Below are 72,089 nucleotides of genomic sequence, written 5' to 3' on the forward strand. Positions count from 1 at the left end.
GGGATAGAGTCGAGAGGGTGAGTAGGTTGAAGGGTAATAGCCCTATGCATATGGATGATGTCATTAACCATGTTTCTTCTGAGGTTGGTGAGGGGAGTACTCATTCTACCCCTTACCACAGTGCCGAGTGATACCATTTTAGCTACCCTCCCTTTTATGCTTGTTTGCTTTTCTTTTGTTTCTATGCCAACTTGTTGCTTGGTTTTAGCTTGGGGGGTAGCTCATTTTAATCTTGGAGGAATATTCTTATGTCTGATGTGATTCTTTTGTTTCCCCTTTGCTTTTATGGTTCACTATGGCTTTGTCTTCAACTTGGTGTCTTTCTCTGATGATGATTTATTATGATGTCTGTTTCCTGCGATTTTTTTCTACTGATGATTCATGATGATGTTCTTTGTCTGATGATTTCTGATGATGATGATATGTTGTTGGTCTAGTTCTTGACAATTGTTTTCGTGATGGTTGATTGTTTCCTGATTGGACGATATTTCTCGTTGCTCTATGATTCTCTTTCTCTACTTCTCTGATCATTTTTTCCACCTCTGATATTGTTTGATTTTGTTTGGAAGTTTCTAACATTTTCCTTTTTGTATATAGCCTTCTTTTTCTCTCTTGGTATGTTATCTTTACTTTTGCTTTTGGAACATCTTGAAGGTTTGCATTTCCTTTCATTTATACTCATTAGCATTGCTTGGAGTACCCGGTGAGATCTTTCTTTTTCTTTTCTTTCTTCTTCTTTATTGATTTCATAGAATAGGTTTAGTTTAGGATGAGTTGATTGTTCGAGGATGTTTGCCTTGTAACACCAAGTGTGCTTGGGGTCATTGGCGTTGTTGTCGAATGACCACTTGTTTGACGATTGGGTTTTACTTGTGTTGCTCACATTCTTGTGCTTTTCTCTCTAAGTTTCCTTTTCTTTCTTTGATAAAACCAAAAACAAAAAAAAAGATTTTGAGGCAATATTTTTCTTTTTGCTTGTTTAGCTCTTATCTTTGGACATTCTACAATTCGGGATTTTGCCTTTGAATGTGTGCTTTCATATGCTTTATCGGTGTGCATGTTATGAGAGTATTCACGATTGACTCTAGGATAGGGTATGATAAGGTAGCGGTTTAGACCTTTTGGGCCTTGAAGCCAAATTCTTTTGGTTCGTGGTAAGACGGAGTTGCTTCCTTTGATGGATTTCATAACTTTAGTAAGTTTTTGCTACAACCGTGTGAGGATTCTTCTTTTTCAAGCCTTCATCATATTTTGATTGTGCGGCGTGGATCCTTGACCTTTGCATACCTAATCTTGAAGCTTGACTCATAATTCTCAAACACGAGACCGAACCATCTAGGAAGGACACAAAGGCATCTTTTTGGGGTGGTAATTTTTCTTTTCAAGGATAACTTCTTCATTTTTAGTTTTTGGGTTTACATTTGCCTACTTACTAACCATTTGGACCTTTTCCCTTCTTTTCAAGCCACGTTTTTAGAACTTTGTGCCTTTTGTTTCTTTTTGTTCCATTCTTGGTTTTTGTGAAGCAATTGGTCATGATGTTGGAGATTGTGTTTTATGAGTTTGGAATTTGGTTCTTATTTGAAAGCAAGCTTGTGAATAATGGCAAATGAATAAATGCAAAAGTCGTCCAAAGTTAAAAAAGGCAAGGACATTAATTAAAGTGAAAACTTGAAATGTTGTAATTAAAAAAAATAAAATAAAAAAAGCCTAACAATGATAAAGTTCAAAAACGTTTTGTTGTAAACGTTTCTCCCTATTTTAAGCATTGGGGACAATGCTATTTTCTAGCTAAGGGGGAAAGCGTCTTACGCTTTTTGTATATATGATTGTGGATATAGCTTTGAATAAGCTTGAGGGTGTTAGTTTGTTTTTGTTTGGTGACTTCTTGGTTTTGGTGTCGAGGTTTGGCCAATCTTTGCTTCACAACCTAGGTGTACCACCAAATTCTAAATTTTAGGCCTACCCCTAACCTTTTTCCCTTACGTTACAACCTTTGGGAAAGTCCTTTCGACCTAGTGGTTGAGTCACATACCGAGGGAGGGCATTATGAATTAAAGCCTAAGGAGAAGGGATGCAAGGTCAAGATGTCCAAAACCCTCAAACTTTTTTCTATTCCGGTTACTTCGAGGAACCATAGAGACGCTTACTAAGAGAAGATTTGAAGCCATTAGGAGAACGCAGTTAGATTGGTTGGGATGAAAGTGGACTGCGCCTCATTAGTTCTCTACGCTTATCATACCTTATGTTTCAATCAATCCTGGATATCTTGGAGCATGCATACCCCTATCATATAGAAAATTGTTCAATCACTTGCATTTTACCGTTTGCGAAAATCCTTGTCAAGAGCTATTTGTTTGAATTTTTTATTTACCTTCTTTTCTTTTAATGATTTTGCCTCGTTTTATTTCAAAGAGCTATGGGTTAAGCTCTTAGGAAACCTTTACGAGACCTCACTCGTTCTCATAGGCGACTTTAGGGTTTAAAGCTCTTGTTGTAGCTAAAAACAACCATGATTCCTACGTTAGTGAGTCTTAATTAGTGTATATTCCCATCTCATGTCTTTCTTTTTCTTTTTTTGAATAAGTCTTTCATCCTTATTCTTTCTTGCTTTGTTTTGCTCGAGCACGAGCAAAAGTTTAGCTTGGGATAATTTGATGAGTGTCATTTATGGCACTCATTTGGATCTCTTTAGGGTGAAATTCATGCTATTTTATAGCTCTTTTCTTTAGTTTTCCCTTAGTTTTACTCTTTATTTCCTTAGTTTGCATTTTCTTAGTTGAATTTCTATTTTTATGCATTTCTTGGTTTATTTTGTTATTTTCTCTTTTATTTACTTGTTTTCGTTCATTTTTCAGGTTGTGATCGTAATCCGAAGATTCTTGAGTCTCCTTCCCAAGTTTTACATCGTTTGAGATGCCTCTTGACTACCATTTGAAGTTCAAGATTGAAGGAGTGTATAGGCCAAGTCTTCTAGCTCGTGCATGCAAGCAGTGGGTACACCAATCTTGGTGTTGAACCCACTGTGGGGGCTATTTGGAGACTTCCTCCTTCCGTGTTCATCAACATCATCAAATGGAGTGCACGAGGAAGAGCAAGTCAAAGGTGAAGGAGACTGCCCTGCTCTTAGACGCGGGGCGCGGGCGCGTGCGTCCTAGTGGCGCGGGCTCTCTGTTTCGTACCCAGTTTTGCGCGGCCGCGCTCCCCCTTAAAGATGGTCGCGCTTGTACGGGTCTATTTTGGGCGATCTAACTACCTGACGAGGGGTGGAACTAGGTCGTTGAAACTAATCCTCCCTCGATCAAACTAAATTTATAAACACTTAATAAACCTATATACTAGTATAGAGGCAAGTCAAGGATCAAACCCAAAGGAACGGTAATGTTCAAGCGCTCTCAATTATACGCCTAAGCTAGGTCGAAGTCTAGGGATAAAAGTTAACACTAACCAACAAACAAAATGAAGAATCAAACAAATAAACACTAGGAACGGGATCAACAAGCAATCATGACAATTGTAGCAACTCAAAAATACATGCAAGTCAATAGTTGTGAAGACTAATGGCAAGCTCAATCAAAAGAGTCAGCAAGCTATCTCCTAGAGGTCAAACTAGCGCCAATTACGAGAGACTCTAACTAGGAGCATCACTAATCAAGCTCAATAGACAAATGTAAGCTACAAATCAATGGTCCATATCAATGTAGACTTACAATGCAATCTAGCATAATTCTCAAGGCCTAATCGAATTACACACATGCAAACTTCCATTAATCACTTTAATTTCAACAATTAATCAACATAATTCCCAAATTAAGCACAATCAATCAATCATATAAGTTTCACCCAATTCCTAGCAAACAACTACACTAACATCATCATCTAGTCACAAACAACTAAAGAAATCAAGAATCATCAAAATATAGAGAACAATTACACTAATCAACAATCAAACATCAAAATCAAATCAAACAAACTTGAATATTAAACAAATCAATAAAATGAGATAGAGTTAAAAATTCTCATTGATAATAGAGAAGATCTCAAACACAATTGTCACCATTGAATCTTCAATCTCTCAATCATCATTGAAATTCCTCACTTTCTCTCTCTAAAATCTACTCCTAAACTAACCCTAAAACTAGAGAGAGAAGCTTTCAACAAAGCTAAAAAAAATGATCTAATTCTAATTCTAATTCTACTTCTTTCTCTCTCTAACCCAAAAATGGGTATTTATAATTACAAAGATTAAAAGAAAATAAAAGAGAAAAGAAAACAAAAGAAAAATAAAAGAAAAGGAAATGAAAACAAAATAAATAATAAAAGAAAAAAAAAAAGTAAAAAGGAAAACTAAAAATAAAAGGGAAATAAAAGAAAGTTTCGGTTTTGGCTGCTTCATAAGAGTGGGATTTTATCCCCTGTTTTGCACATCACCCCAAATCATCATCATCATGGTTCGATCAACGTCCGAGAGTTAAGTTCCCTGCCACGCTCCTCCTTCAAACCCAGATACGCGCGGCCGCGATGAATGCAAGCGCAGCCGCATTAAGTGAGGTTCAAATTGAAGTAGTGCGCCTGCGTGAGAAGCGTATGAAGCCGCTTGGTGTTGCGTGGTGGTTACAGGATAGGAGATGAGTGGAGGCGATGGTGGCTGATTAGGTGTTAATTGCGGTTGTTGTTGGTGAATTGGGGAAATAAGGGAGTTGCGTGAATGGTGGAGTGAATTGGTGGCAGGTATGGTGGTGTGAATTGTTGCGGGACTAGGGAGCTGAACTGGTGGCTGGTGGTTGCGGCAGTTGGAGGTGAAGGCAGTGGGTTATGCGGCTTGCGGAGGGAAACAGGGGAAGGTAAGGTGTGAGGGGAGTTGGTGGTTGTGGCTGGTCGGGAGAACGGTAGCTGATTAATGGCTGTTTTGGGTTATGTCGGGGCTGCCAAGAGTTGTTGTATTTTGTTGGTGTTTCGATGCTAGAGGTGGTGGTGTGAAGAGGGTAGGGACAACAGTTGCGGGCTTGCTGATGTTTGGTTGTTGTTGAAGCAGGGGAAGTGCACGATTGGCTGAGTAGTCGGTGGGCACGAGCATCACCCTCATAGCATGGTCATGATAAACACTAAAGTAGGCAGTCCCTAAACACCATGATTTTGGGTTCAATACTACCCCGGCTTGAGAGCGCGGCTTTGCAAGCGCAAGTAGTTGAACTTTGAATATCCACCTGCAAAATACAAAATGAAACCAAGGATAAAATGAAGTAAAATAAAATCAAAATTAACAAACAAAACTAAGAGAAATAAAATGAAAATGAAAGAGTAAAAGAAAGAAAACTATGTAAAATGAAAAGAAAATAAAGGAAAGAAAATGAAATGAAAAAGAAAATGAAAATAAAATAAAATGAAAACTAAAATATAAATGAAAACTAAATCTAAATCTAAAAAAAATCTAAAATAAAGGAAAAGCAACTAAAATAACGAAAATAGAACAAAAAAAGGAGAAAAGACTAAAAAAACCATCAAAATGCACAAAAGCCATAAAACAAGAGAGGAAAGGTAAAATAGAGAGAAAAAGCATAAAACTAAACATTTATTGAGAAAGAAAGCTATGAAAAGAAGGTAAAAACGACTTAAATGCTCATCAAATGGGTGTCATTTATGACACCCATCACTACCTTCTATTTGTTAGTTTTACTATATAAATATTTTCTTTCTATTTTTAGGGGAGAGTTAGTTCTTTTAGAATTAGAATAGAATTAGGTTAGATTTTTTAGAGAGAGAAACTCTAGTTTGTAGAGAGAGAAGTTCTTGATTGATGATTGAAGAATGAAGATTGATGATTCTAAGTATTTTCTCCATTGATTTGAAGCAAGTTTGTAAGGATTTCTTTTACTTTTATGCAATCTTTAGCCTTTGATTTCAATTGCTTTGTTAATTGTTCAAGTTTGATTGATTTTTTTATTGATTTTAGCTTGATTAATATGATGATGATGAATTTGTTGTTTAGATTAGTTTTGATTTTTATTTCCATGGATTGTGAGTAGTCTACTTGCTAGGGTGATGGTGAAGCATATATGAGTAATGGATTGATGCTAATTGGGTGAAATTGATGGAGTTGATGTTGTGATTAAATTGGCTGATTGATTATGTGCATGTGTGTGTTTAATTTAGGAGGATCAACCTAGTTACTCGCACTAGATTGCATTGTAAGTTCACATTGATACGGACAATTGATTTGTGGCTTGCATTTGTTGATTAATTTGGTTTGTGAAGTTCCTAGCTAGAGTCTCTTGTAGTTGGCGCTAGTTTGACCTCTAGGAGAATAGCTTATCAAACTCTTTTGGTTGCATTATTGATTTTCCCTCGCAACACTCTACTTAGTCAAATCCAATCCCAATTACTTGTATCCACAACAAGTATATGTGGATCCTAAACCCTAGTATTTGATATACTTGATTTCATTTTGATTGTTTGATTGTCTTAGAATATACACACCTTACTTCATTACTTCGAAATAGCTTAGCTTTAGCATTAACATTCACCTCCCATTCCTAGTGGTTCGACCATCGATTTACTCCTATGCTAGGTATAAGGGTGTGTTGAGTGATTACAAATTTGTTTGGCCTAGGGAAGATTATTCCAACGACCTAGTCTAATTCGTTGTTCAGATATATTTACACCAATAAAGGATACAATGTCCAACAATAAATGAAATCATAAGGTAATATAGAATATCAACAACAAACATAAAATGAACTCATTAAAAAGTAAAACAATAGTAAAGCAAAACAAGATATTATACACATAATAAATATAAGACATCAACAAAAGCAATAAAGGATATTATTGAACAATTAGAAGATATAATTTAAAACAAAACATATATTACAGCAACGACAAAACAAACCTAGTTTTGGCAATTAACTTTCTCTTCGTCGATTTCTTCGGCGATTTTCTGCAAATCAACGATGAAATTTTTTACGCGGGATAATAGATGAAGTTGTAATTGAGCTAAAAACCTAAAAAAAATTAAAAACAAACACAAAATAAATTCAACAACAATTATAAACAATCGAAGAAGTAAATTCCAATAAAACAAAAAATAAAATCATCAAAATTAACATAATCATCAATGATAAGCAAATATAACAAGATCAACAGTAAATTCATCAGAAGCAGAATTCGACTGGAAACCTAAATCAAAACGAAAACAATCAACAAAAAAAACGATCAAATGTATACCTAGAGGCAGAATTCGACTTTGAAGAACTAATATCTTTAGCAGTTAACGGAGGTTTATTAGGATTCTTCGACCTCATTGTTGATTTACGATGGTAATAAGTACGGCTAAAATCTTTCATACAACAACGATGAAAACGAAAAAAAAAATGAAGAACAATGAGAAAACAACGATGATAAAATGCAGAGAATATAAATCGAAGAAGACTGAAGAGAAAACGAAGAAGAAGGAAAATAGAGAAACTTCAAACACAAACTATTCACAACTTCAAATTAATGGCGGTTTATTTTGGAAAAAGAGAAGAAAGAGGAAATATAAACGTTGAGAGATATTGGACTGGACAAACAAAACATTGAAAGAAATTGGACTGAACATCATTAATAAAGTTGATGGGCTGAACAAAACAAAGCCGGGCCAACAAGCCCGCGCGACTGACACAACTATTGGTCAGGCAGGACTAACCCAATAGTTTGTGAAATAAATTTATGAATAATGTACAAGTTAAAATATTGCGATAATTATAAAATGGAGGAAGTAAATTGAGAATACATTTTTTTTAATAGAAAAAGTATTTCATTAATTAAAAGTCATACGACATTTACAATAGAGATTCGATGGTAACAAATACATCAGATATTGAATCAAATAAAATTTTCCTTCATAAAATCTACAATCCTCGAGTACATCTTGCATTGTTGAACATCTCCCGCTTATATCGCTAGAAAAAATAAACTTGTTGGAGAGACAATCTAACGATCCATTGTAGTCGTGATGATGTTTTCTTCTGATTCATCTGTCTGCATTCGAAAACTTGATAACTTTTTCACCAACAAAATAATTTCACGACAATATATTAGATCTAAAATTATGGATTCAAAACTAAGAAATTTCTCCACCGAAAAGAGAAGATAAACCTTGTCTTTCGAAGGAGGTCGAAAAACCCTTGTCTTTCGAAGGAGGTAAAACCCTCATCTTCCAAATGAGATTGGAAACCCTTTCTTTCGAGGGAGAAAAGATCCTCCCAAAAGAAGAAAGTATTATTATAAAACCTAAATAAACTTTAAAGAAACAAGGATTGGAGCATTCTACCTGTAGACTACCATTTGTGTCTCCCCAAAACCAAACCTAGTGATGAGTACCTTTCGCGTCGAATCATAATCGAATGAAGTGAAAGTGTGGAAAGTCTAGTGTTGCAGATAGTTTTAATTTCTTTTCTCTTCTTTCTGTTTTTGAAAACTTATTTTTAAGAAAACAGTCAATCCAGTTTGGTTGGTCCATGATATGGGTCCAATAGTAGTGTAGTTGGATGGGGCTTGACAAGAGCTTTCCAACGATATATTATAAGCCCAATTCCGATGAATATTGAGGAAGTTATGGCCAAATTTACTAAACTGGGGCAGGTTTGAGCCTTATATGCGGCCCAATGATTTAGAGGAGGGCCTAATATAGATTTATCATTCCTAATGCAATTAGGAATGGTTTTAGTCTTCTAGATTCTTCTAAAAGGTTCTTTTCATTCCTAATTCAATTAGCATTGATAAATTGACTTTTGTTGACTTTTTAGAGTTTTAATTAAGATCAAAGAGCATTTTTTAAGGAAAAATACGACTTTATCCTCCTGTACGGCAATTTCTATCTGATTTTAAGAAAACGCGTGAATTTCCATATCAGCGCCAAACGCCAACTGTAGCGCCTGACGCTACGATTGGCTCCCGGCGCTAATGTTGGCGTCTGGCGCCAATGTTGGCGTCTGGCGCCAATGTTGGCGTCTGGCGCCAATAGCTAGTGTTGGCGCTAATCAGGTTTTATCTGCGCCAGAACTCTGTTTTGATATTTTATCTTTTTGGGTGATTTTCTTTATAAATAACGTCGTAAAAACTCCGTTTTCATTCACGAATTCTCATCAACAGTCATCAATTTTCACCAATTTTCATTCATCTACAATCTACCAACTCTCATCAAGATTTTCTTGAATATTCTCTCTTTTCTAAACTAGCCTTTTACATACAAAATTCCGCATTCATTAGATCTAGAAACACCTAGCCATATTCGAAGTTGCCTTCGCCCTAGACGTGAAAGGTTTAATTTCTGAGGGTTTGGTCCCAAATCTTTATTTCAATTATTTAATTTAGTTGTTTTGATTTTTATTATTTTCCTTGAAGTTACTAACTGTAGACACCCATTTGTGTCTCCCCAAAACCAAACCCAGTGATGAGTACCTTTCACGTCGAATCATAATCGAATGAAGTGAAAGTGTGGAAAGTTTAGTGTTGCGGATAGTTTTAATTTCTTTTCTCTTCTCTCTGTTTTTGAAAACTTATTTTAAGAAAACAGTCAATCCAGTTTGGTTGGTCCATGATATGGGTCCAATAGTAGTGTAGTTGGATGGGGCTTGACAAGAGCTTTCCAACGATATATTATAAGCCCAATTCCGATGAATATTGAGGAAATTATGGCCAATTTACTAAATTGGGCCTAGTTTGAGCCTTATATGCGGCCCAATGATCTAGGGGAGGGCCTAATATAGATTTATCATTCCTAATGCAATTAGGAATGGTTTTAGTCTTCTAGATTCTTCTAGAAGGTTCTTTTCATTCCTAATTCAATTAGCATTGATAAATTGACTTTTGTTGACTTTTTAGAGTTTTAATTAAAATCAAAGAGCATTTTTGAAGGAAATACGATTTTATCCTCCTGTACGGCAATTTTTATCTTATTTTTGGAAAACGCGTGAATTTCCAGGTCAGCGCCAAACGCTAGCTGTAGCGTCTGGCGCTAGCCTTGGCGCCTAGCGCCAGGATTAGCGTCTGGCGCCAACAGCCAGCGTTGGCGCCAGCCTTGTTTCACGTGCGCCAGACTCTGTTTTGATATTTTTATCTTTTTGGCTGATTTTCTCTATAAATAACGTCGTAAAAACTCCGTTTTCATTCACCAGTTTTCATCAATATTCACCTACGACCAGTTTCATTCATCAATTCTCTCTCATTCTCTTATCATTCACCATCTCTCTCTCTCTCTCTTTTTCTAAACTAGCTTTTTACATACAAAATTCCGCATTCATTAGATCTAGAAACACCTAGCCATATTCGAAGTTGCCTTCGCCCTAGACGTGAAAGGTTTAATTTTTGAGGGTTTGGTCCCAAATCTCTATTTCAATTATTTAATTTAATTGTTTTGATTATTATTTTCCTTGAAGTTACTAACGTGTGTATTTTGTTATTAGAAAGAGATACGAGGCATCAAAGTAAGTTTTTAATGGTTTTTATTGATGTTATGATTTAGAAATCATGATTAGACTATTATTATGATTCCTAGTATCATGTCTAGGGTAAATTTAATATCAAATATGATTGTTACGATGCCTTTTATGTTCTTCCTAAGATTTATGATTGTTAGTATCATGTTAGGGTTAAAGATTTGATTTTGATTGTTTAGTGACATGCTAGGGTTTGTTATTAATCTTGTTAGTATCATGCCTAGGATCTTGCTATGCCTTAACATGATTATTATTATTATTAATTATGATTGTTATTATGATGATTATTATAATGATTATCCTTTATGATTTATGATTATAATTATTATAATTATTGTGATGATGATTATTTTTATTATTGTTATGATTATTATGTTGCTTGATATATATTGTTATTGCTTGATCACGCCTTTTATGCATGTTTAAAGGGAATTGGTATTTGTAATCACGCTTAATAAGATAATTAATAATCTTGTTTAGGGTTAATTTGATTATAATTCAAGTGATCGCCAATAATAGTTTTATTTGTGCATTATATTCAACCAACATAGATAAACAGGTTTAGGTTAATCCTATTGATTGCATGTTAGTCAGAAAGCGCATATGAATACGATCAGAATAAAGTAGAGGCCTATTATTTGGGCAGGTTCAATCTCTTTTAGGTTGGATTTGTACCTTCATCCCCGAACCCTATTTGGTTCAAGACCTTATGGAGTTGACGATCTCTTGGATCGTTAAGGGGTGTAACCTTCACCTCGTGAACGGTTTACAAGTTCCTAAAAAAACTTGTTGGCGACTCTTTTGCTCTATCTTCTTCCCTTTTGGACGCCACCGTACTTTAGTGTATGATCACAGTAGGGTTCAAGCTAGGGGATTAACGCTTGAAATATTCCCTACACTACCGGTTAAAATTAGTGGAAGACACTTTAAAAGTCAACAATGGAGGATAGGGTTTTGGAGAGAGGAAGGATGAGAGAGGAGAGTTTTTTTTTTTTTTTTTTACTAAATTGAGAATATATAATAAGTGTTAAAGTCAACATAAAACATTTATTTTGATGATAGGGGAGTAAATAGTAGTACTCCCTTCGTGTTTTAATAAGTGTTGTACTTTGACTTTTTTCATTATTCACACAATGGTTTTGACTTGATTAATTTACCAATATATAAAAAACAAATTTTATTGTATAATATATTGTTAGATTCGGTATAATGAATACTTTTATATTATAAAATTTCCTATGATTTTACTCCCTCCGTCTTTATATTAGAGTCTACTATTCTTTTTTTGACAAATCAAAATTAAAGTCTCATTGTTAGAATCTTTTCCTTTTTAGTAATTTATTTATTTATTTATTTATTTTTACAATTTTAACCTCATTCTCCTAATTTAGTCCCCAAATTATCCTCAGTTTTTACTTATTTTTTGTGCCAAATATTTTTGGCATTTGTTAATCCACCAACATTTGTTCTCTATCCTCATTCTCACTTTTTCTTCTTTTTGGCATTTATTAATCTCTTTTTTCTTTTTCTCTCACTTGTTATTTAATCCACTTAACTAGTGTTCGACCTGGCATTGCTCCGGGTGGTACTTTGAGTATTTTTATCATTATTATTATTATTAAAGAGCTTGTAAGAATTTTTTTATTGTCGAAAATTATAATATTACAATAACAATAATAAATAGTTTTGAATAATTTTTGCTTTTATTTCTAATATGTATTTATATATTTATGTGCATAGATAAAACAACATTAGCTTATAGCTTGGATGGTAATAAGTTGGTATTCATTCAATGAAGTCTTGTGTTCAAACCTTATTGTATGCATTTTTGGTTAACCATGACATAAAACAAAAATATGCTAGAAATACACGTGGCATATTGAATGATGATGTGGCATTATGCTGGTGTAAGAATGAGATACAAGTGGCACATTGACATTTTTAGGAATACTTTTTAATATATAAGTATAGATGTACTTTGATACTTCTAATCACATGGTTTAAGGAAACTATAAAAACCTTAATTCCAGTGAAAAATGAGAAATGAGACTCTAATAAAAGAACGGAGGAAGTAGTAATATATTATTAGATAAGTTAATGGTCAAAATAATGTCTCGATATACGTGTTTGGTCAAAGTGTAACACTAGTTAAACACGAAGGGAGTAATCCATAATTAATTCCCTCACCAAACCACGTCTACTGCAGGTCCATGTTATTGCAAGATTTTCGCATCTCAATCTACAATCTCTATACTCTTCACCACAAAATCATTGGAAATATTAAAGACTGATCCATTCTTATTATAAAAGAAAAAAAAAACATAATTTTAATTTTTAATTCAGGTGAAGTTTGGATCTAAGTCGAATAATCTAGGTACCCCTAACAATTCATACTAGTCAACTACATTAAAAAAAAATGATAATATAAGTAAATATACTTTCCCTATGTTTTTATACTCTGTCCGTTTTATAATATTAGTCTCATTTACGTATTTCGATATAAATTTTTTATTGCAATTCTTTTTTAATTTTTAATTTTTTTGTGTTTAGAGAACCACAAGGATGGGGTGAGAATTGATCCCATGATTACCTGAAATCGGGAGGAAAACTGTAACCACTTGAGCTATCCCTCACTCTCTTTAATTACAAATATTTTTAATTTCATGATAGCAAAATTTACAAAAACTAGATATTAATATTGTACTAATCAAAATGAATAAAACTAGACCTCATATGACTATGTTATATATATATATATATATATATATATATATATATATATATATATATATATATATATATATATATATATATATATATATATATATATATATATGAAATTTCTCTTTAATAGTACAAAGAATCTAAATGGAATTAACAAATAGAAACAAAGAAAATATAATTTAATACACTTAAAATGAAGTGAAATATTTTTAATAGTACGAAGTATAATTTAGTGGGTTATGAGATTAAAATAAGGATATTCATATTAGTTTAGCTTTGAAAAAAAAAAATCTAATCTATAATATTATTAAAACTCAAAGGGATAACATGCTAATACCATGTGTTACTGTTCCTTTCATATGACTTGGCGTCAGAGCACTATGTGTCACTTTATATGTCATCATTTATTACCCTAAAACTCTTTATATGTGTAACCTTTGTACTTAATTTTCCTATAGAATAGTGTAAATTCTAAATAATTGCACAATAAAGTACAATTAAATTTGTAAGAAACTAATCACACACTAATGTTTGTTGATTTGTTAGATACTAATTTTCTAAATTCAATACCAATCAAGCAAGTACACAAAGTATTCCGTAATACTTACATAAGTTATTATTTTATTCTTTTTTTTTTTGACAAAAATGTATAAAATTTTTGGAAATTTTGACTTTTTGTATCTCGAAAATGGCCTTATCTTGCTTTTGATACCCATTTAAAATTTTATTTTATTTTATTTTGGTACGCATCAAATTCTAAAAGAGCATTTGATACCTCTGCCTAACTTCTGTTACGGTTTTCGTTAGTGGTGCCCATCCATCATCATGCCTCCTTCCATCCACCCCTTCCTCCTCAGTTAGCTTCATTGCCAGCCCCCCTTTCCGTCGGCGACAAGCTGACAACCCCTTCCGGTTCCCAATTTTTAAGAACCAGTTCAACAGGTTCTGGTTCCGGTTCCTATTTTTAGAAACCTATTGCAACAGGTTCCGATTCCGGGTCCTGAGATTTTACAGGATACCCTACTACGCTCACCCCTACACGTTACTAACTGAAGTTATATGTGTTAGTGTCACGTAAGCTTGCAACTTCATTTAACAAATTAAATTATGCTTTGAGCTAGATTCAAGCTTATAACCCCCATCACATAAAGGTGATACATTTGCCGTCTTAACAAACTTTTATTAATGTTATCAATTTCCCATAACATTATATATTTCTTTTGTTTATTAATAATATTTTTTTTTGACAAATATTCATTAATTAAATTAGAGGTTATTCCCTCCGTTTTTAAGTATTTGCTCCACTTTCCTTTTCCGGCCGTTTTTAAATACTTGCTCCATTTCCTCATTTGGAAAGCTTTTACAATATCAATATCAATCAATATATATTATTAAAACCCATGGCAAGACATGCTATTTTGCCATGTGTCATCAATTTTGCCAATTGGCATATGATGTGCCATCATCCATCAATGTTAAAAACTCCATGCATTAATTTCCATATATTAATTTTAGTTTCATTGAAAAACTCTTCATATACATAACACCCTATTTTTAAATTTCCCTTAGAATGTAACTCCTTAATAATTGCACAATAATAAAATTTGTAAGAAATTATCTTGACTCCATTTTTTTTGGTATATTAATTCATAAAATTGTAATTATAGAGTGAAGATAACTTCAATTTATAATAATAATAATATTATTAAATATTAAATATTTATTATTATTAAATATTACTCCCTCCGTCCCCGAATGATAGTCACTTTTAGGTGAAAATCACGGGAATTAAAGAGAAATAAATAAAGTACATGGGAACTAAAATTCAATCATGTGCAAAATAAAAAGAAGAGAGAGAAACTGATTGTCATTAAAAAGGGAGACAACTCATTCAATTAAGGCACAAGTACAAAGGCAAATATGAGGGTATTTTGGGAAGCACAGATAATACAACAAAAAAAATGAGGGTATATAGGTCATTTTGTGTTATTGTATGGGATCTAAAATTGTGAAATGTGACTAACATTTTGGGTGTCCAAAAATGGAAATAGTGACTATCATTCGGGGACGGAGGGAGTAATTTTTAATAATATTATTATTATTAAATATTATTTATTATTATTATTATTATTAAATATTAATTATTGTTATAATAATTCAATATTATATATTATTATGATTATTATAATAATTCAATATTAAATATTATTTTTAAGCAAAGCAGAGCAGACTCGAGCAGATTTTAAAGCAGAGCAACTCTAAAGAACTGAGCCGAAATATTTCCATATCCAAGTGACCAAGTGTTACATTTTGAATTGGAAGCCTGTCACATCAAACGACATTTTCATACCAAGAAAATTCAACAAAATAATTTAATAGTACGGTATAATATAATAGAATATTCTTATTCAATAAAACAAATCTCGTACGGGATAAAATAAGTAAATAACCAACCTTTGTTTTTAGTGTTCCCACTTTTCCCAAATATATTTTTTTTTCAAATCTCCTTTGTCAACTGTAATTCTACAATTTCCATCAATCAGCTTTTTCCTGCTGATCTGAATTGGATAAACAATGAATACGCCATTTCTGAAAGGAGAAAGTAGCAGTCGCACGACCGTGTTGAATCGGAGATCTGCAATTACTCGTGGCTCTGTTTATGAAAGGGCTGCTGCTCTTGTTGATCTGGTACTTCTTTTTCCTTATTTATTCATTTTTGATTGTTCTTGATTTAAATTAATTGCTTGGATTTTAGATTTGAGTAGTTCAACGAGCAGTATTGTTTCCAATTGTAGAGATGATTTGCACAGTAACAATGTAGGTCTGTTGTTTCATTGTTTGATGGGGGTGATTAACTTCTCTCCGGGGTTTATTCGGATGATGATTTCTCTGAGATTGAATTGAATTGAATTATATTTTTGATTTATAAAGTTCCACAAAGCCTCAAAGGTAGTTATGTAGCTGAGTAGTCGCGGTAAACCCTTACCAACTAAGCTAGTTAGCAATTAGCATCAAATCGAAGTATATTTTTGATCTATGAAGTGACACAAAGGTAGTTATGTTGCTGAGTAGTCGCGGAAAAACTTTACCTACTAAGCTATTTAGCAATTAGCATCACTTTTTCCGATAGTGAATTGAAGACTTTAAGTATATTTATGATCTATAGTGACACAAAGGTAGTTATGTAGCTGATTAGTCATGGTAAAACTTTACCAACTAAACTAGTTAGCATCACTTTCTCCGTGTTTATAAAAAGGCCAAGTGTTAGATTATGATTTTTGACTATCTAAGGCCCAATTTTATTTATGTGGTATGGTCTTTTAAGTTGAGATAAGATCTGGCTAACGAATCGAGATGGATTAAGATGATGTTTAGTTTGAGGTGTGATAAGATAACTTGAATTCAGTTGGAAAAAAAGCCTAGTGTAGGACTGAATTACATCACGATTAAAGTTGCTTCACTTAAGTTTGGATCACAATTAATAAGTTCATACTTGTTCCGTTTATACTTGCAATAGTTTGACTTTTTACACTATTCAATTGCTTCTCTTTGACTAGCATTGATGATTTATAGCTAAGACAAAATATAATCATATGAGATCTTGTTAGTTTCGTCTCGATTAATACTACTATTTTAATATCAAATGTTTATAATTTTGGCATACTGGTAAAACGATTAAATTAATACATCGGCAAGCGTGAAAATTTAAGTGTTGCAAGTAAAAAAAAGAAGCATAAGTTATGATTTTTAAGCCAAGAGAATGGGCCTAAAGGGTAGATTATGCTAAGATGCTCTGCATGTGCGGGTAAGTATTTGATATAGTGAAGTTAGTTTGTGAATTTATTTTAGTCTAATTCGACCTGGCAAGAAGGGAATCAAGCTCCGTAGGAGCTTTAGACTCGAAACTGAAGGTCGAGGAAAGTGGAAATCGGACAAGTTGGTTACGAATCTACTTTCAAAATTAAAATAATAAGCCACTGTGCCTATGTCTAATTCCCCCTTTGATCCTAAATTCTTCCTATTTTGACCGTACACTTCACATTAGTTTGACTACATATTTGTAAAAAAGTAATAGTTGGATATTAATAAACTACTCATTAAGACGAATCAAGTAAAATCCTACATGATTATGTTATGTTTTATAAATTAGTAGTAATAGTAGGATATTATAAATATTGCTAAGATTTCAAATATGAAGAACAAAATTGATAGGTGTGATTAGTTGACTTTCATATTTTTTGTTTAATAAGGAAAAATTGTTGTGAAATGTAGTTGCATATTGTTTTTTAAAAAAATTGTTTGGGAATCAAATCAATAGCTCAAAACAATGCAATTTCTACAAAGAATTTGGGGTATTAATACAAGATGTCTATAATGCTAACTTGTTTAATATAAATGTTGGGAGGTTAGCTATTTGTGTAAATTATTCACAAAAATACATGTATAACCATTATTATGGAGTTTATTCTATTTTGAAATGCTAAGCATAGATATTATATTGGATTGTGACTAGGTTATCACTTTTCAATTCAAAGATCACTAGGCTAACAATGTTCATATACTTGTAGAATTATAGTGTATTAAGACACAATATTTTAAGATTCGACTTTAAACATATTTTTTGATGGTGTCTTTTCATTAAGTTCCATGCATTATTGTACAACTTATTGTCCAATTTTTCTAGAAAAGTTAATTGCATCTTATTATTTTCAAATAAAGCTGTATTTTCTATTACAACACTTATTATTATTATTATTTTTTTTGGGAATGGTTTATTAAATTATTTACTTCCTTTTATTTTAGTTTTTATTTTTTTTATACTTAACACAAATGTTTCATGCTTGCTGAGAAATACTTGTATTTCCTATCAACAATGTGTAAAAATTTGAAATATGAAACTTAATGAAAAGACAAATCTCCGTTTTAAAAATATTTGTATAATTGTATCACTTTCATCGACACATTTGCTGATACATAACTTTGACCATTAATATTTTTAATTTGTCTATTAGTAAAATTTGTAAGAAAAAATTAATTTATGAAGATAGACATTTTAACTAATCTAATGATATATTACGTAATAACATTTTTTCATTCTATGATAGTAAAAAAATTAAAAGGACAGTGTGTGTATTGTAATAGTCAAAGGCATGCAAATATCAAAAAATAGAGTGAGTAAATTATCAAAGATAATTAAAGTAGCATATGTGAATAGTACTAAAGTCAAAAGTGTTGTAAGTATAACAAAAAAGTAAGAAGTATGAAGTTACAAATTCGAAATGTCTGGCTTGATCAAATGAAGAGCGGTGATTGGGTTATTTTGTAATTAAAGTGTGCTTTAAGTTTGAGGGAAATTTTTATAGGATGGCAATAAGACACTGTTGTGATACAGGCTTAGAATATTAGGCATTTGAGAAAGGGCATATTAAGAAGATGGGCTGAATAGGGATGCATCATGCATCGAGATGGATGTGTGGCAACATTATAATGGATAAAATTAGGAATTTAATATTTGGAGGAATTTGTAGAATAAGAGTTATGAAGGATGAGATAGGGGAGAAGTCATCATCTTAATTTGGGTGATTAGAGGACGCACTGTAAAGGAGGGTAAATGAAATGGATGGTGAGAATTTTATAAGAAGTCAAGGGACGTCTAAGAGGCTAAAATGACTTAGATGGAGGGAATTTTAAACAACTTAACCTTGCTAGAGACTAAGTGTAAGTCACAAAAGAAAGGAGGAAATACATCTTTCTAGATAACCAGAATATATACACTCTTAGTTCATGCAACTTATCCCAACCTTATTGGAGTAAGACATTGTTGTAGTTATACTTTAACATCAAAATACTTCTTCATTAGTACCTACAAATTCAGTTCACTCTAGCATCCCAAAATGATGGAATTGTAACGATCTATTGTTTATTAAAAAAAAAAAAAAAACCAATTTGCTTCTTGGAGAACCAAAAAAAGTCGGATAACATGAGTAATTGATACTTAATAATTGTAGTGCAGAGTGATGGGTTTTTTTTTAGCTTTAATACTTCTCATAGATCTATTTATGAGATAATTTTTTTTTTGTTCATTCTTGTTCTCCCATCTTAGGTAGAAGGATTTATCATCCTCAGTAGATATATGTGTACCGTTTCTGTTTTCCATGGGATTTTCCTGTCTTAAAATTGGGCTTTGGATATGGTTTCCATTTCACATATCAATTAAATATTCTGTCTATTAACGAATTGTGACAAATTCTGCAGTTTAAATTCTCATCTGATAATGCTAAATTTGCAGGCAGAAGATGGTGTTGGTCTACCAGAGGAGATTCTAGATGATTCAAACTTTGAAAATTTAGCAAAGTTGTATTTTGTTTATACTCGTTTCGATTTTCTTTGGACGCTCAATTATTTCGCATTGATAGTCTTAAATTTTATTGAGGTGACTAGTTATTTACTTTAATCTCATCTATGTTGTTTTCAGTGTTTTTAATATAGGATCGCTAGGGAATAATTTAATAAATAAAAATGCTGTGACTGGTGAGGATTTTCAGTTCTGAAATCTGGCTTTTCCTGTGCTCAAAACCTTTACAGAGACCTTTATGGTGCGGGAGATATAGTGAACATTCTTGTAATGATAGGGATTATTTTTTCCTTGGTCAACTGCCTTACTTAACCGGCGTTGAATCTCTTGTAATTGAGGTATGAATCTCATTTTGACCCATGTTGCTTAAATTGAGAACTTTAACATCTCAATATTTTTGCAAATTTTTGGAACTTCTATCATTTTGCAGGTTATAACTTCAGTATTACTACTAGTCCACATATTATTTCCAATTGCATATGAAGGTCCACTTATCTATTGGAAGAAGTCTCTAAATAAATTACAGGTATTTGTGCTTCACTTTCATATGCAGTCTCTTCTTGTTGATTTTGCTTCTCTACTCTTTCAGTTTTTCTCAAGTAAGATTGAGTCCTACTTATGACTAGTCAATATTGTCATTTAGAGATTGTAGGTTCCCTTTTTTTTTTTTTTTTTTTTTTTTTTTTCCCAATTAATACTTACGTTTATTTTTTTGTTTCAACAAACGGAGCTCCTATTACAGCATCAATTACATCAACACACAATGGTTAACAACATACGATAAGCGAACTTACCAAAATCCTTATTTATCAAAACGTCATCGAGAAATACCTACCTCATCCTGTCTTTTATATATTACCAACACAGTTGTAAGGAGATAGATTCGGCAGTAATCCCTTACTTTGACAGATCAATTTTAGGTACAAGGACAATAAAATTTGAACTCAAATTTGACCAATAACTGAAAATCATGAAACTCCACCAGAAAAGCCAGCAATTTAATGGCTAAAATCCATTTGTAGCTGAACATGATTGTTCAGCTGCTTAAGTAGTATCTATGTCGCAAGTCTCCTATCAGCGGAATCACCTTTCTTATTTATTAGCTTAATACTTTGGGACTGATACACTATGGGTTTTAGTATCTATGTTATGTGCACCTCAAATTCCATATTTTTTTCTATGGAGTTCAAAAACATGTTTGTGTCCTTCTCCAAGCTTATATGGTATCCTCCACAGATAAAGGATATCATCAACATCTACCCTAATTTGGCTTTGGCTTTGGCTTAGTTTAAAAGAACGTTTTACGACTTCATGAACTGAGACTGCATTCTTTTATTTTATTTTTTAAATCTTCTATAATTCTTTTCAGGTCATATTCCTTATTGTATTGGCGGCTGATGTGCTGATATTTGGGCTCTATCTATCACCTTTGGCTTTCAACTCTCTTCCTTTCAGGGTTGCTCCTTATATACGAGTCTTTTTTTTCATTCTTTATATCAGGTATTACTTGTTTTGCTTATTCTAATTACCTTAAATTATCATTACAACATAATTGTGTAACACTGCTGTGCTCACAAATGTAATGCACTTAAAACTGGCTGTTGTAGCTTCTTCTTATGGTGTGTACGAATTTCATTGGTTACCTTTGTTTGAAATTGCTATACTGTGTGATAATTGTAACATCTTGCTGGCCATAATTTGATACTACCTCCGTTAACATTTACTTGCCACTTTTACTATTTTTGGTTGCTTCCTATTAGTTACAACCTTTCCAAAAAATCCACTTATAGTAAGTATTTTAAGTTAAAATGTCAATATTACCCTCACTTACAAAATTAAACATTCACTTAGTGAATTAGTTAAATCACATTAGAATCCTAATATGATTCCACTAATTTAACAGCTCCCACCAAAAATTAAATCATTCTCCCACCTACCAAATTAAATGCCTTTGATTAAATCAACAAATCATCAGATCTTTTTGCAAATTTATTTACTTTCAAACAGGCATAGTAAGGGGTAAACGAGTGCTTTCCTTTTTACACTTGTCGTAGGATGTTTGGTCGTTTTCTCAATCCCAAGTCCTATATATATTTTGTGTTCACACCGTGTTTGGGCCGCGTTGACACAAGTACGGCTAGATTAAGTGACAAGTCAGAGGCGATCTTTTTCTTTACGATAACGTTTCTTGCCGATTCACAGCTGCCTGCTGGTGTTCACACCGTGTTTGGGCCGCGTTGACACAAGTAAGTCAGAAGAAGTGGTGCACTCCCCCTGTAGGTACTATTAAAATTAATGTGGATGTGTCCTGCTGGTGGAAGGATGGGTGGGTCTTGGGATCGTAGCTAGAAATCATGAGGGGAATGTTCTGGTCACAGCCATGAGGAGGAACAGGGCCTTCTGGTCCTCTGAAATTGCCGAGGCTAAAGCTGTCTCCATGGCTTTGCGTCTTGGTAAAAGGTTTGGTTTGGGGAATGTGATTATTGAGTTGGACTGCTAAGAGTGCCAACTGCTAATTAATTGTTTCTTTAAGGGCAATGTATTCCTTTTGGAGGAGATATCCTAGCTTTGAATTATTGCTTTAATTATGTTTGTTGATCTCATGTAAAAGGGAGGACATTTTTGTAGCCCACCATGTCACTAATCTAGGTCCGTTTGGAGTCGAACAAATTTGGGAGAATCATTGTCCCAAACCAATCGCTCCTTACGTTCTTATGGACTCCCTATCTATATAATGCTAGCTTCGGCTTTTCTAATACTACCTCCGGTTCAATTTACTCGCAACAAAGGGGTATTATTTGTGAGACATAAAATATTCTTTGTTGCGAGTAAATTGAACCAGAGGTAGTAATAAAAAAAGTGATAAGTCCCAGCATAACATAAGAAAATGATAAAGGACACGTAGGAGACCTCTATATCTTTTGTCCAAGCGTTGTCACTTTCTTGGAGTCACTTGGTCCTTGAAAAAGGAGTAGTAAATATGAAGAGTAAACTTTACATTGGGACATATTGTACACAACTGCCTATTTATTTAATTTTGAATAAAAAACCTTTAAGATTAGGGAATAGTGGTAGAGTTAGAGATTACCAACTTCTTAAATCTTATATTTGGTTGTGAATTTTCAAAACCATTTTTAATATGGGTTCACATTACTTTCTTACTAGAGCTTGATATGTTCTAGATTTAAATCAAAATTCTTGAAACATGGATTACCTACGTTTTTCTTTATTATTTATTTGTAATAGTGCATGAACACAAACCTTGTTTTTGGTTTAGGTGATGAAGCAAAATTTTATAATTTGTGTAAAACACACTTAAATCATTTTACATTTTGATAACGATTATATACTACTTCTATTTCATAATGTTCTTAACATATCTACTTTATTTTATATTTGGCAACTCCCTTTACCATTTTACCCCTTACCCCAAAATATTTATACCTTTCTACTCACTTGCTTTAACTTTTTTTTTTTTTTTTCTTACACCCACCCACTTTATTACTCCTTTACTTCAATGTTCCTTTTTCTTGCACTCAACCACCTTTTTACTCTCTCCCTCCCAAGTCTTATTTCTTGTGCAAATTGTAAATGTTAAGAACATTACGAAACATAAGTAGTACTAAACTACTAATTATAAAAAAGTTTCTTGTTACATAATTACTCTGTTTCATATTATTTGACATATTTTCCAATGCATAACTTCAAACATTAATGTCTTCAATTATTTATATTCAAAATTTTAAAAAAATTGATATTAGAATAATAGACGTCGAGACGTATCTAACAAGATCTTACATGAGTATGTTTTTCAAGGATAAATCATAGAAAGAAGTCAATGTAACTTATGTGAATAATGTCGAATGTCAAAAATGTGCCGGTAAAAGAGAAGTGGAGGAAGTAATTTAATTAATAGTTTGTTTAGTAGTGGTGTCCTTGCAAGTAAACCAAAGGATAAATAATGTGCTTCGTTGTAACTGCAATGTTACAGTGACGTTTTGTTATAATGAGAGTCAAAATTCTATTCTCTAAATTCTGATTTTTTTGTTTGTAGGGAATTAAGAAGAAGTGTTGTTGTTCTAGTTGGGATGCTTCCTACGTATCTCAATGTCTGGGTTAGTAATCCAACATCTGGCATTGCTGCTTGTTTTATTAACCAATTGTTTTTATATGATCCTAAATCATGTATGCCTAAAAGTACTATTGCAGGTATCTTCTAGGTTATCCATCTGCTAATTCTTTTGAATCCCTTGTATTAAATCCTCATCACCTCTATATTTGAAAACCTTTCATTTAATGTAATTTCAATAAATGCAGGCACTCACACTTGTGTTTCTCTTGTTCTCAAGCTGGATAGCTTATGTTATGTTTGAAGATACTCAACAGGGAGCCGAAGTTTTTACGTCATATGGCACTACATTGTATCAAATGTTCATTCTATTCACAACTTCCAACAGTCCTGATGTATGGATTCCTGCATACAAGTGAGATTGACTTCTCAGAATGGTTTACTTCTTTAAAATCTGATATCTTTTAAAAACTAGTAACTCTCTAGATGCTACTCTTTTGCTGGTGTAGTGTGCATAAGTTCATTAAGCACTCATCGTGTAGTATACAACCTAACTTGTTTAAACAAAGTATTAGTTTGTAAACATTAGATCTTGTTTTTTGGGTTTCTGACCAGCAAGTAGTAACATTTTGTGAAATGCTAGGGCTTTTAATCCTATTTTAATGGTGATGTTCTTTGTATGCAAATGTCTTAAGATGAGAAAAAAACAATTTAAAGTATTGTAATAAATGGGTGCCTCGTATCTAGTAGGTGTGTGGTTTGCCTTTGTCATTGGTTTTAATTTTGTGCCTAAGCCGCTGTAGGGATCTTTTGTGTCTTGGTGCATCTCACACCTTTTGAATCTAAGGCTCCAATAGCAATAAGAAAAAAAAAAGAGGGAGTTTGAAAGACCATGATGGTTTGAGGGGCTTTTAACTTCTTCATTCTGTTTTTGTTTGAACTTTATCTTTAATATAGAATATTTTCAGTATCTGTTTAAACAACATTGCATTTAGATGAGATTCTAATTTTTTAATTCTGGAGCGAGCCCTTAAAATGTGTAGTTAATCCATGAATTTTAACTAATTTGATAAGGGAAAAGAAGAACAAGGAATTGTCATGAAAAAAATAAATGTTCCTCCAAGGCTCAGATATCTTTTTCAGCTTTAGAATTAGCTTATTGTTTTTAGAAATATATGAATTTATCTCTGCTTCACTCATCCATGGTTCCCAATGAGTCCTCCAGCTTAATGTTATTAGTTTTTCGAGAAAAACATACCTTTGTGCAAAGGATTATATTGATGATGTCAACAGGTAATTTAAAATTTTAACTAAAAATTAATTGAATTGGTAAAGAAAAATGACAAAGGGAAAAGCGTATGAGCATTAGTGTAGTTTCTTATATTATTGAGTTTTTAAAAGTTGGTTATGTAATATTTTCATGTTGGTTTGTGGTGATTGGTTTGTTTTCTTCCTGTTTCTAGCCTTGCAGTAAGGTCTTCAAGAATTTTGATTACATTTTATTCTCTTTTTGTATTTTTATTTCAATTTTTTTTTTGTATTTACCGTCTATGATCACATCTCTTTTGTTGCATTTTATTGTGTTTTCTACCTCAGGGCTTCACGTTGGTATTCCCTGTTTTTTGTTCTGTACATCTTACTGGGTGTGTACTTCGTCACAAACTTGATTCTTGCCGTTGTGTATGACAGCTTTAAAAGTGAGGTGTGTTAACCTGCTTTAAAAGTGATTATCTTATTTATTTATTTGATTATCATATCATGTTTCACAATGTCGTGAAATTATTGGTTTTGCAGCTTGCCAAACAAGTTTCTGAGATGGACAGTATGAGGAAAAATATACTGCTTAAAGCCTTTCGTTTGATGGATAGATATGTAAGTGTAATGCCTGTATTTTTCTCCATTATAATGTGCTAGAAGACTTGAGAAATATAATTTTCAATTTTTGATGGGAGTGGGGGATTCATTTCATGGATAGATCCGTTTTTCTACAATTCTACTCTAGATCCAGATTTGACCCAGATATGGAAAATGGAGATCCAGTTTCAGATCTCACGGGGTCCACCTGATCCGGGTCTTAAATGGGTCTTGCACATTTTGCCTAATTTTTTTACAACTAAAATAATGTTCAAGTCAACGAAATGCATTTCAAGCTTTCGTCAGGGACAATTATGTTCAATACTTAAATTAAAGTTATACAACTAATCCAAAAGTATTAAACAACCAACTTATACACTTGTTCTACAAAATAACATAACATAATAAACAATGAAACAAGTACATGTGAGCAAACAAAAAAAATGTTGACAGTTATAGTTAGACCCATTACAAACAATAATGTTCGAGTCAAACTTATTTTTTTTGGGGAAATTAAAAAATGGGTTAACAAATCTGTGTCCAGATATTATTGTTACACCTGACCCGGATCTGTTTTTTTCAATGGACCCGGATCCGACCGTTCAATTTTTGAAGGCCCATACCTATCTGTAAAAAAGGGATCTACAGATCCGGGTCGGGTCCAGATTCACTTTCATCCCTCTCCTCTCCATTACATGTATAAAGGCTGGTAAGTAGGCCAACCAGCCGACCTAAATCTATTAGATCATGTCTTTGTTCAGTGTTCATGCATCCTTCTCATTTTGTAGTATGTCATAAACTTATGATATCATTTCCATTTTAGGTGCTCATGTTACTTATCAGCAGAGCAGTGAGGGATCATTAATGATTTAAAATAAAGAACAAATATTAGGATGTGCTTCATGAAACTCTGGCTAATCCTGTTTATAAAATATATGATGCTTGCCTTCTTTAACGTGTTATTGATCCACTTTTGGATGTTTCCATCATGGGCGAAGCTAGCCTTGGTTGTTAAGGGCCTAAGAGGGCCAAATGATTATAGCAAAGGTCAGACCAATAGAAAACTTTAAAAGAAGAAAAAAAAATGATTACTTCTCTGCCTTTCAAGTGGGTGGAAGGGGGGGGGGGGGGTATGCTTTTGCTCCAACTATGTCTCGCCTCTGGCAGTCTGGCTTTCCATCTTTCTTTATAGTCCAGACATCACTTTACCAATCTCATGGTCTTGCTCTTTTAATTATATAACAATATACTATATGTCAAATAAAGCAAGCATAGATAGATGTAACTTCCTGATTTACAAAGGCGTTACCTGTTAGGTGCTGCTTTTTCAGTGAGAAATTGCCTGAAAAATAAATTAGAGTACAATGGTAGATTCAGCATGAGTAATGTTACTGCATTATTCCTTTCAAATACACAAAGGGGTGGATTGCATGATAAAGTGTTGGGGCTGATCTACCTCTTTTAAATTACTCTGCAATTGCTAGAAGCCTAGAAGTTATGTGTATCTCTCTCATAACCTTTCGTCAGCGATTTTACATCTTTCATGTTACTATTTTTCCCGTAAATCATTAGCTTATTATTGACGTGTAATTCCAAAGCATCTTCTCTAATCTTTGCAGAATCTTGGATTTCTTAATCAAGAGCAATGTCTTTGTCTATTTGAAGAATTGAATAAATATAGGTATATATTTTAACCCTTTAGAATGATTTTTTTACTTCTTTCCTTTGTGATTTGTACCTTGGTTGGTGGACTGGTGGTTATGCTTGGGAATATCACTAGCTGATTCCAATTTGCATAATTCTATTTTTTAAATGTATTTTGTAGGACAATTTGACAAAAGAGACCTTTTTAAGTAGATCTTTTGTGAGAATGTTCCTTTCATATGTAAAAAAAAGTGGCAAATTAGGGCTTTAAATGGTTATTTTTTTGTTTAAATTGTGAAAGGGGACCTTTAGCCAGATTTTGAGCATTAACATGGTATTTCTGGTGTTGACCCTCACTTGTGCAGCACATGATTTGAATTTTTCCTGAATTCTTGCCGTTTTTCCTCCCTAACTATCATGCCAAGCAATCCACCACCATCTTACCACCATTCCATCAACATCACACCACTTTCCCTCCACCATCACCATATGTATCCTCTTTCAACGTTATCTCTTCCAATTTCTTCCATTGCACCATTGAACCTCACCTGAACCAAATAAAATCTATTGAATAAATTAAACCCTTCTTTTCTATCATGAGCTACATGAATAATTGTAATGGATTCAATAATCGACAGAAAGTTGATAAAGAATTCCGAAGTAAGATAGCAGGAAGCTTAATTCATTTTAATTGAAAATGTAATGGTTACAACTTACAGAAGTAATAGCTTCAGGCTATTGATCTCCAAATAGCCACTTTAGGAAGCTACTCTCTCAAGTGTTCTCCTCACAAATTTCACATACCCTCCTCCCGCCATTCCCATTCATTATATATTACAAACACTGCTCAAAAAGCATCCTAGTCTTAATTGCTACTTCCTTCGTTTCTATTTAGTTGACACGTTCAATTTAGGCACACATATTAAGGAGAGGAGAGATTGTGAGAAAGAATGATAAAGCAAGAGGGGTACACTTAAAAAGCAAGGTATAAAACTTACCCAAAAAGGAAACGTGTCAACTAAAAAAAAACTTCCTAAAAAGGAATACGTGTCAACTAATAAAAAACTGAGGTAAGTATATCTCTTCTATTGAAATCAGAAAATCAGTCTGCTCTTGTGTGTAGCCACTGCACCAAGTGATTCATTAAACTTCCTTGTCTCCTTCCTCTAACGGCCTTTCACCCTGCTGCTGACTGTTCTGCTGTTTGTCTCCTTTGCCATATTGTTTCCCCTTTGTATACACTTGAGTAGGTTGCTGTTGACTTGGCGGATCAAGTAGGTTCATCACAAATATGTGAATAAGATTAAATCCACAATCAGTTGGGGATAAAGGGGTGAGAGAATGAGAGAGTAGTGTGGGTGGAAGCTGGGTAGGAGCGGGTCGCTAGTAGATAGCACAATGTGGCTACAATTGTGGGTTTGAAGAGAGGATAGAGGTAGAGTTGAAAGAGATTAGAAAAAATACGTGAGAGAAGAGAGGAGTCTATGGGCAGTATCTAGCGGGGATGGTGATGGCTTGTAGTAGGTTGGATGGGGCGATTAGCAGTTGTTTCCGGTGATAAAGTAAAGAATGAGATTTGGGGTGTGAGAGTTAAGGTGAGGGAGAGGAAGTAGGGGATTTGGTGTGGCGGGGTAGGATAGGTAGCGGTGGGCTAGTTGGCGTGGTGGTTGAGGAGGAGAAAGGGCAGAAAACAAAGTAAAAATATGTAAAACAAGTCAACACTAGAGATTTGTCATATCCCACTTTACAATAATTTTTTTTTAATTTAAGGTCCTAATTTTCACCCTTTTTTATGGAAGGACATTTTTCACTAGAGAGCTACTTAAAAGATTTGTTCTAACAAAATTTTCTATTTATAAACACTATCACTCCTATGTTACTCAGACTCAAGTACCGACACGACACGGATACGTGTCCAAGTGTTCGACTCAGCTATTTTGTGAGAAAATTATGTGATTTTGATCTAAACTTAATTTCATACTCATGTCTAAATGTTGAGGATCCGACATAGGTACTTGAGGTAAAATGAAGAGTTAAATTACATAGCTCTTTCCTATCAGTGTTGAATTTTACAAAAAATGGGTGTCAAAGGGAGTATGGTAAAAATTCCCAAAGTGAAAAGATTTGCCCAAAAAAAAAAATATTGGGAACACCCTGATAAGGAAGTAAGAATAAAAGTATACAAGTAAAACAGAGATTAATATAGGGCCATTCAAACTTTTAGGCGCCATGTGCTAGATTAAATAAAAAGTTGTTGTTCAAATGCTAAATGATCAAAGAGGGACAGAAATTAAGGATGGATTAAGTGCTTGAGTTTATATATAAAACCCAATAATAGTTTTGGCCATCTACAGGGAAGAATAACGATCTAAGGGATTGGAAGCTTTTGTGGAGCGGATGCATTGTCCCTGGAATGAAAATAGTGAGTCAGAGATAATTGAGATTAGTTATCATCAAATGACTTGGAATTTTATTCTATGACTAAATTACTCCTCAGAATATAAAAAATGTTGGTCTTTTTCCTTTTCTTTCTTTTTGTTTTGCATTTAATGCTATAGATTATTCAAAGATATGTTCATGTTGATGGTTGAAAAAGGATGTAATTCTGTACTAAAGCACCGTGTTGGAGATTCTGCATCGCGTCTAGTTGTTATCAATCTCAACTTTGCTTATTTCTCTTTCTTCTTGATTTCGTCAGTTTAAGAATTTGGTCCTACTTTTCAGCACTTTTTTTGGTCATGCTGTGTTCTTATTGATCTGGAGTCAACATACTGTATCTAAGGAATCAATACACATTACTTTGGCATACATCTTATGAGTCATAACCCGTTTTCTTGATTCTGCTGTGATAAATCCTGTGTAAATTTGTGCTGTTTTCAGGTCGCTGCCAAAAATATCAAAAGAAGACTTTGAACTGATATTTGACGAGCTGGATGATAGTCATGATTTTAAGGTTGTTTTTTATGGTACTAAATTATCATTTTAAGTTGCTCTACATGCTATAATAGATTTCCTTAATAACAGTTGTGATGGAAATTTGTTCTTTACAGTAACTTGTTTACTTTATTCCTATTCTTGAGCAGATTAATGAAGAAGAATTTGACGACCTATGTCATGCCATTGCAACAAAGTTTGCAAAGGAAGATTGTGTAAGTTTGTTCGACCTTTGGCCAAATTATATGAGCAACTCACTATTTTTCTTATATGAGCAAATTAATGAAGAAGAATTTGACGACCTATGTCATGCCATTGGATTCTTATATGAGCAACTCACTATTTTTCTGGTCATATGCTATATTACCTTTTCATGCAGCCATCGTGTTTTGAGGCAATGCCGTCAATTTACTACTCTCCTTTCTCTGAAAAGTTGAAGACCTTTATTCGGAGTGATACTTTTGCAAACATTGTTGTTATCATCCTTGTGATAAATTTGATAGCAGTTATCATTGAAACCACGGTAAAAATAATTCCTGAAGCTGAAGCACTTTCATGCCTTTATGATTTCTTTTCAACTTTGATTTTTATTGGTGATGCTTTGAGTTTATAATGCATTTATGATGGTAACTGTGCAGCTTGACATAGCTGATAGTTCAGCTCAGCAACTCTGGCAAGTGGTAGAATTTGTGTTTGGTATGGACTTAGAACATCCTAAACAAATTACGTTTAATTTGGATCCTATGTGAAATTATTGTGCCAAATGTCTAAGTAAATTTTTGCAGTGTAGCTTCTGTTGAACATGTCATTTTATATTATGAATTACGGGATTATTGCATTGGAAATCAGTGAAGTTAGAGATCGATAAGTAGACATAGGAGTATCATTCCTTACTAAACTTTTACTAAAACCTAAAATCTGTCAATAGGATTACAAATATGTTAAGAATTTTTGCACCAATATGCTTTCAAGCTGTCACCAGGCAGTATGGATGGAGGTACAAATGTATGCAATGTTATTTCAGTAGAGAGACTGCTTCAACACACAAGGTAGTCTTCTAAATAAATTGAAAGAATAAGTCCTCCAAAAGATTCTTGATACTTCTATTATGAGTTGAAGACACTAATGTAGACTATTTTTTTTCCTCACTATTTCTCTTATACCACATTAAGGCTCTGCTCTCCTCACCTTATTTTCACTAAGTTAGCCCACCCACTTCAAGGAAAACGGTAGCTACATAGATTTGTTTTAAGCCTAATAAATCCAGGTAAGATAAGGGCTATTAAATTCATATAAGTTTAGATTAGATAAATAAGGTCTGATAATTACAAGTAAGATAAGGGTAGATATATTCACAAAAGAAAAGAGCTAAAATAAATACCATTAAGATCTAATAAGAAGGTCCAAATAGGTCAAGTAAGGGTTAATAAGTTCATTTCAAACAAGATTAGACAAGTTCAATGCCAATTTGATAAGTGAGATTCAAGTGAAAAGAACACTATCTAAGTCTCATCCTCTCTTTAACCTAGTATTTTATCATACATCTTGCTCTTGTTTTCTGTGCTCATAAGTTTTGTTATTCTACTCTTAAAAGGCTGTAATTAAGGGATAAATGACAACTGTAAACTATGCACATATTATATAGCTCACTTATACATATACAGATATACTATTGCTTAATTGATCATCTATCATAACTGTTTTTATTCATCCATATTATGTTTATCTAAACTGCAAACTGTCTACCTTTATGATGGTTTCCTAAATAATTGGTAAAACCCCCTTTTTTTGGTAACAGGCTGGATATATGTGCTTGAAATGGGTTTGAAGATATATGCACATGGTTTTGTGAATTATTGGAGGGATGGACAAAACCGCTTTGATTTTGTCATAACTTGTGTAATAGGTAATCTTCTGATGATCAAACTTGTTTTGCTTCACATTTAATTTATTTCTTTATCTATCATGATTTATCTGTCACTGCATTTGGGCACCTTCCACCCTGACCCTTAGTAGGAGAATCTGCCAAAGTTTTAATTGCATATCTCAAGGTCACTTCTGCACTAGTGGTATGGTTATCAAATAAGCTGTAGAACTTCAGTGACTTGATGGCTGTTGATGCCTAAAATGTATTCTGACAGATAGATTCGGAAATTTGGCATGCTGAACAAACATGCTTTACATTCCTGACTTGTACAACTGAACACAGCTGAAGCATCTATATTGTATTTTGGGCAGTCTAAAGAGAAATATTGTGCTGTGACATTTTTCTTCTGAATCAAAGTTACTTAAAGATATGATCTTTTAATCGATCAACTTATTCAAGCACTCTGCTTCCCTTCACCTGAATCTTTTCAAAATGTTTGCAGTTGTTGGGGAAACAGTGACCCTTGCTACACCAGAAGGCCAAAGCTTTCTATCCAATGGAGAATGGTAACATTAAAAGTTTCCAGATTGTGAATGCATTTTCTGCATAATATTAGCCCTAGTACATTGGACTTTGGAACATAGTAGTTTCACTATGCTTATCTTTCATTAAAATATTTTTTCCAAATCTATGTGTTATACTTTTCATATTATCTAATCAGGCTGGATGCTCTATATATCTTGTTTTAAGGTCATTGGTTCAATGTGTTGGGATTTTTATAATAAATATACGATTTTGCGGGGAAATAACATCAAAGGATCTACACGTATTGATTGTGGATTTAAAAAAATTGATTATACCTTTGTTGTGTATTCTTCTTTGCCGATCCAATCAATTGCAGTGTGAGGACGTCAAATGTTGTCCTTCTATTGATATTTACACGACACATATTGAATCGTTGTCGAGTTTGCTAGCTTAGAATGACGAAGAAACAATATACAATCTACTTGTGGAGTTTAGCTTTAGGGTTCTTGCCTTGATAGGAAATTGAATGCAAATGTATGTTTTCACTTTGTAGGAAGCCTCAGGTTCGATTCAAAACCCTAGATAACCACCTTAGGGAAATCATGCACACAGCCACACAAGTTTCAAGATCATAAGTGGCGGTTCTAGAAATTGTTCGTTATGGGTTTGGAGTCACTAAACACATCTACAGTAGTAAAATCTACTACAAGGGCATAATCCAAACTACAACCTATAAATAATAATTTGGGTGTGCACATGTAAAAAAAAAAAATACAACTTACGAAAGAAATACAATTGAACCCGATGTGACATGGACTAGAAGTTAAAATTTTTAAGAATAAATTAGAGACGGGGAATTAGGAATGGAATCTGTTTGAATGTGGTTGATCTTCAAAGGATTAACATTTTTGAGGTAATAGGTGATTGGGTATACGGGTAAGCAAAAGAAAAAAAGAAAATAGACACGTTAAAAAAAAAAATACAACTTACGAAAGAACTACAATTGAACCCAATGTGACATGGACTAGAAGTTATAATTTTTAAGAATAAATTAGAGACGGGGAATTAGGAATGGAATCTGTTTGAATGTGGTTGATCTTCAAAGGATTAACATTTTTGGGGTAAGCAAAAGAAAATAGTCACGTTAAAAAAAAAAAAAAAAACCAAAAACAGAGCTTGGCATATTCGAACCCACGACCTATGAGTTAGGTAAGTCAAGCTCCTACTGCTGTGCTGCTGCAATAGCTAACATATTTTACTTAAATAGTTTCATTGTTTTAATAATTAAAGAAACTAATCAGTTTTTTTTCTAGATCCGATATGGGTTTAGCTGAACCAACTGAATCCATTCTAGATCTGCCACCGAAGACCATGCACATTTCCCTAGTTCTCTTTATTTTGGTGTGTGACTATTGGGCTTCTAATCCACCTCTACACTTGATTCGTTCTTTGCTATTGTGTGTGACCCAATAGATTCAGCTAGGAGTGTGTCGTAAAGTACTTGCTAAATGGTTTACAACTAAATATTTCAGTCACTTGACATAAATTAACTGTCTGTGATTGAACCTTCAAACTATTTATCACCTTGATTGAAGGACATTATTCTAACACAATAATCTCTGTAATCTTCGTATGCTATGCTCTACCAGGAGACACTTGGGTTTCTTTTATTTTAGAATTTAATGTACTAGTACCACTTTCTTTTTATTTCTTTTTCATATTCATCACTGTTTATTTTACACAGTAAGTGCTTAAGATGTGGGGCTGATCTTTTGACCTTTAGATGACTAGATGAGTGCGGTTTAACTATAATTATGAGTATCTGATGGGGCAGTATATATGTTACATACCAGTATGTATGGTTTTATTCAATTTGATGCTTATTTTAGATGTAATAGATGTATGTGTGGTGAACTGGGTAGTCCATTTCTAGCTGAAAGAAGTTTAGGATCCCTTTCCTCTGTGAAGTTATTGTTATCTTCCTTGCTATAAAGTTTTTTCACAATATTGATTTTTGATGGATCATTGTTTTCGTCCCAATATAAAACAGGATTCGTTATCTTATCCTTGCTAGAGTTTTACGTTTAGTAAGATTGTCAATGCGAGTCAAACGTTATCGGGCCTTTGTAGCAACATTTTTGACTTTGATTCCAAGCTTGATGCCATATCTGGGGACTGTTTTTTGCGTCATGTGCATCTATAGCTCTCTTGGTGTTCAGGTGTGTAATTCTGTCTACTGAAATTTCATGTCTTCTGATACATCTAATGTTTGTAATTTCCATCTCCCTACAATATCAGTTTTGTAGTATTTTTTTTATTATTTTGATTTATATTTAAATGGGCTATTAGATTCTGAAATGTAAAAGATACGTTAGAGAGTGTGAGTTATTATTGCACAAAGTATTATTCTATTATCCACGAATGGTATTTTAGAATCTTTGCCAATACAGGTATTCCTCGTTCTTTATAAGAAATATTTTTATAGCTTCTTAAATAACCTTTTCCTTACAAGTGCTATATAAAAGCTACCCTTTTTTTTTTTTTTTGTTTTTTTTTTTTTTGTTTTTTTTGTACTGGTAATCAGCAAATTCTGCATGTCCTGTAAAATATTGTTTTGTCCTTTTTTTCCTGCTGTTTTCTTCCTACGGTTTTCCTTTTTTTTTTTTTGCTAAATTTGCCTCAGTATATCCCAGTGCAGCATCTTCTGTTGGTTCCCTTAAATAATCTCATACTCTTGTTTGACAGGTTTTTGGCGGGATTGTTAACGCAGGGAATGCTTTACTAGAAGGATCTGATCTTGCTGAAAACGAGTATCCTTTTCCCATAATTTGTGCAAAACTTTGGTCACCTGTTTGAAAGTTGTGTGATTCTCAATATTAATGGGACAGGAACTAGTCAGCTTCTATTTTCCTTGCCTAAGTCTTTATTCAGACTTTTTATGTATTGATTTTCTTAACTACAACAGTTATTTGCTCTTCAACTTTAATGACTATCCAAATGCTATGGTGACAACGTTCAATTTAGTAGTAATGGGGAACTGGCAAGCCTGGATGCAGGTATCACTTCTTTTGTCTTCCATGTTTTGTTAAAGAATTAAGGCTTACCTGAGTTCCTTAATTCTCAATTTTCAATAGTGTAGCGTAACCGTTCCATTTTGTGGTGCATTTATATGTCTTCTGGATGATCCTTGACTGTCATGGTGATAGACTTAAACTGAGATAGCGCTCTAGATCTATTTCAATAAAGAATCTGATATTTATCTGCAACTTTTGGAAGTATGCTAAATGCTTTTCTTCTCCACCCCCACCCCCTTTCCCGAATTTAGAATTCTTGTCACTTGCAGAAGACTTGCCATGATATTAATTTGTTGTCAACAGGGTAAATTGTGAATCAAATTACCAGTGTTTCCTAGGACCCCACCAAATCTGGTGTCATATTCTAGTAGCCTAAAGTTCATATAATGTTATTGCAGTAGTTAAAGCAAGAAATAGATAAGGTGATTATTCTTTGCTCTTGTTGGAAAGTGATAAATTTATTGATATATAGCCAGATTGCACCTAAACTCCAATACTCACCGAATATATTGCCATTAACTTTCCCAAAAAGCTGATTTCAGCGTTCAGACAAACAACTCCAAACTTATAGCTTCAATCTTGCCTTAATGCCTCTCTCCTTGGAAAAATCCTCTGACACGAATTATTTGAATGATATTATATTCTAATTATGATCGTGAATGATATGCTGTACCTATAAACTGAAAACCCACTTCACTTGAGCGGGTTTTTCTTGTTTCAAGCACATGTATGACTATTTGTGTTAAGATTAATTTTATTTATTATAGGAAACTTAATTGTTTTCTTATGTAATAATTTGTTTGAATGATAACAAAAAAATTGTTGCAGCTCGTGATCATCTTTTAGTTGCGACTAGGAAGAGACCCTTTATTCTTGCGGAAATTACAGTTTTATTCTTTAAACTTTAGTCACAAAGCTCATTGAATTCATCAATATAATTCATAGAGTTGCTTGCTAATTCTGATTAAAATCCGCATCATAAACTCCATATTTAAGGCCATCGAGCCAATCAACGCAACAATGAAAAAAGTAAATGCCTATTGATTTTCCATGAAGAAAAAGCCCTTAGGGAATCAGGGTACCTTAAACTTTCACATATTCTAGTTTGAATGAACAAACACTTATCAAGGGCATTATAAAGATAATTTTTCATATAACAACTGCCCATGGCCTCGTGGACCAATAGCAAGTGAGTTTTCTCCCACATGGATCGCCCAACTGAAATTGGGATTAAATGGGTGTGCTGCAATATTTCTTACAGTTTAGTACAAAAAGAAATACTATCAAAACACTTTAATTGTGCACTTATGTAAAGTTGCATTGTTGATGCAATAAATGAGGTTATGTACTCAGCATGTATTGTTGTAAGTTGTCACCCGCACTAGGCTACTTAAATATGTTGCTGCTGCTGTAGCTTAATTATGTTCCCCTTAGCTCTATCATAAGAATGACAGGATTTTTTAATGAGCTATGTTTGTTATGTAATTTTTTTTGTCTTCTACAGATAATACTGAAATACTGATTAGATGTTGGTTAGCCCTATGACACTTTTATACTTTGTCTTTCAAAGTGTTGGAACTTGGAAGGTTATATGGTAGATTACGATAACTCTAGGATACTCATTCATTGATGTACCATGCATAATAACATTGCATGAGCAACAAAAACTGCAACATACTTATTAAAGGGAATTGTTTTTTTTTTTTCTTAGACATACTGGGACTTGACAAGAACTTCATGGAGCCTGATGTACTTTGTTAGTTTTTACCTCATCACGGTGATGCTTATCTTGAACTTGGTAAGTCGTCTTTTTTTTGTTCTTTTGGTTAGTTTTTACCTCTCTCCACAGTGTTGCTTATTTTACATTTAGTAAACACTAGCCTCAGCTCTTTTTTGAAGTATACTTAGCATCTCCTTTGATTTAAGAACATTGATCAACATGTGCAATTCGGTACAAACTTATTTATTACACCTGAAATATTTTGTGGATAACTATACGGAAAATCACTTTTGGTTCATGAAGCCGACCCCCTTATGGGATTTTTTTTATTTTTTTTGACACAAACCCCCTTATGGGATTAAGGCTTTGGTTGATTGATTATTTATTACACCTCTAGTTTTATCTCAGCCTCTCAAGAATAACTCATATGGAGTATATTACACCTCTGGTTTATCTCAGCCTTTCAAGAATAACTCATGGAGTTTTTGTAGCCTTTTTTTCACGTTTCATAACATCTTGCAGTAATTTCTTCTGATGCCCTACGTCACCCTGCCCCATTACTTTTCACTCTCTACAGTTGTGTTATTTACGCTATTACTAATTGTTTACAATGAACTGAAGTCGTCAATCCCCGTCTTTCCCGTGCAACACATGCTTCTCTCCAACGAAACTAAGTTCAGCTTCCTCTTACTCTTGTTTTTAACATTGATGTTCTACATTAGCTTTCACAAACTAGTGAACAAGGAAAAATTAGTCGATTTATTAGTGAACAAGTAAAATTTTTTCTAGGCGGGTGAATAGATTGACCTTGAAACAACAATGATTAATTACTAGTGCTATAAAACAAGCTCGTATTTTATCTTTGTTACCTTTTCTTAATAATGAAAAATAGTGATATCAAAAAAAAAAAAAAAAAAAAAAAAAAAAAAGAAAAATAGTTTGAAAGAACCGAGTCGACTACTAGAACTGCGAGTTTTAGAACCAAAAATAAATAAAAAATAGACCTATTCCTTATTTGATTGATAATGGAATTGAATCAAAATTTGAATCTGAACTCAAGCACAGATTGGGGTTTTATTCTAAAACAATCGAAATTTTATTGTCACGTCGTAAGATAATATAAAAATTGTGAACTTTTTTTGAATGGATTTATTGATTTTTATTTATTTATCGTACTTTATCAGACTAATTCCTACTTTAATAATCCTGGATAATAAACTCCGGAGAACTTCATTTAAATCATTTCGAGGTATTTTTTTGTAATTTTCTTTTTTTATGATCTCATTGTATTGGAAATAGTTTTACTTGAGTGGCAGAGAATTTATGAGAAATTGACTTTACAAGAATTGAAGGATGTTGGATTTTTATTTGGCTCTAAGAAAGAAGATAACAAGTGTAGGAAACTAGGAAGGGGATTTATTTCGAGAGAAAATTATCAATAACAATATAAAATGAAGGCCTGTGTTCTAAATTACTTGAGCATTCCAAGCCTTTTGAGTCCATGTTTTAAAAACACAGGTTGGTTGTTGTCAAAAGACCTCCATTCCTTGATGTTTTTTATATTTTCCATATATGCCTGTTCTTTTTTGTTCTCTACGCTGTTACTTTATTCCATTGGTTACGACTTTGTTACATTTTAACCCAATTACCCCTTACCCTGAACAGAAGGTTCAAATTTTGGCCAACTTACTTTGCCCACATGCCCCCCCCCCCCCCCCCCAAAAAAAAAAAAAAAAAAAAGTCTCTCTATCTTTGGATTGTGTGCAAATTATAACCTTATAGAGCCTAGACCTTGATTTTAATTTTCTTAGAACATAAAAAGTTAAGTCCAATGTTTATTTTATGAACTAAATATTACTCAGTGTCCTAGAATTTTATTCTTTCCTATCATTGGTAACGTTTCTCGGTGTTTTATATTGTGACTAAACTAATGAAAAATGTTATCTGATTATGGTTTCAGATCATTGCTTTTGTGTTGGAAGCATTCTTCTCAGAATTGGAGCTTGAGGAGTCAGAAGAAGAACCTGAAGCAAGAAAGGTCAGTGTCATTCACAAACTAATTTATCCTTTGAACTTCTTTCTTATTGTGACACATTCTACTATTTGTGTCTATATAACATGGATAAGAAGCTAATAATTGATTAGAATTTATATTTGTTGAAGTACATCACTATATGAGCTGGTTAAATATACTCGTTTTTGTTATAATAGTTACACATCATGTTGTGAATAATTAGGAGAAATAATTAGAATGTATGAGAAAAGTATAGGCTTTGGTGATAATTGAATGTTGTACGAAAAGAAGTGTTAAAATAGATTTAGTGGAATGTTAAAGAAAAAGAACAATTAAAAAATTTAAAATAGGTTTAGTGGAATGTTGCAAGTAATTTGAGAAATATAAGAATATAAATGCATTTGAAAAGGTCGGTCATCCACCCAAAAGTAGAATGAAATAAAGAAAAGTGTAACCATTAATTTTAAACACCCATATAGAAAGTGTTACCATTATCATGAAACAGAGGCAGTACTTGTTAAAGGATACCTCAAAGTTCCTTATTGTTGTTGCCCTTGTCTAAGTCTAAATTCTGCTGTCAAAGGTAGTGCTTTAGCCACTTTAGTGGTGTCTTATTTTTGATGTAGCAACAACTTTAAGAGGTAGGGCTGCACATTGTTTTTACGACTTGTGTTCAAATGAAATATTCAATTTAAGTATCGGTTTTCTATCTATTTTCATTTTGTTGGTGAAAAACTGAATTTTGAATTTGAACTTTGAAGTGCTCCAGGGTTTTGGCATGTCAAATTTTGTTTCTAGGATGGTTGTAATGTTGAAAATTACATAGAGCATAAATCTTTATTTTCGAACTGAAATATTCTTCTGGAATCTGGACTATAAACAAGAAATATTTTTAGTTATAATGATTAGGATTATGTACTAACTTAGAGCATGGGATCCAAGTTTAGGAAAATCATAGCAGAAAAGATAGGGATATACTACGTATTGTAGAATCAACTTGATCAAGCAACTATAATCTTCCATATTGAAAAGGTTACTTTACTCTCAACAATAGTTCTCAATTTTGGACTCTTGACGAAGGCTTAACTCAAAACTTTATTACACCATACATGCAAACTTCATTATTGGGATCTTACCAAAGTCCTTTGTAACTAGCTTTTAAGTATAGTTCCAGACTTGCCCTTATATCGCCATGCCTTGCATGTGTAATCAAAAGTTGGCGATTATGTTGATCTCTTGCTGATCTTTGTCCTTTAGTTGATTGCATAGTGACCACTAATTTGCAACTACATCGGATGAAAGTGTTACCTTGCTCTTTTAGCTGGTAACTGTTGATAACATCTGTAAAATTACTGAATTTGTTGTACATTATACATATTCTTAACTTTGGTTGGTGATTTCGGGTGGTAAATTTGAAGGCAATTCCCATTTCCTAGCTGTTCTTATTGCCTAAATGATTACTTATATGCTGTACAGAACCATGGTACTATTAACTTATTAAGCTGCTGCTTGATTTAACCTTGAGTTTGCACCTTGCTCTAGAATGGTATTTATTAGTTGACGCTAACTATCATTGTTTTATTATTGTTTCAGGACAATAGAAAAAAATATCATCGTCGATATACTGGGTATGTATCTACGAATAGCCTATTGAAAACTCTTCTATTTCAGAAGTAGACATAGTGCATAATTATAAAACAATTTTATTTGTTTGATTTGGTACAGTCATAAATCACGAAGCCAAAGAGTTGATATACTACTCCACCGTATTCTGAGTTCAGAACTGGACAAATCAGAGACATGTGAGGCTTCGGGGGCTTCTGAGGCATAGGTGTTTCCTTTACTCCCTTAAGCTTCCTTTTGATTTTCTTATTTCTTATGAAAGGATCAGGGAAATGAATGTGGGATTTTTCAGTTTATCTCAGATCTCATTGCCTAAAATTGTGATTTGTGATATATCCCTGTAAAATTGACATTTGTCCTAAATTTTAATGCAGAAGAGCCTGCAGACTGTCTTTGCTGTTAATTGAACAACCAACCTTTAATGCCAAGGCAACATCTTACCATTGCATAGTGAATAATCTGGAAACATGTGATGTATGTAGTTCCGACGATGCTTCTAGATTCGTCTATTGATTTATCAGCGTCAATTTCTGCTAGACATGATGAAATGCTATGATTCTCCCTGCTTTTCCCTCTTGTGCCCTGAACTACAGGCAGTGCTCTATTTCTTTTATACTATCATAATCTTGATGCCACTTAAATGGACTTTGTCTTGACAATGGAAATGAGCACCATCTCGCCAAAGTAATATATGAGCAATCTTTAAATGGTTCACCTAGGGATGGCAACAGGTCGGATCTGGACCGGATCCAACAGGATCTAGATCCAGATCCGTTTTTATAAATGGGATCCAGATCCGATCCGGATCTGTCGGGTATGAAAAAGAAGGATCCATATCCATATCCGTTGGATCTTACGGATCCGGGTCCAAAACGGGTTCAAAACGGATCTAGCACATTTTACTTATTTTACACATCAATTTACAATTTTCTGTAGAAAATCTTAAGTTCTAAACCAAGCACGAATTTCATCCAAATCTCCAGCAAAGCAGATAACCCAACGTCCAACAATCACATGCACAGATATTTAGAACCAACTACCACCATCACAAGCAAACCAACTAGCCACATTTCTAATGTATACAGAAATAACATCCGAAACATGAGCATTTCATTTCAACCATAAATAAAATTACCAAAACACAAGACAAATTCGTTAAACCAGATGGACATGTACTAATTTATTTTTTTTAAAAAAAAAAGAAATTGTAAATGAAAGGGACTGCTAAAGTAATACAGAGATCGAAAAATAGAGAGAAGAAGGACGGGCTTCGATTGTTACGGCGGTCATCGGAGAGAAAGTGGACCGATGTCGAACTCGCAGTCGCCGCAGAGTAGGCTTGACTCCCAGTCGTCGACTTGCTGGTTTGAATTTGGGGAATAAGGGGGAGAGAGAAGAGTGTTAGCCTATTAGGGTTTGCTGTTTGGGAATTAGGAAACTACGAATGTTAGAAACTTAGAATCAGTAACTTCTTGTGGGCTTGGTTTTTAGGCCTGCTACATAAAATTAAAAAAAAAAAAAACGGGTAAACGGATCTGGATACGGATATATTGGTTGGACCCGTATCCAGATCCGTTTTTCAGGATAGGATCCATATCCGACCCTGATCCGTCGGGTCCAAATTTTAAGGATCCATATCCGTAAAAACGGATACGGATCCACGGATCCGGGTCGGATACGAATCCATTGCCATCCCTAGGTTCACCTCTAATTGGCTCAATAAATTCATATAGCAAAGAAGAAATCATCCCATTAATTCAATTTAAAAAAAAAAAAAAAAACCCCATTTTATAAACTCAATAATGTCTTTTGACTAAGGTAATTCAATGATAATATGTATCTGATTAACCATGTTTAGTTGATTTTCAAAGTCAATCATCAAGGTTTCATAACTTTTGTACCAATAATTCAGGACAAATGAAGCGAAACAATATGTATTTATATGATTGCATGTTAGTGAGAGTGAGGGATAGCTTAAGTGGTTAGAGTTCCCCTCCTGATTCTAATAGATATTGGGATCGATTCTCATCATCCGCCCTTGTGGCTCTCTAAACACAAAAAAAAAAAAAAAAAAAAAAAAGTCAATAAGGAAGCAATAATATTAGTAGTAAAAACATAAAGTGTATTGATAAATCTAGACCTAATATAGCAGATTAATAAGTATTATGTTTTGGGTGTTTTTGTCCCTCGGGAGAGTTACAGCTCGAAGACTGGTCTGACTACGCTTGTACCTGCAAAATAACGAAGACTCCAAGTGGTTGGAGTTCCGTCTCCAATGATCAAGTTAGAACATGTCCGAAGAACGTAAAAAGGTGCGGAAAGTAAAGGAGTTCGTCTCGGAATCTGAGATCAAGTGTTTTCTCTAATGGAAGAGAATGTAGGGTATCATGTAATAAATTTTAGATGTCCCCAAAATGGGGTGAATCTCCCTATTTATAGGGTCATCGGGAAATGTGCCCCTGATTAGGTCACTCTGACCTAATTATGTTGGGCTGCACCGAATTACGACTTTCTTGGGATTTGGGCCCTTGAAGGTAGTCTTTTCTCCCATATTCTGGGAATGTCACATGTCAAATAAAGATTGGTCCGATTTGGACTAATCTAACACGTGTCACAACCTGGTTGGCCAACGTGGCATGGGTAAAATTACCCAAAACATTTGCCCTTCACAGATGTGACGTGGCTCGCCACGTGGCATCTGTGACACGTCACTCAGTTATTTTTTATTTATTTTCTTACTGCGAAAGTTTAACCTTTCATATTCCGGGGAAATTACAAGAATGCCCCTGTATTTACCCCTTTATAAATACGAGTTTTACCCTCCTTATTTTGGACGTTTCCAAAACTTTTTAGAGAGAGAAAGTTAAATGAAATCTAGAGAGAGACTCTGACTTCCGTCTGTGTAAACACAAACTTCGCTTCTTTTTCGCTTGCCCTAGTCGGTCTAGTAACCGCTTGTGCCATACACAAGCAAGGTCACGTTCAACCAGCATACAACAGCTAGTCAACGCCGCTTGTCTCCCTCCAGAGTCAGATTCTAAGGTACCGTCTCTACCCCCTTCAGCTCTTCTTTTTCATTTGTGTACTTTCATTCAATACATGGACTCATCACCAACACACACGGCACAACCTAGGTCGGTAGTCAGCCGGTCTCTTGGTACAGCTGAGTCTAGGACTAGGAGTGTCGGCTTTGGGTGCATGGAGCAATTTTGTACATCCCCCCAACCGACCGTCTATGTATGGCTAAAACTAAACAAACATCCACTACACGGCGTAGAAGAGACAATACATTGGAAGTGCCGTCCGATGAAGTGACCCCGGTTGAGGGGGAGGAGATGCATGAGGATTCGGGAGAATATTCCCCGTCTGGGATCCCTAAGATCCCTAGTGATACCATTTTGGATGATGCTGAGGATAGAGACGACGAAGAAGCCATCTCCCAAATGGAACTTGATGAGGTTGGCCCCTAAGACAGATACGGGGAAGAGTCTTCGTCCGGCTCGGGGTCAGCCGATGAAGAGGTCTCTCAAGAGAGAGACGGGGGGGGGGGGGGAACTCCCCCTCTAGTTCTAGCCCTGAGGATGACAGTGATGCTCCTCTTTCCCCGCTTGAGGATAGCGAGGTTGAGGAAAGGAAGAAATGGGATGATAAGGACGACCCCTTTAAAATCCATGTCTCTACTAAAGATAGAGCGATCATGGTGAAGGGGATTGAAAACTTTGTACTCAAGTGGCCCTTGGGGGAAGGATATACGATCCGGGTGCCGCCTGAGGATGATCAGGAGAACGCCAAGTTTTACTTTGGCTGTTATGAGGCGGCGTTTCTTTCTGGCCTCCGGTTCCCCCCTTCATGACGCTGTGAAGGCCATCCTTGGAGGTTATGGTCTAGGCGTCTGGCAATTGACCCTAAACTCATGAGCTAACATCCTTCGGTATGTCGCCGCCTGCGAGATGCAGAATCTGAACCCCGGCTGGGAGGCTTTTGCACATATGCACTATCATAGCCGCAACCCAAGCGGTTGGAGAGCGTGGTACACTTTGACCACCTATCCCCAATACCAAATGACTTAAAACAAAGTGTCCAAGTATGACAACAAGAAACACCATTTCTATCTGTCATCTGCCCCCCCTCGGCGGGAAAACCGTCATCTGCGTTGGTATAATAAGAAACCCGATCTTCTTGGTCAGAAATGCGCTCTTTCCCGGATCCCAGGGGACGACTATGACAAAATCATAGATACGGGGTTCTTTGAGCTCAAACCCGAGACTTTCTCACGCGGAACATAATAAAAGTTCCAAAAAATTTGATACCCATGTGCGCGTGGTTTAGAGACGAGGCGTTCAAGTCCGCCTGTGGGTTGAGCAAAATGTTCAAAAAGCGTATGTTTGCTGCACATCCGGCAAAATGCCATTTGTTCTATTGCTCTGTCAACCAATTATGCTATTTTACAGAGTATTTGTTTGTTTTTGCAGAAGAAGCTTTGAGGATGCTTCCTGACGAGAAGACCCCCAAACGGTCCTCCTCTCAAATCCGCAAGGATCTGGCGGAGGCTAGAGCCGCTAAGTTAAAAGCTGAGGTAAGAACCCGTCTGACCCTTGACCTCGACATTCATTAACGGATTGACGGTTGCATGCCTGATAAATAATTTTATTTTGCAGGGTGGAGAGGTCCCCAAGTCCTTCACCAAGAATCTGTTCAAGCGGGGACGAGACGACACCGCCTCCATCCCTGGTAAGTTTGTCAAATTTGCTTCCGGGAAGACGACCTTAGAGGGTTCTTCTGGGAAAAACCGTCTGCGCATCGGGGGGGAAAAAGTTACCTTAGGAGGCTTTAGACTCGGCCTGAACCTGGCCAGAGGTTCTCTGGTTCCATCCGGCCTCTTTGCGCCTGTGGGTGATGTTAGCCTACAGGCTTCTGAAGGTACATATAATCCTTTCGAATCTCTGCCTAAGCTTGGCTGGCCCTTGCGAGTGAAATCTCACTCTCAATAGACCTCTTCGTCAGACAGCCGACAACAAGCTAGTGCTGCCTATATAGCTCACTCAACCACTTTAATATATGGTGTATATCAATCCCCCTGATGGCCGGACGTGCAGGCGCATGTTAAGGCCATGCTTGCAGTTGTCTCCAGGAAGGAGAGGACGCCATTCCATGCATAAAGATGTTCAACCTGGAACGCATCCTGAGCCTCATGTCTGAGGTATGACTGTTTCTTTTTGAGTAATAAGTATAGCCTCGCCTGTATTTTTTCACACCATTTGCGTCTGCAGGCTATGCTCAAGGTTGATGGACTCAAGCGGCCATACACCCGGAAGAGAGAGGAGATAAAAAAAGAGCTAATAGATCGGCTAGGGATTCTGAAGATGTTGCACAATATTAATGTACAATAAATGAACTTGAATATAAAGTTGTGGAACTAAAACAGGCAGATCAAATCAGGGGCCTGACTACAGCTTTGGAGAAGGCCAAGAAGAAGGCCACTGATGCTGAGACCTCTCTAAAAAAGGCTCAAGATGACCTTAAGGCTTTGTAACATTGATCTCAAAGCAGAGGTTTAGCGTCTGAAGTAGGAAGCTAAGCAATCCAGAAGAACGTTAAAGCTACAATTGAGGCGTAGTAAAATCGCCTGGTTGCTGAGAATGAGACCAACTCCGACACCCGGATGAAGATTACTTGGAATGCGCTTTATACAGGGAAGGAGTATGGCATTTGGACGCTGGCTTTCCAATACGTTGAGGATGTCGTGTATATGAGAGAGAAAGGGCAGCCAGAGCCTGAGTTGTTCGAAGCCTAGGCGAATGCTGAGCTTGAGGAGCCTACTAAGGAGCTTCCTGCAGCAGGAGAGAAGATTGAGCTCTAGTCTGACGAAGAGCAACCCAAGGAGCAAGACCAGGCGAGCCAACCCTAGATTTCAGAGGCAGTTTGCCAAATTTGTTTCTTTCGGCCTGCATGCCGAGTATTTGAATGTTTGAATCAACAATTTTTAAGTTATTTCTTCCCGGATGGTAATCTGATTCAACGTTTCTCCTCGGCCTTTGTGGCCGAGTTTATTTATGAAAGTGCCGACTGAGTCGGTTTTACATTATTGAATTTTAAATTTGTACTTAAATTTTGCTCATATATATGCCTGAATTTTTGCTAGTTTTTTTCCTAACTTACTAAGAGCATGCGACAGGTATCGTCCCGGATGTACTTGCCCCTAGGCGGCTATGTGGTTGGTTTTACTACCTTGCCGATTGATTGGCTTAGGAACTTGTGATACTTTAGAGAGTATGGGAAGTTCCTAAGTCAATCAATCACAGTAGTGATTGCCCCAAACCAATTGCACATCCGTCCAACTACTTAAGCGGGCAACCATCAGGCGGTGTAACTGATGCGCTTTATCTCCTCCACCTGGGGTATTTGAAATCCATTATACTCGATGTCCCTTTGCCCCGCTAGGGGAACTTTGATAATTTCATTAAATAATCTAAGTTAGAACTTTAGTCGATTATCGACAGATGTCACTAGGCATCCGACTTTTGAGCTTAATCGTTCATTAGATTATTTTTGCCAGACGGCTATGAGTTAACCAATTAAGTCGTTCAATTTTTTCCGTCTGCATGAGTATGTAGAGCACTTGGTTAACCGGGAAGGAGATACTCTCTGCGATGATTCCACCCGAATGGGCATCGCCGAACCCCTTACTCATGTTGGAGCAGACAAATTTATAAAATAAAATAGCATTCGTCCATTGGCCTCATAGTTTGAACATTAATTTAGCCACTAAGTTTTAAACTTAGCTTAATTAATTCAATTGACCGTTTGTGCATTGCAGAGGTGGTATTTTATCATTACGCATGTATATATACGAGGTAATTAATAAATTTGAAAACAAAAAACAACTTTTTTCATTGATAGACTTTTCATTTACAAAAGTTTACAAAAATCTCAGAATTAGTACTTTTTCAAGTTGTCTACATTCCAAGTTTTGGGCGGCCGCCTGCCGTTGGGAGTTCCAGGTGGTAAGTATCGTTTCTCACTTCCTCATAGATCCTGTAGGGGCCTTCCCAATTAAGAGTTAGCTTCCCATTCTCATTGGCCCTACTGGTTGCCTCCATCTTTCGTAACACAAAGTCCCTAACTTTTAAGGGCCGTTTGTGCACTATTTTGTTATAAGCACGGGTCATTCTCAGACGGTAAATCTCATGACGCAAGGCAGCATTGCCCCCGGGCTCCGTGAGTGAGTCCAATGCTAGCCGCAAGGCCTCCTTGTTTGCCTTTTCATCGTATAGCATGACTCGTAGAGTTGGCTCATAAAGCTTGATGGGCAAGACGGGTTCAGCACCGAAAACCATGAGAAATGGGGTTTCACCAGTTGCCCCTTTTTCAGTCGTCTGGATGGCCCATAGGACATGAATTAACTCTTCAGCGCACAAACCATTGACTCTTTCAATTTTCTTTTTGATGCCGTTTGAGATGAGTTTATTGAAGGCATCAACTTGGCTGTTTGCTTAGGGTCGACCGATTGATGCAAAACAATGTGAGATCCTTTGATCTCCGAAACAAGTCTTGAGAGTTGAGGCGTCTCAAACTGAGGACCATTATCAAACACCGTAGACATAGGTACCCCATACCGGGTGATGACGTTCTTCCAAATGAAAGAGATGACATCCTTTGTCTTGATGCTCTTGACCGCCTCTGCTTCCACCCACTTGGTGAAATAATCACAGCCACCAGAATATAGTGCTTTCCGCCTAGTGTAGGCGTATAAAGACCTAGAATGTCTATGCCCCATTTAGCAAACGAGACTGGGCTGTCAGGTCAGTTATCGGTTGATGGATGAGTTTGCTAAATCTTTGGCACTTGTCACATTTTTTGACCATCTCCATGGCGTCTGCCTCAAGAGTGGACCAGAAGTAACCTTGCCACCTGGTCCCGACAGCCAGGGATCTGCCACCTATGTGGGAGGCACAATATCACGAGTGCAGATCTTTGAGAACTTCTTTCCCTTTTTCTGGGGTGACACACTTCAACAACGGCTCTCCGTCTTTCATCTTGAAGTTTGCAGCATGTTTCTTCAATACGACTGCCTTCTAGGGTGAATCAGGGAGCGTGCCGTCTATCAAATATGCCCGGATGCCATCCATCCAGGTAGAGCTTCGGTCAAGTACTCCAATGGATTCTTCATCAGATATGCTCCCTTTTTCCATAACTTCCCAAAAGACTGACCTAGGCGTATCATAGGAGGAGGAAGATGCCAGTTTTTATAGAGCATCCGCCTGGTTGTTTTCGGACCTAGGCACTTGACTTAGATGAAATTCTTCAAGTGTCCCAGCCTCAGCTTTGACCGCCTACAAGTATTTGATCATAGCCGGATAGGTGGCTTCATACTCACCATGGTGTTGACTAACGACCAACTGAGAATCTGAGCATGTGTTAACTTTTGTTGCCCCTACTGCCTTGCACATGCGGATGCAGGCCAGCAGGGCTTCATATTCTAACTCATTATTTGAGGCCTGGATCTTGAACTGTAGTGCATATTCATATTTATCCCCTTTCGGAGATTGATAGATTATTTCTGCACCACATCCGTTCATAGTAGAGCTCCTGTTTACATGCACCTTCCAAACGTGATCAAGGTTATTCGAGCAACTGGCCTTGTCATTTCGACAATGAAGTCGGCAAACGCCTTACCCTTCACTGCTTTCTTGGTTCGTAGGTGATTTCAAAACTTTGCATTTTAATAGCCCATTTGAGCATTCTGTCGGATGACTCCAAGGTTGTCATTGGCCGCTTGAGGGGTTGATCTATATAGACCACCACCGGATGTGCCAAGAAGTAAGGCTTTAACTTCTTAATAGCCATGTAAAGAGCAAGGCCAAATTTTTTGACCATGGGGTACCGGAGTTCAGCATTTCTAAGAATATGGCTAATGAAATAGATCAAGAGCTGAATACCATCTCTTTCAGCAAGGAGAACAACACTGAGGGCATAATCTGAGACGGCTAAGTACATGTAAAGCGTCTCCTTTGGAAGAGGGCTAACAAGCTTTGGCAAGGAGTGTAGACGTTCGTTCAATTTTGAAATGCCACTTCATCATCATCTCCCCATTCAAATATAGTCTTCTTCCCGATTGCTTGGAAGAAGTAAAGGCGTTTGTCACTTGACCGGCTGAGGAATCTCCCAAGCACAGCCAGGCAACCGGTAAGCCTCTAAGCTTCCTTGACACTGCGGGGTGACTTCATGTCAATCACCGCATGTATCTTCTCGGGGTTAGCCTATATCCCCCTGATCAATCAGGAATACGAGAAACTACCCAGAATCAACACCAAAAACACATTTTTTGGGATTTAACATGACCTTATGCTGCTTGAGTGTGGTGAATGTTTCTCGGAGATTAGCAAGGTGATCTGATGGGTGTCATAAATGGCACCCATTTGATGAGTATTTAGGTTGTTTTCACCTTCTTTTCATAGCTTTCCTTCTTAATAAATGCTTAGTTTCATGCTTTTGCTATTTGTTTTACCTTCTCTCTTATTTTGTGGTTTTGTGCATTTTGATAGTTTTTTTCTAGTCTTTTCTCCTTTATTTGCTCTCTTTTCGTGGTTGTAGGTTATTGTACGAGGTTTGGATCTTGATATTGGTGGTTTACTAAGGTGGAAGATTCTGTTGAAGCAAGCTCATGGCAATAGGAAAGCTCAAGATGCAAGGACGTGGATTCTCCAAATTTTAGCTCTTGCGCTCTCAATCCGTGCTCTCATGAGGGAGTGGTGTTGAACTCACTGTCAAGTGCTTTTGGAACTGCCACTCTTAGTGTTCATCATCATCATCATATTGCGCGGTCATTTGAAGTACCTCAGAGAACGCACGGAGCCTCGAGAATAACCTAAGAAACCCATAGGAGCGCGGGCGCGCAGCCCCTCTGCGAGGGCGCGCCTCCCCGAGTCCTTGCTTTGCTCGGTTTCGTTTTGCGCCTCTTATTAATATCTACTTGTACCCGATTAATTAGAGGTAATTAGAAAGCAATTAGAGATAATCTTTGATCATATTCTTAGCTTAGTTGAGAGCTTCTCTCCCTAGTTTTAGGGTTAGTTTAGGAGTAGATTTAGAGAGAGAAAGTGAGTAATTTCAATGGTGATTGAGAGATTGAAGATTCAATGGTGACTATTGTGTTGAAGATCTTCTCTATTATGAATGAGCATTTCTATCTCTATCTCATTTTATTGCTTTGTTTAATATTCAAGTTTGTTTGGATTGATTTTAATGTTTGATGCTTGATTAGTGTAGTTGTTCATCATATATTGTTGTTTCTTGAAATCCTTAGTTGTTAATTGATTAGATGATGATGTTAAAGTAGTTGTTTGGCTAGGGTTGGGTGAAACTTGTATGATTGATTGATTGTGCTTAATTTGGGGATTATGTTGATTAATTGTTGAGATTAAAGTGATTAATGGAAATTGTGCATGTGTGTAATTCGATTAGACCTTGAGAATTATGCTAGATTGCATTGTGAGTCTACATTGATACGGAACATTGATTTGTAGGTTACAATTGTCGGGCTTGGTTAGTGACGTTCCTAGTTAGTGTCTCTCGTAGTTGGCGCTAGTTACACCTCTACGAGATAGCTTGTCGAGCTCTTTTGATTTCTCTTACCATTAGTCTTCGCAATCGTTGATTTTCATGTTGTTCCCGAGTTTCTACAATTGTCACGATTACTTGTCGATCCCTATTCCCTAGTGCTTTATTTTTTTGGTTTCTTTGTTTGTTAGTTGTTATTGTTCTCTCTTTATCTTTGTCTTTGACCTATCTTAGGCGCACAATTGAAAGCGCTGGAACATTACCGTTCCTTTGGGTTCGACCCTTGACTTGCCTCTGTATTTGTATTTAGGTTTGTTAAGTGTTTATAAATTTAGTTTGACCGAGGGAGGATTAGTCAACGACCTAGTCTTTCTCCTCGTCATGATTCGTCTGTAGCTTGGTTTTAACTATCATGTCATTAATATACACCTCTACATTCCTCCCAATCTGATTGATAAAGACTATATTAATCATCCGTTGGAAATTAGCCTGCGCATTCTTTAAGCCAAACGGAATCACCGTATAACTGAACAACCCCTGATCAATAACGAATGTCGTCTTCTCTTTATCGTTTTTCCACGGGAGCATTTGGTGGAAGCTAGAGTAGGCATCCATAAAACTCATCAAGGCATGCCCAGCTGTAGAGTCGACCAGACTGACGATCTTTGGAAGCGGGTAACTGTCCTCTGGACATGCCCTATTCAAGTCAGTCTAGTCAACACACATGCGCCAAGTACCATTTGGCTTCCTTACTAGCACAACATTCGCAACCCAATCAGGGAAGTTACATGGCCAAATGAACCAAGTGTCTAATAGCTTTTTGACCTCGGCAACTGCCGCCTGACTTCTCTCCTCGTCGTGATTTCTTTTCTTTTTTCAGATAGGTTTCTTTTTCGGATCCACAACGAGTTTGTGGAGCGCAAGATTTAGGCTGATGCCTGACATCTCTTCCACTTTAAAGGCAAAGATGTCTTTGAATTCTTTCAGTAGGAGGTGCAAGTCTGCACCCAACCTTTTGAAGGTAGCCGTCCCCACCTTAACAGTTTGCTCTGGACGGCTGTTGTCCAAAGTAATATCAATGTGCTCGCCAGCCAACTAGGGACAGAGATCATCTGACCGTTCCCTGGTCAGTGATTGCTATTTCTTCTTCTTCTTCACCTCCACCAGTTGACCAAATTTTCTTTTCTTTGCGGCTGCTGAGGAGGTGAATCAGGGTACTTGACATCGTCAATGTCTATTGGCTCATTCGGTCGTCTGGTAGCAGCAGTCGTTGGTTTGACGTCTTAGAGATAACACTCCCTAGCCATCTTCTGTTCCCCGTTGAGGGAGCCAAAAGAGCCATCATCCTTTTTATACTTGAGAAGCATGAAAGCTGGGATGATGACGACCTTGCACTCGTTCAGAGTGGATCGGCTAAGAATGATGTTATAGGCAGACAACTCTTTAACCACCAAATATCGGATGATCGTATTTTGCGCTTTTCCCTTCTACGTCAACCGGATGGGTAGGTCAGTTTGTTAGACTGGGTGCACGACCGCTCCTCCAAAGCCAACTAGTGGATGGGAGATGTCGTGCAGATTGTCCATCTTATAGCTAAGCTTGGACAGACACTTGTAGCTGATGAGATCAGAGAAGCTACCCATGTCTATAAGGATCCGACAAACTAGCTTGTTGGCGACCTTACACTCAATGACGACTAGGTCGTCATGCGGCCAACGAACTTTGCCCCGGTCCATCTCAGTGATGAGGACGTCTTGGAATGTTCCGCTGGTAGACGTCTGTCCATCATCAACTAAGTGGATCATTTTCTTCAGATGATCCTTGGTGCGCCGAATGGCCGGGCCACCGCTTGTGAATCCGCCTACTATAATGTAGAGCGGATCCTTGTCGGTGTCCGAGCAACTAGTAGGCTGGGCAGTCTTAGACGACTGTCCTGGATTCGTATTGGAAGCCACTTTAGACTTCGAGACATAGGATTTCAGCAAGCCCTTGTCAGCCAAACGGTCCAATGTCCGCTTGAGGCTATAGTAGTCGTTGGTGTCAGGGCCTACTTCCTCATGGAAGTGACAATATTTATTCTTGTTCCGCGACTGAATGGAAATCTTCATAGAATTCGGCTTCTCAATGGTTAGACGATCCTTTACCTCCGTGAAGATGGTGTGGCAGTCTTTATTGAATTCATACCGTGAGACATACGGCTTGAATTCTTTTTTTTTTTTTCTTTTTGGACGGCTCATCAGGCTTATCAACCGCCCAAAATTCTTTTCTCTTTTTGCTCTCTTCAACTTTCTCAGCCGGCTAAGTAGACCGACTCTGTTTTTGCTTGTCGGACTTCTTGGAGTGCGAATGTTGGGTTGAGTCCGAATGTTGGTTGGATGAGCAGAGGTTAGTGGTTTGAATAAAGCTCTCCATCACTATCAACGCCTCTTGAAGGGTGAAAACCCTCTTTTGGACAAGGTCGAACTTAAAGGTCAATCCACCCTTCAGACCCTTAAAGAAGTCTGTGTAGGCTACCTCGTTAGACAGTCCCTAGATCTGGATTCTCACTAGATTGAACCGCCTGAGACGGGAGCGAAGCCCTTCTCTCTCACTAGGAGTTGGAGGCAAACAGGAAGGCAAGCTTCCTGAAGCTGTCAATGCACCCGACTGGCAGGTTTCTAAACCATTATTGGGCTATGCCCTTCAAGGTATCCGGGAAGCAGTGACACCACATAACATGCTCCAACCGCTACATGTGCATAAGGTTGGAGTAGGCCATGAGGTGGTCCTCCAAGTTGGAGGTACCATCGTAGGCACCCACCAACACATTTTAAACCTTGGGCGGCTGTCCCGTCTTAGTTATCTCCTTGGTGAACATAGAAAATTGTTCACTAAGTTTGAGCAGACGCAGCTGCCAGTCCAAAGGCTTGACATTGTATGCCGCCTTACCTCTAAAGAGGGCTGACTGCATGAAATGTGGAGAATATTGGCCGTACACCATTGGGGGTGCGTACGGGGCATTCCCAATCATTTTAGGGCTAGAGTGGACGGTATTACCGCCTGTATGGCTCTCATGTAAGGATTAAGTATTCCTTATGGATGTAATTTTGAAGCTGTTTGGAAAGCTAAAAGTAGAGGCTGACTCAGACAGCTGCTGATTCCGGTTTCGGTCGATAACATATCGAGCATCGATCCATTCGGCTGAACAACACAAATGACTTTCCTTGTGCCCGTCTAGGGCAGAAGGATCTTTGACCAGTCAAGGGCAGGCATAGTCATCTCCTTGGGATGTGGAGTAGGCTGCTTGTCCCTAACTGACTTCTTTCTCCTAATGAGAAAGCCTTGAACGGGTATTTAGGCATATGTTGATGCAAGTATTCTATATATTGTTGTATTTATTTGCAATTAAACAATACACAAGTTGCAATATTAGGAATAAACTTTTATTAAATGGATAAATAGAAACAAATATAGCTTAGTAAAGTTTATAAGTCATACAAATATAGCAAGTACAATGGATGTACACTTATGAACTACCCACTTGAGCTCAATATGTAGTCCTCAAGCTAAACTCGTGCTTCAATTCACATATGAATCTATTAAAAAAAAACAAAAATTAGGATAAATATTATGTATGTACTATTTCTTTCTCATAAAATGTCAATTCACTAATTTATTTCTAAGCTAAAACACATCATTAATCAAACTAACAATTGCTAAACTATGTATTCACTACTTTGTTCAAAATTCATCTAATTTATTAAAAATTGCTTAACTAACAAGGTTACTAATCTCTAATTTATTCAAAATTTGCCATCAAAACAACTTAAAATTAACCATTAAAACATTCCAAAATTCAACTAATTTAGTAACAAGGTTATTAATATCTAATTTATTTGTTCAAAATTACCTATCAAAATAACTTAAAATTAACCATTTAAACATTCCAAAATTCAACTAATTTAATAACAAGGTTTCTAATCTCTAATTTATTCAAAATAACCCATCAAAACAACTTAAAATTAATCATTAAAACATACCAAATTTTAACTAATTAAGTACCAAGTGTTCCAGGTGTGGATCCAAGGGTTCTGCTGGGTGAGATGGGTCCCGTCAACAACCTACACACGACAGCACACGTAAACTGCCCTCGAGGGTGACTCGAGGAACCCCCCTCCGAAGCTTAAGTTAGAGAGTGTTTAGAGAGAAAGTGTACTTAGAGAGATATAGAAAGTATAATAACTTGAGTGTCTAACCTCTTTTCCGCTGTACCTTACCCAATATTTATAGGCGTACTATCTCCTTTATGGAGGGTCCAGCCTAGTCAGCCCTGCGGGCTGACTCCATCAGGCTGGAGAGCCCTTCTTAGCTATTTTCTCGGCAGTGAGTGCGCACCCTGAGGGTTGGGCGATAGTTCAATGGGAGCTATCCTATACAACTAGCCCTTCAAGAGGTGGTATGAGGTCACTCATGCCGACTCTTTATATGCAAGTACAGTCTTCTTAACTGAGCCCAGCTGGAAGGAATAGCTCAGCAGGAGCTATCCCCTACAGCTAGCCCCTCAAGAGATGGCGTGAGGTTTATTCATGCCAGCTATTCTAAGCGAATAGCCTTACCGGCCGTGGCTCAACGTGTCGTCCGACCAAATTAACCTGCACACTCCTAGCCCCTCAAGTCTCAAGGGTGTTGATGCGACCTGGAGACTTGGGAGGTCAGGTGCTGATCTTTGTGGCTGTGTTATCGTACCATTTGTATTTTGAAGATGGCTCTTTTTCTGAGAAATGACGAGCTCGCGGAGAGGAATTTCGATCACTCCCGCTGAAGTCTGAGAAATAATGAGCTTGCGAAGAGAAATTTCGATCACTCCCGCTAAAGTCTGAGAAATGACGAGCTTGCGGAGAGGAATTTCGATCACTCCCGCTGAAGTCTGAGAAATGACAAGCTTGCGGAGAGGAATTTCGATCACTCCCGCTGAAGTGTGTATTTTATTTTATTTTATTTTTTATTTTGGCGGGAACAATATTTGCATGAGTGGGACACGTGTTGATGATCCAGGCCGTTAGTTTGAATAAACTGAAGTGACATGGCGGTTTGGCTTTGCTTCGTTTCTAACTGCCCCTTTACTTCGTATTAAATTCACTGTCCCCCACTTTTAACTCATTTCTTTTACTTCCCTTATTTTTTCATCTTCCCCTCTTTATTACTTTTTTTTCCTTCAAAATCTTCGCTCTTTAATTCTCGTCTTCAGGTACTCGTGTTCTTCCATTGTTGTGGTAAGTTTCCGCTTTCTTCGTCTTTGTTTTTGCTTCAACTTTCTGCCATACTCGCTTTTCTCTTTTATTTCTTCGCTCTTACTTCTTTACTAATTTGTTTCTTCTTCTGTCTTTTTTTTTTTTTTTTTTTTTTTTTTTTTTTTTTGTTGACAACAAGGAATGCAGTTTCGAACTTCGCTTCTTTTAGGCTTTTGCGTCCGCCATTGTTGTTGTACTTTGTTGCTTCTGCAACTTTTCTTCTAAAGGTACTCACTTTGTACCTTTTTGTTGTATGTATGTTCCCAATTTCGCCTCTTTTTGAGTTTTTGCTAACCAAGGTTGTATCTTTTAATTTGCCCTAATTGAATTTTCCCAATTTCCCCCCCTTTTTTGTAGTTGTAACTGCATTCCTTGTTCTTTTCCTTTTATTCTTTCCTTGTTCTTGTTTCCTTAGACTGATCTTTGATTTGCGCCCCCCCTTGCTTTTTTCTTCCCTTCGTGGGTGTTTTTTTTTAATTTTTTATTTTTTTTTGTAGATTTCACAATGTCCGACGCTTCTGATAGTCAAAACATAAGTGAGCCTCAAGTGGCCTCTAAATCGGATTTTACTTCCCGATCATCTCCTTCAGGTGAGCGCCCTGCGTACACTCCTCATGCTTCTCTTTCTTCTTCCCCCACTCTTATACAAACGGTTATGCCTTCTTCTTGTCCCCCCGCTGCGAGCGGAATGGATACTACTGCGACAACTACTGCTGCGATTGAGTCGGGCAGTAGTCGTCCCGCTGAGGGTAGAGCCTTTCGCCTTTTCCAGCGTGAGTCTCGCCCTGATTTCTTTGATCCCTACTGCGAGCGAGTGCTTATTAAGGATGGGATTCCGTTGTCCCACCTTACCCGTTTGAGGCTGCGCGCAATGCATCATAAGGCATTAGCTGATGCCGTTAAGGCTAATCCCCCTGACGTGTCTCTTGTTAGTCCCATTCCCCATGTTCAGCCTTTAAAATGTTTTGCTTGGCTTGATGACATGGCTGATGTAAATCGGTTTGACCATTATGTAGTGCTGGGTGGCAATATTGATATTCCATCACCTTCTCCCTCTCCAGCTGTTCGAACGAGCAGGATGACTGAGTCCCCAGACGATCGTTCTCTTTTCGATTGTCAGCCTACCTATGTGGTGGAGCCTGTTGAGGAGGGCAAGACTGAGTTTTTCTTGGATGATAAGTGCTACGGGCCCAAGAATTGTGTGCTGGACTCTCTCTGACGCAAGGATGCTAAAAGGTTGAACCTTGCTTCTGTTGGGCAGAAGTTTTATGGTTTTGGGGAGGGCTACAAGCTAGTCTTGCCCGCTGATGGTGTGAAGCTCTCTGCTCCTCCTGATGGGCACATTGCCGTGTTTGCGTCTCAGCTGGACTTGGGTCTGCGGTTTCCTCTTGACCCTACTCTGGAGAAGGTGTTTTGTGCCTTCAACATCTGTATTTCCCTGCTGCATCAAGCCTATCTTCATACCCTAATTTGCCTGCTGTGGTTCTTACGATTTCGGAGGTACCCTGAGTCCTTGCACTTGTTCAAGTCGTTAATGAGCTTGAAAAGGTCTGCTTCTGGGACCGAGTCCGGGTGGTACTATGTTGCTCCTAAGTAGGGCAGGGTCTTATCCTACCCAAAACTTGGTCGTTTCAGGGATTGGACTGACAAATTTTTCTAGGTGAAGGTGCCTTCCACTTTTGCTGCGCCGCGCAACTTTAGGGAAATCCGTACTAACATGGCTGGAGTTACCGTCTCCCCCTACGAGTCTGCCCGTGAGACTGAGGCTTTTGAGGCTTTCCAAGGTGCGGGGACTGGTGATTCCAAATTTCCTACGATTTGGCTGCCCAACTCCATATACATTGTGGGGAACGAGCATCTCTATGCTATGCGTTTGTGTCGTACACGTGAGCCTGGTAAGTTTCTTGACTTTCTTTCATTTTCTTCTTCTTTTTTCTCTTTTGTCTAAGTCTTTTACGTTGTTTTATTTTCTTGCCTTTCCCTCTTTTCAGGCTATGACAAGTTAGATAAGTGTATCCTTGGGTTGGCTGATAACGGGAGGGACCCTTTAACTGCTACCCTTGAAAATCCTCCTAAGCTCTTTGAAATACTGGAGGTGTATGCCGGCTCTCTGAAGAATGAAGTGCGTCTTGCTCCCGCCGAGCTGCGAGCTGTTTTTGGTAATGTAACTGCTGCTGATCGCGCAGGGTCTAGCCGTGCTGAAGTTGAGCGTTCGTCCTCTACTGTCGCGAGCAGGCGTGAAACTCGACCTACCCCTCGAAGAGCGACTTCAGAGCCTGAGGCGTTAGTGGCGCATGATGTTTCACCTGAGAAGTAATCTGTTGCGGCTTCCGGCCGGATGGCACCTCAGACTTCTACTGCCAAAAGACAGCGCGATCAAGCTTTCGATGATCCAAAAACTATTGCTGACGATTTTGCTGATAGTGTTCTCCAATTTTCCCCTAAGGGGGCTGAGATTACTGCTGTGGGTGTAAAGCCCACTTCTTCTGCTGAGCATGTTCTGCTCTTTGCTTCCAATGTTGATAATGTTACTGCTGCGAAGGACACTGTTGATCCTTCTGTTGCAGCTACTGACTTCCAGCTCCCTGATGAAACTATCATTGAGCATCCAAGGTTTCCACCGCATCCCTCTATACCGAGGGGACGACTCTGAAGTGCCTCCAGAGGTGGGCACTCCCAGGTAGGGGGTTCTCACAAGCGGAATCATCCAGTTATTGACTTAGAGGATGACCCTGTGTCCTCTTCCCCTGCTGGAGATGAGCCTAAAGCGAAAAAGGCTCGCGTCTCCTCTGGCCTTGATCCTTTTGCATCCAATTCTGCTAACACTGGGCTTCCTGGTGGGAATGCTGACAAGGGGGTGGATACTCAGAACTCTAGTGAGCTTAACCACTGCGTTCACCAGTTCTTGAGTGATGCTTTTGAGAATCTTCTGTCTGCTACCTCAATCTCTACTAGAGGTACTTTTCGCCCTACTAGGGCTATTGAATTTTTTGAGGTTCCCATTGAGGCCCACCTTGGCCCCATACTGTGTCCTGCTGGGGCAGAGAATGCTCCATTTCGGCCTAAGATGAATGTGAGGGCTGACGAATCTTTGTTTGTGGACGACCATAAAAAGGGGTGGTACTTTAGGGTACCGCTTGACTCAAGGAGTTCGTCTCCCATCTGATTCTACGCGCAACTCAGTTAGCCTCCCTGCTACTACAGCTTGCCATGACATGTAGAAGGTTAGTTTCTGCTTTTGGTTTTTCCCTTTTTGTCTTTGGCTTTTCTTTTCTTCTCTGCTTATTCCATTGTTAATGCCTTGTTTTATGTTTATTTTAAGTCAATTCCTGTCTTTGCTCACTCCTTTCTTTCTCTGCCCTTTTTGCAGCTTGTTAGGTCTGTTGGAGATTTATCCAATGCCTTACTGTCAGTGGAGAAGGTGTATCAGAATCAGGGCCTAATTCTTTCTTAGAAGAATTTAGAGGTTCATCAGGCACAAGCTGAGAGGAATGCTATAGCCAGCGAGATGACTCCTCTGAGGGAGAGGGCGGACGCCCTGCAGCTCCAGTTGGGAGAATTTTAGCTCACTCAGACCAAGTTGAAGAGCTGCGAAGAGCAACTGGAGACCTCTCAGGCCAGGGTGCAGACGTTGGAGGCAGAGATTGCAGTTTTGCGAGCTGAACACCTAACCGAGCTGGAAGCTGCCAGGAAAGAGGCAATTAAAGCTTTTGCGCTATCCTTTCTTTCGCTAAGTTATTGGCTGATCGCCATGATGGTGGATGGGAGGCTGCAGCCCGATGTGTGAGCGGCTTGTATGGTGAGGATGAGGAGCAGCAGGCTCGTTTCAACGCATTCTGGGCTAAGGTTGAGGCTGCAAGTGAGGCTGGTTTGTTTGATCTCCCTGCTGATCATCCTCGTGTTGTCAGCTGCAAGGTTCCTGACCAAGCTGTGCTGAACTTGGAAGTTCCTCTCTGCCCTGACGTTGCTGCGGCTATTGGAGTGGAGTCTTTGGCTGGTGATCAATAAAGGTTATGGCAGCTGTCACCTTCCTACTCCAGTGGTTCTTTTGAGTTTCCCTCACCCAGATCTGTAGTAACTAAATAGTTTTTGTTGCTATCTTTGGGGTGTATAGCTGCAAAATATTATGTTTTCTTGTGCTTTTGCTGAATACTTTATCTTTTGCTGCTGGGCCTGTCCAACTTATCTTGACTTATATTTTTCTAACTTTCTCTGCTGAGTGTTTCCTTGTCCTGGTGGACGAGGGCTCAGCTTTGCGCATATTGTAATTGACCTGCTGAATGTTTACTCTGCCCAGGTGGGCAGGGGTTCAGCTTTATGTTGTATGTATTTGGTGATCTTCTCTGCTATTTTGCCTACTGCTAATTTCGCAGCTTGCACGTCTGCCTGGACCTGCTGCTGGGTCAGGTATAGTAGTATCGAGATCCTAGCGTAGCAACCCATTTGTTGTATTTGGTGAAGCCTCGCAGGTTGGGCCTCCCTGTCTTCTTGATTTTGATGTTAAGTGCTTTCTTGCCTCTTTGTTCTCTACTGTGCTTGGTGGGAACTGCAATGGGTTTTACTCTTCTTGTTCTATTTGCTTTGGGTGCTTGTGCATTACGTACTCTATTTAAATTTGATAGAGGTTTGCTTGCACGCTGGTTAGTTTATTCGATTGTTTCCTGTAAGGGCATTATTCCATTTGCTTTGCTGAGACTTATTTGTGTCAATCAACTTTCTGACTGCTCATCTTATGTCATTCAACTTGTTTTGCTGCGACTTATTTTATGTCGTTCAGCTTGTTTATGCTGCGACTTGTTTTATGTTGTTCAGCTTGTTTATGCTGCGACTTGTTGTTTTGTGCCGCTTACTTCTCTTTGTAAGGGTTTATTGTATATCTATCTCCTCCTTTACTATCCTCCTCAAAGAGGTGAGCTAAGTGGGACTAAGAGAACCTTAGTGTTTCCCACGTAGCTCATCTTCTTCATTTTCCCTTTACTCTCCTGCTCAAGCTGAACGTGCCAGGCCTCCCCCTCAGGCATCCCCGAGGTGGTGCCCTGTTTTACTTTGAGTAGTTCAGGTGAGGTTTTAGGGAGGGATGCTTTAATTTGTCGTCTAACACTATTTTGCCACTTTGTGCTAGGGTGCTTCTTGCCTCTAACACCTTTTTTTTTTTTTTTTTTTTTTTTTTTTTTTTTTTTTTTACTTCTTGTAGACACCTAAAAATGTCTCCCCAAAACCAAACCCGATGATAAATAACCTTTCACCGCCACTATTGGTCGGGTTTAGTATTTAATCCCGAGAGTGCTTAAAAAATCGTATTTTATGAAATTCTTATTTTTGAAAGGTCCATGGATTAGTCTTGGTGTTTGGTAAAAGCATAGTTTTAATTTTAGCCCAAGCTTGTTAATTAATTTTAAACCCAAACCTTTTTATTTTATTATTTTATTATTTATTTTTGGCCCAAACATTTTATTTATTTTATTATTTTCTTATTTTAGCCCGAATAATAAAAGTCAGAAAAAGCCCGAAATTATCAATCGGCATTTAAAAAGCCGAAAGAAATTAGGGTTAAAAATGAATTTAGACGGAAAAATGGACTAGAAGTGACCGTGTCACGGTACAGTCTGACCGTGTCACGGGAACCCTTCCCGTGACACGGGAGGTCTGCCGTGACACGGGATGTTCCGTGTCCTTTCCGCGTAAACCCTTAACGCGTTTTCTGTTCCGTTTTCTGAAAATTTCCCGCGTCACTCCAAAACTGACCGTGTCATGGGAATGTGTACCGTCTGACGGTACAGTCTAACCGTGTCACGGTACAGTCTGACCGTGTCACGGGATACTTTTTTAGGGTTTTTATTATTTTAGGGTTCCGTGTGCTCCCTCAGCACATTTTCCCTATAAATACCCCCTCAATTCTGATGTACGGGGCAACCAGAATTTCATTATTCTTATTTTCTCTCTTCTATGCTCTCAACCTAAACACTAGCCTACCCTTTTTACTTCAAAATTCCTTCTTCAAGCACTCAAAGGAGTCCATATTTTACTCGAGGTTCTGTCCTTAAGCCAAGGCGTGAAAGGTAGAATCGTTTGAGGGTTTGGCCCCAAAATTAACCTTATTTTAATTTAGTTATTGTTTTATTATTTCCTTGAAGTTACTAACTCGTTTATTATTTTGTAGTTGCAAACAAACAGATTCAAAGTAAGGATCATGCTCTTTTTATTATTATTATTATTTTTCTAACGATTTTTATGTTGTTGGAATTATGATTAAATTGGTTTTTATATTAATGTTGATTCTATTATTTTTATTGATCACCATATTGCATGTTTAAGGGAATATGTAATTGAAAATCACGCCTAATAAGATAATTTGGACAACCGGTTTAGGTTCCTTTTTAATCTTATTATTAATTGAAGTGATCACCAAATTTTTAGAATTATGTGTGCATTAATTTTAAACCAATTTAGCTAAATAATAGTTTGGAGAAAATTGAATATTTTGTTTGTATGCCTTTGAGATCGCAGGAATCACTTTTCACTATAAGAATCGAGTAGAGGCCAATACGGGCGAATGTGACTCCATGACTCACTTCGTACCATCATCCCCGATCCTCCTTTCGTGGTTCCGAACCATATGGAGTTAGTAATCTCATGGATTATGAATGGGGTGTAACCTTCACGGGTCAATCGTTGTTGCCTTCGTTGTCCCTTTATTCGTGGTTGCCTTTTATGATCCGTGAACGGTTTACAAGTTCCTTAAAAACTTGTTGGCGGCTCCCTACTTTATTTGTCCCTAATCGTAATGTCAATTCCCACTTCCCTATGAGTGCCAAGCATATTCACTACATGCTTTTTAACGTAGGCGCACTTCGAACGACGCCTACAATTTGGCGACTCCACTGGGGAGGATTCTTAATTATTTATCGATTTGAGTGATCGGTATTTAATTAAGATGAGTGGATGAGACTTGAAAGATTCTTGAAAAAATATTCCTGTGATTAATTTGGCATTTTTTGCATCTGCATAGACGTTTTAACGTCGCATTCAGGTCTGTCCCGTAGGAAAAATTGGATAACTTGGTTGCGCGCAAAAGCAAACAGGGCACCAGCCAGATTTTCTGACCGGTGGTTTATTTTCTTTTCTCACAGTCGACTTCCTTCGATTTTTCTGAAAAAACGTATGTGTTCTACATGCGTCTTAGCCCCGGGGGATTTAAGTTCTATCAACCCACAAACGCTCATGGCAATAAGGGTTCATCCGAGTCATTAAATCCACCCAAACCATGGAGTCGAGTTCGATTTCATCACGAACTCGCGGAGCCGCCCGTTGGCATACACCCTCAAGGGAGGCTGCCTTGCTAACGCGTCCAAACTCTTAATCATGGTACCCTTTTGACACCCAAAGCTTGACCAATAGTTGAACATAGATCTTGACTTTAGGTTGCGAACTTTTTTACATCATCGTGCCTAAATGCTATGTGTTGTTTTGATGCTAACCCTCATGTGTTTGCTCTTTTTGTTTAACCCATGACCGAGGGTTTTTATTCTCACATAGTAATTAGTACGGACTTAAAATCGATTAAAATCTGAAAAATCACAAAAACTGACCTGGAACTGCGCACCGTGTCACGACATGTTCTGCCGTGTCACGGTGAACAGTGCCGTGACACGGGAATGTCTACCGTCTGACGGTAGACTGCACCGTGTCACGACAATCTGCACCGTGACACGGTGCCCAGGAATGTGTCCCGTCAGTCTTTTTTCTCGATTTTTGCGTCCAGTATTGAGTCGTGTCTAGCTATACGGTCAAAACACGCGTCTATAACCTCACCTAATCACTCACATATTATGTCCACACACTTTTTTTTCGTCATGCACCACTTTTGACCGTATTTTAGGGAAGTTTCGTTTTTTGTGTCGTTTTTTTTCGGAGTAAGTCGGATGGTATCCTCCCATGTTTTCTTTTTTTTTTTTTAATAAGTAGAGCTTCAATAATAAAAAAAAAAATTTCTTTTTTAATCCGGATAGGTTAAGGTCAAGTTTGTTCATTAAAGGTGTGTTTGTTTCGGTGTCACAGCACTTGGGCAAGAAGCAAGGGTAGATTGTTACGGTTCGAGTCCATACCTCAACAACCTCTTATACCAAAGAGGCGTACAAGGAAACCACCTCAGTCATCTCCACAAGATCCGTCTCCAGTCTACTTTCAACCAATGGCCACTAAGGAAGACATCGAGAACCTCAACAGGACAATCGAAAGATTGTCTGACATGATGCAGATACTCACTACTAGAGTCAGCACTGTAGAGCAAGACAAGCAAAACAGTGTCACTACTGCTGCGATGGACAAGATCAAGGAACAAATGAGCAAGATTTCCGAAGAGTTCACTTATGTGGAACAACCTATCACCTCCTCGTCTATAAGAGAGAAGCTTCCTGAGAAGTTTTCCACTGCTGATATTCCCAAGTTCAAGCCTACTGATAACCCGCTTTTCCATTTGAAGGCTTTTTCTGCAACTATGGCTCTTAAGGGAGTAGATGTGACACTCTTCCCTACGGTGTTTCCTCTTTCCTTAGAGCATGCCTGTCAACAGTGGTTCTATTCTCTGGAATCCAAGCATGTCGCGACCTGGGAGGATGTTACTGAAAGCTTTATGAATCGGTACAAGTGTAACATCCAAGCCAAGACTTCTGAACGTGAACTCTCCATTCTCAAACAGAAAGAGAATGAAGGCTTCACCACTTACCTAAGCAGGTGGAGAGAAACAGTTGCGCTCTTGGTGGATCCTCCCAAGGAGAAGGAAATGGTTCACTTGTTCATTGCCAACCTGACTCATAAGTACAAGCAACACCTGAAGTTTCTGCCTCTAAGTACCTTTGATGCTGTATACGATATTGGAATCAATATCGAAGACGAACTGATGAAGTCTGTTTGTAGCAACAATAACAACAGCACTTGGAAAAACAAGAAGAACGACACTCCTTCTTCTTCGTCTTCTAAGCCCAATAATGCTACCAACAATATCAACATCAATGATGTGCTGGCCCTTAATGCTCCTTCTCAAAGATTCCAAAGGCAAAGGAGGGTTTATACACCTTTGGGAATGACTTATGATGCTGCTTATGACCGTCTTCATGGTCAGGGACTGATTATGCCAATCGGACCATTTCCAGAACCTCGACTTGAGAATAGGACCGCTAACTATGACCCCAATGCTTATTGCAAGTATCATCAAGGCAAGGGTCATAACACTGAGAAGTGTTGGAGGCTGAAAGACGCAATCCAAGACCTGATTGATGCTAACCAACTTCCTGTCCCTCCAGGGGGCAAGAAGCCTAACATTCAAACAGGTCCTCTTTCTGATGCTTTGGCTATCATGGGAGATGAAGTCTCCTTTGATCCGTCAATACTCATTCAACCTGTGAATAAACCTCTGCCGGAAGTTGTATTTATCTCAAGCACTGAAGAAGTGAATGGGATTTGGGATAGTGATGATGAAGACGTCTATCTTGAGACATAGCCTGTTCATCTCTCGGCACCAGTGAAGATGTTTGGGGGGACCTTGAGGTCAAGGTTCTCACCAGAAATGGACGGTTGCAACAACCTAACCCACCTCCACCTCCACCACAATCAAATCCGATAGTTGATATCGTCGACCCTGTGAATAGCGATGTGGTCAAACAGCTGCAAAAGACCAAGGTGGAGATGAATGTATGGAAACTTTTGGCCACTTCCCACGAGCATCGAAAGGCTGTAATGAATGCTCTGGTGAAGATAGGAGTTGATGATGACATGACTCCTCAAGGATTGGTCAACTTTCTCACTACTGAGCTGCCGAGTACTAGCAATCTGATCTCCTTTTCTGATAAGGATCTACCCCCGGAAGGGGACCAACATAATAAGGCATTACACCTCACTGTAGTGTGTAGGAAGATGAATGTTCCTATGAGCCTGGTTGATAATGGCTCTGCAATCAATGTGTGCCCACTCCGTACTGCAAGGAAGTTGGGTATAAAGAATGAAGAGTTGACTCCCTCCACTCAAGGGATTCTAGCTTACGATAATGTTCGCCGTCAAGCCGTGGGTACTATCGTACTAAATATAACTACTGGGGCTATTGAACGTCGCACCAAATTTCAGGTGGTGGACATTAAGGCCTCTTTCAATCTGTTATTAGGACGCCCTTGGCTTCATGAGCTAAAGGCGATTCCATCATCGCTTCATCAGAAAGTGAAAGCCATAGTTGGAGGGGTTTCGATTACCATCGATGCTTCTCCTATGCGCATTCAAGTTATTGATACCCCTATCGTCCATGTTGAACACGACGAGGAAGATGAAGATCTGTGGGGGTTTTCTTTAGATGATGTTCTTACGATCGAAGAAGAGGAAAAGTGTCATCTCGACTTCGATCCTTATTCAAACACCAGTATCAACGCCATTTTGAAGAAGCAAGGTCACTTTCCTGGAATGACCCTTGGGCTCAAGAAGAAAATGGCTAAATCTTGGGGCCATCCTGGTGCGCTCAAGAAGGATACTTTCGGCTTAGGATTCGAGCCGACAAAGGAAGATCTGAAACAAGCTGCGTTGAAAATGAAGGCTCGCAACAACGCTCGAATCACGAAAACGGAAATGACCATGGATCCATATCCATTCACTCTCAACGACCAGTACATCAAAGAAGGGGAAGACTTCCCATGCTATGAATTCCCCGAACCATTTGTCCATGATGGGATCCGTGAACCGGGATTCGAGGTGTTCCTCGATTGTGACTTCATCGATGAAGAGCTCTCCACAGTCGAGAAGTCAGCTAGCCTGAACTCTGATGATCTGGGAATCAACCTTCTTTTTGGAATGGAGAAGAATGAATCCAAGCTGGTCTGCAATGATAACTCCGAGCTCGTTCAAGCCGTCATAGCGAACAAGGATTTCGACCCCTCCGAGTTAATCGTCCAAGCTGACAACATTTCAAGGGGATGGCGCAAGACATTGAGGATCACTATGCCGAGTGGAGAGAATTTGGAAATAACCGCTGGCGAGGGTCCTATGTTTGATGAGTCTGAATCGTCTGGGTCGGAGTCCGAGTCTGAGTCTAAGTCTGTAGATGAGTCCTTAGAGTTCGAGGCTGACCCTCTTTCTGCTATAGAGTTCAACCCTGAGTGTCTTGTTGAGCCCTATCCTTCTAGTCCTAATAATTCTGGTGAGGTCGTAGCTGACCTTGCCTCTCTTGATGTATTAACCGGTGAATTCAATGAAATGAATACCTTTGCTTATGATGCGTGCCATTCCCCTAGCCCTGATCAATATTGCTTTGCTAATGATAAAAATGACAAAGAAATAATAAAAGCAATGGAAGAACACGAAAATAAAACTTCAGTTATTGAAGATACAGAAACAATTAACATTTCCAATGATACGACTATTAAAGAAGTAAAAATTGGATTAACACTAAGTCAAGATGAACGCAAAGAGCTAATTAACTTGCTTAGTGAATTTGTTGATGTATTTGCTTGGTCATACCAAGATATGCCAGGAATTGACAGGGATATAGCTCAGCATACGATACCACTCATTCCAGGTATGAAGCCTATCAAACAAAAGCTGCGCCGAATGAAACCAGATGTGGCTCTCAAAATCAAGGAAGAAATCAGGAAGCAATTGGCCGCAGGTTTCATCAGAGTATCCAAGTATCCGGAATGGATAGAAAATGTGGTTCCAGTTCCAAAGAAGGATGGAAGGGTCAGAATGTGTGTTGATTACAGGGATCTTAATAAAGCAAGCCCAAAAGATGGGTTCCCTCTACCTCACATTGACATTCTGGTCGATAATACAGCAAACCATGCACTCCTGTCATTCATGGATGGTTACGCCGGATATAATCAGGTATTGATGGTCGAAGAAGACATGGAGAAAACCACATTCATCACACAGTGGGGTACATATTCCTATACGGTAATGCCATTCGGGTTGAAAAACGCGGGTGCCACCTACCAAAGAGCAGCTACAGCACTCTTACATGACATGATGCACAAAGAAGTGAAAGTCTATGTCGATGATATGATTGTCAAGTCTAAGGATCGCCCAGGCTATATCGTCGCACTTCGCAAGTTTTTTGAAAGACTCCGTAAGTACAACATGAGATTAAATCCAGCAAAATGTGCATTCGGAGTCACGTCAGGCAAATTACTTGGATATGTGATCAGTTCTCGAGGAATTGAAATAGATCCTTCAAAAGTAAAAGCAATCATGGCCATGCCACCACCCAAAAACAAGAAGGAGATTCGAGGCTTCATTGGAAGGTTGCAGTACATAAGCAGGTTCATATCAAAGCTCACAGCGATATGTGAACCTATATTCAAGAAGCTCAAGAAGAATGTCCCAGTCACATGGGATGATGACTGCCAAAAGGCTTTCGACAATATCAAAGAGTATTTGGCAAACCCACCCGTGCTAGCGCCAGCAATACCTGACTTTCCTCTTCGACTCTACCTTACGGTCACAAGAGAAACGATGGGGGCAATGCTAGCACAAGAGATCAAAAGCAAGGAGAATGCAATTTATTACTTGAGCAAGAAACTCCAAGGATATGAGACGCGATACACGCCTCTCGAGAAGTTGTGTCTCGCACTTGTATGGGCCGCACAGAAACTAAGACATTACATGCTCACTCATACGGTGCATGTCGTGTCTAAGATGGATCCTCTCAAATACCTGTTCGAGAAAGCAACACTTAACGGCAGATTATCAAGGTGGATAGTCAATCTGGCTCAATTTGACTTGAGATTTGTGCCACAAAAAGCCATCAAAGGTTCCGCAGTTTCTGACTTCTTAGCAGACTTCCCGTTAGAAGAAGCTGAAAAAGAAGAAGATGAGTACGATTTCCCTGACGAAGATTTACTCATGACCAAAGACGATAGTTGGACGCTCTATTTCGATGGAGCTTCAAACCAAAAAGGATGTGGTGTGGGAGTCTTGCTCGTATTGCCCAATGAAGAACACATCCCAATTTCCATGAAGCTCGACTTTGATGTCACCAACAATGCCGCAGAATATGAAGCATGCATTTTGGGATTAGAAACAGCTGTCGCCTTGGGAATCAAGAAACTAAGAATCTACGGTGACTCTTCACTAATCATTAACCAAATCTCTAAGAGATGGAAAGTGAGGAGTGAAAGTCTCGCTACGTATCAAGCTCATCTGGAAACTCTCACGGAGCAACTAGATGAAGTGGAATATACGTATTTGCCAAGAGAGGAAAACCAGTTCGCCGACGCACTAGCTAAGTTAGCATCAATGGTGCGAATTCCAGTTGACACGATCAGAATGCCACTGACCATAGAGAGGAGATATGAACCAGCTTATGTTCATGCACTCGATGATGAACAAGAATCACAGGAAGAAGATGAAGAACCATGGTATGCAAACATCCTTAATTATGTGACAAGAGCAGAATATCCTCCTAATACTGACAAAAGGGCACGCCGTGCTTTGAGGCTCCTGGCCTCATATTATGTGCTCATCAGGGGAGAACTCCACAAGAGAACCGCAACCGGAAGGAATCTCTTATGTATAGCCAAGAAAGAAGCACATAAAACCATGGAAAACCTTCATGCTGGTGTATGTGGAACTCACATGAATGCAAAGATGTTAGTCCAAAAGATTCAACGACAAGGTTACTATTGGACTACTATGGAGCGAGATTGTCACGAGTACGTCAAGAAATGTATGAAGTGTCAAATCTACACAAACTTACAGCATGTTCCACCTTCGCTTCTCTACACGTATACTTCTCCATGGCCTTTCTCCACTTGGGGCATTGACATCATTGGAAAAATCACACCACCAGGACAAGGGGGGCATGAATTCATTCTCGTAGCAATCGACTACTTCACCAAATGGGTCGAGGCAGCCTCATATGCCAAGCTGACGGCAAAACATGTAGCTCAATTCATTGTGAAAAATATTATATGCCGCTATAGGGTACCACATGAAATGATCAGTGACAATGGAACACATTTCCAAGCCGAATGCGCGGAATTGTTGCAGAAATATCATATCAAACATCATCGATCATCACCTTACAGACCACAAACGAACGGAGCAGTCGAATCGGCCAACAAAAATGTGAAGACCATCATCGAAAAGATGACGGAAAATTATAAGGATTGGCCAAGTAAGCTACATTTCGCCCTTTGGGGTTATCGAACCTCTGTTCGTACATCGACAGGGGCTACCCCTTTCTCTTTAGTCTATGGCGTCGAAGCTGTACAACCAATCGAGCTCGAGATACCTTCTCCCCGAATCTCATTGGAAAGCCAACTAGATGAAGTCGACTGGATTAGAGCAAGATACGACGAACTAGTCTTGCTTGATGAAAAACGCTTGGCAGCTTTGCATTATGTCCAAACCTACCAACAGCGTATGGCACGACATTTTAATAAAAAAGTCAAGACCAGGAATATCAAAGAGGGTGACCTAGTGCTTAAGGCACTTCGTAAAAATAATAATCTGAATACTTAGCATCATTTCCTAAACATTTAATTCAAGTCGCATATTTAAAATAATAATCTGAATACTTAGCATCATTTCCTAAGTTATTTAGTTGTTTATTGAATTAAATGCTAAATTTTTACCTCAAGGCTAAAAATTGGCAAAATTATGATATTTAGTTTCTCCATGACAAACTAATATTACAGTTCTCCTAGCCGCATGATACTATGTTCTCCATGACAATATAGTACATATGCAAAATATGAATCAACACATCATTTCACAAGATTCACCACCATCTTTTCACCATTTCAAAACATGAACATTATTTCACAAAGTAGCACCCAAAAATGGTGATTTGCTCAATTTTCCGTCAAATCATGCAATTTTTGTCTCAAATTTCTCACAAACACACATGTATACATATACAAGTAAAATCATGGCAAGAATTTCAACATAAAGCTTTAAAATCAAAAACCCCCAAATTGATTTTTTAGGGTTTGTCATGAAATTGTTTATGTGAAGCAAATTCAAAGAAAAAATCAAAGGAAACTTACATGAATGTTTGTAGAGGGTCGAAAATGAGGAGAAGATCAAGAAATTACAACAAAATGGGTGAAATTCGAACTGCAAAACTCGAAAAAATTTTCCGGCCACCAGCGCAGCTGCCGCGACACGGTCAAGACTAACCGTAACACGGAGAAGCAGTACCGTGTCACGGCGACCTTCAAGGCAGACGGAGCTCCGACGAATTGGGTGGCAGCTCCGGGACAGAAACAGAAACAGCAACGGCAGGCAGAAGTAGCGCAGAACAGTAGGGAAAAACCGCAGCAAAACAAAAAAAAGGAGAAGGAAAAATCAGCTAACCGTGTCACGGTCGCCGTTGCCGTGTCACGGCGATCTTAGACGGCC

The 72,089-nt window shown here is 37.5% G+C and overlaps 1 protein-coding gene across 1 annotated transcript; it reads left to right on the forward strand.

Moving 5' to 3' along the window:
* Positions 1-15,647: 15,647 nt before the first annotated feature.
* On the forward strand, positions 15,648-41,516 carry LOC145558482 (two pore calcium channel protein 1B-like). The gene is made up of 24 exons (XM_081619739.1): positions 15,648-15,890; positions 19,492-19,635; positions 19,788-19,895; positions 19,988-20,083; positions 20,927-21,057; positions 23,612-23,672; positions 23,875-24,041; positions 25,223-25,328; positions 25,421-25,498; positions 27,100-27,161; positions 30,005-30,077; positions 30,208-30,273; positions 30,438-30,581; positions 30,697-30,754; positions 31,857-31,964; positions 32,428-32,491; positions 34,501-34,669; positions 35,196-35,260; positions 35,416-35,506; positions 37,236-37,322; positions 39,205-39,282; positions 40,852-40,886; positions 40,984-41,089; positions 41,256-41,516. The coding sequence occupies exons 1-23, from the start codon at positions 15,777-15,779 to the stop codon at positions 41,087-41,089; spliced, it is 2,211 nt and encodes a 736-aa protein (XP_081475865.1). The 5' UTR covers positions 15,648-15,776; the 3' UTR covers positions 41,256-41,516.
* Positions 41,517-72,089: the final 30,573 nt, after the last annotated feature.

This window comes from Chenopodium album, chromosome 9 (genome assembly GCF_948465745.1).
Source record: "Chenopodium album chromosome 9, dcCheAlbu1.1, whole genome shotgun sequence".
NCBI lineage: Eukaryota > Viridiplantae > Streptophyta > Magnoliopsida > Caryophyllales > Amaranthaceae > Chenopodium > Chenopodium album.

Excerpts from the sequence above, each read along its gene's own strand:
- LOC145558482 (XM_081619739.1), top strand. The coding sequence starts at position 15,777 with ATGAATACGCCATTTCTGAAAGGAGAAAGTAGCAGTCGCACGACCGTG. Across the intron at positions 25,499-27,099 it reads TTCGTTTGATGGATAGATAT|AATCTTGGATTTCTTAATCA; the intron begins GTAAGTGTAATG and ends TAATCTTTGCAG. Across the intron at positions 39,283-40,851 it reads AAGAACCTGAAGCAAGAAAG|GACAATAGAAAAAAATATCA; the intron begins GTCAGTGTCATT and ends TTATTGTTTCAG.